Consider the following 72,089-nt stretch of genomic DNA (forward strand, 5'->3'; position numbering starts at 1 on the left):
CTGAACAGAGTCCAAATGCCCAACTTTCTTTTATGGTTGTGTGTATGCACTACTTAACGTTGTTTCAGGGTGAGCTTTTGGCGGGGAAAGGGGAAGAAGCTGTCGTATGCTTTTCAAAGCAGTGTCTCTTTCATTCCTAACAATTAAGCAATGAAGACTCACCAGCAGGGAAGTCGTTGGGAGCAAACAGGAACCACCCGGGGAAAGCCCTGTCCGATCACTGAACAATAGCAACTCCATTTAAGGTGAGGGCATTGAGAAGACAGGAAATAACATGCTGTGCTGACTCCAGCTCTGAGTGCAGTCTATTTGGGAGGCCCCTGCTCTCCACCTGACCGGCCTCAGCCAATCTCAGGTCGTCTACCTGATGGATGAAGGTGGCTGGCTATACGGATACCTAGGGAGAAGCCCAGGGGAGCAGGAAGTTGTCCGTCTGTGAGCCTAGTGGTTCTCTTCCCTGTACTGAGTCATCTTTCGGTGGGGCACCAGGGGACCACACCTGTCTGAACTTCAGAGGCATATGGAAAACCCCAGCAGCCAGGATTCTTGAGAGCTTTTACCTTGGGTAATCCCTCTTACCAAGACCTTTCCCCTTTGGCCTTTCCAGCTGCAACATTTTTAGATCCCCTTCTTTCTCAAGGGGTAATCCATACAGAGCAAGGGGGCCCCCAGGCTCACTAATTCAGTATGGCTGCATAATCCCCACAAAGCTTTTCTGTGAAAATAGAGCCCTAAATATATTGCTAATTTAACAATAGCTAATATTGCATGCTCACTTATGTGTCTAAGTACTATATTGATTTTCACAACAGCAGGAAATACTGTTGTTATCCACATTGACAAATGAGAAAATGTGGGCTTAGACAAGTAATATGCTCACGGTCCCTAAGTATCTATTATATGACAACATTTAGGACAGAGAGAGGAAACCACTCTATCTGCCACAATCTGTTTTCATGGAGTCAGAGAACATAAAATATGGAAAAGATTTCGGAGATACCTGGGAGCAACCCAGGTATCTAAACCCCAAGAGGGCTTAGAGTGTACGTGCGCACGTTCCGCATTAAAAATCACACAGGAACCCCTAATCCCCCACGTCTTGTACCTCTCCTATAACACATCCTCCTCCTCCCCTCCCAGAAGAAACACTGTTTTGACTTTTCCTTAATCATTCTTTTGCTTTTCAATTCTCCATACACATTATTCCCATTTTCTTCTCTTCCTGTTACCATTTTTACTGAAATAACAACGGAAAGAGGGAAAACAAAGGAAGCAGAGAGGAGGGGGTAGGAGAGGAGGAGAAAGGAGAGTGAGAGGAGGAGGGAGGAAGAGAGAGAGAACCATCTATCAACTCAAGAGAAGCTGGATAACTCAATTTGCTAGAGCCCTAGGTAGGGCTTCAAAATGTCTGAAAGCAAGCCAAATCCCTAACGTGACACTGGGCCAGTCTCGCCTATTGGCTCGGGGCTTCAATTTCCCCACCTGTGAAACCATTAATTCACCAGCCACCAGGCCACTCAAAAGCCTCAGGGCCCTCACCAAAGGCCACCCGGGGCCCTCTCGAGCGCCATCGTCGTGCCAACAACAAACATGGCGACTGAGCGTGACGTCGACTTCTATCGCCTCCGCCCCACCCCCACCCCCCGGGGGTGGCGACTCTCAATGACGGCGGCGGGCGGGGGCGCATGCGCGGCGGCGGGGCCCGGCCCGCGGCTGCGGCGGCGGCGGCGGCGGCGGCGGCGGCGAAGGGGCTATCTGCCCTCAGTTGCCCAGTTGCGGCGGCCGCGGCGGGATGGTGTAGCTGGCCTTTTGGCCAGGCGGCGGGGCGCGGGCCGGGGCGAGGAGGCCGAAACGGCCGACGCCACCTGACGGGGCTCGGGTGCAGCGGCAGCACGCTGAGGGGGCGTCGCCGCCGCCGGCCCCCGGCGCCGCCGCGGGAGGCCGCGCCCGCCATGGCGGCCCGGGCCGTGCTGGACGAGTTCACGGCGCCGGCCGAGAAGGCGGCGCTGCTGGAGAGGAGCCGCGGCCGCATCGAGGGCCTGTTCGGCGTGAGCCTGGCCGTGCTCGGCGCGCTTGGAGCTGAGGAACCCCTGCCCGCGCGCATCTGGCTGCAGCTTCGCGGGGCGCAGGAGGCGGTGCACAGCGCCAAGGTAAGTCCGGCCGCCGCCCCCGCGAGATCGCTTTCTCCGGCCCGGCCCCCTGCCGCGCGCGCGCGGCCTTGTGTTAATCGGGGGTCCCCTGGGCGCCCCCCCCTTCCCCGCGCGACCGCATCCAGGCGCGGTGGTGAGAGCGCCGTTCCGAGCCTCGGCTTTCGAACCATGTGACCTTGGCTAGCGGTTTCATCCCCGGCGCCTCAGTTTCCCCGTGTGTAAAGTGGCGTTGACGAAAGCACCTGTCTCGGAGGGCTGTGGCGAGGATTCGCCTAGGTGTTGTGCAGAGGCTGACCCGGAGTGAAGGCGTCGAGAGTGTTGCCTGTTGTTATCTCTCCCCCGCCTCCCAGCCCGCGGGCTGGTGCGTAGGGCCTGCTGGCTGGGCGCGCGACCTCCGGGCCCACCATCTCAGCCAGTCTTTTCCCAGGCCTCCGCTACAGGGATTCTGACCCTTCGAGGGATGTCAGTCTCTCTGAGAATCTGACACAACCTTCGTAGTAGTGCAGTATTCAGAGAACATCAAGCAGAGAAGGGAATGTTTAATAATGGTGCTAAAAATAGCATTATTACTCGTATTGATTTTGTGTACCACTCACGTTTATCGAATGGTTATAGCACATCAGACGTTATGTGCAATACTTCAGGATTATCAGTTTCAATCCTTAAAAAAAAAAAAAAAATCCAGTGAGGTAGATTTTATTATCTTCCTGTCTGTAACAGCTGGGGAAACTGAAACTTTCGGAGAGGTGACTCACCTTCTCTCTAAATCAGCATTTCAGACTTGTACCTACTTAAGACATCTTCAGCTACTCCCTTCCCTCCGCAAGCCAAAATAACTGCAAGAGTACATCCTCCCCTCACCCTCACCCCACCCCCACCAGCCAAGTTTCTCCAGTTTTTCCCATCAAGTAAGTGGGAGAGTCACAACTCAGACAGAGGCAGTTTCCAGAGACCTTGTTCTTGATACCTATCTTCAAAATGATGAGCAGTGGGGGTGGGGGGATCCTTTGTTGGCCTCCTACTTCAGAAATTTCACAGTGCCCTTGAAGAATCTGATTAGCTGTAACTCTTGACTTTTCTTAGCTTAGAAAAAAAAAAAAAACCTGCTTGTTTGCTTTTAATGTGTTTAGAGAAGATAGGACATTTAACTGTATGATTCTTCTCCAAGCTTAAAGCAGTGCAGATGTTGAATCAAGTTTACTTTCCTGTTCTTGATTTTTTTTTTTTTTTTTAAATTTCCTGATTTCAGACAGCTGGTCTTAACTTCTTCCCAGTCCTCTCCTGGTTTTCTCCTCCAGCCACCCAGTTTCTTCCCACTCGCCAGGGCTGAAAAGTTTGACATGACTAAGTCCTATAATGGCTTCTGAAGTTTCTTCCATGCATTCATTCCTTCTTTTTCCATTACTTTTGCAGCAATTAAGACCCTCTTTCTTCGTATGTGCCCTTTCTATTTCATTGCCTTCCCTCTTTCCCCACTACAACTTGCATGAGACGAATATCCTCCCACAAGAAGTCTCCTATTGCCCAGCTCATTCACTCTAAAAACTTTTCTGATTTACAAAACACTTATTAATCCAAGCCCACTTTATTTTTGCAGTTTTCTGCATTAGCATCTCTCAGCTTAAAACTCAGCTGTAGTTTGACTAGTCTCACTGCTTTTATTGTGTACTCTGCCTGCTCCAAGTTCAGCTTCACTCATGGCTCACTGCAAAGTGTGGAAAGTGCTGCTTTTGCTCTGCAGAAAAAGCCTGCCAGACCCTCCCAGCTCCAGTCCTCTTGCCTGTCCCTACTGTGCAACTCAGCATAAGCTAATTGGAAAAGGTGTGTCTTACGTTATCTTGGTAGTATCACCTGCCTGTTTATCTTTGTTATGTGTGTTGTGCCTAATCCAACCTTCCCACTTGTAAGAAATCCGTCCCCCCCCCCCCCCCCTTGAGAGTTATGGTTAAGAGTTGAATGCCATACTCAAAGGCTTTGTTCTCATTAATTTGTTTTGGAGTTTGCTTTACCTTTTGAGAAGAGAAAACTTGATTTTTAAAAATTAACTTGATTTCTCAAAACTAAGAACAGGAGGGAATTCCCTGGCATTTCAGTGGTTAGCACTCTGGGTGTCCACTGCAGGCAGGGGGCATGGGTTCATTCCTTGCCAGGGAGCTAAGATCCTGCATGTTATGCAGTGCAGCCAAAAAAAAAAAATTAAGAATAGAACAAACTTCAGCATCTACAATATTTTAAGTTAAGCTGTGGAGGAAAAGATTTAGGGGAAGGAAGAGTCAGGGGAAGGACTTTTTACAGCTTTTTTAGCTGATATGTGTATGCGCTTAGTTATGTCTGTCTCTTTGTGACCGTATAGACTGTAGTCCACCAGGCTCCTCTGTCCATGGGATTCTCAAGGCAGTGTCAGACGAATGTATGCTCCTCGGTTCTTTGTCTCGTCACAACAAAGATTTGGAGTGACGGACATTAAGGCCCCCTAGGCGAGTCACAGCTCTTGGGTCTTGGATAGACCGTGTTATAGCTCTTAAATAAATCAGTGTTACAGCTCAGTGTTAGAGCTCTATTTTATTTAGATAACAGCAGGAAAATCCATCTTCAAGGCAAGAGGGCACGCCGATCCAAAGACGCGAAGAGAAGAGCACCCCATCGCGCGGGAGAGAGAAAGAGAGCGACAGCCCTTTGGCTCCTCTTTTTATGTGTTTTTTTCTTCCTCCGGGGCCTGACCTATGCAAATTGGGCTTAGTCAGGAGCGCTGTTGTACCTGAAGTCCTCACTCCCGTCCTGGGACCTTCCTTTGGTCCTCTGCTTTATTTTTGCGGGCTTTTCCCTTCCTTGTCTTTTAGCCACCACCATTTTGGACTCCTTTTCCCTATTCTAACTACCTAACAGCAAGAATACTGGAATAGGTTGCCATTTCCTTCTCCAGGGGCTTTTCCCGACCCAGGGATTGAACCCATGTCTCCTGCATCTCCTTGCATTTGTAAGCTAATTTTTTCCCACTGAGCCACCAGGGAAGTAGAGTCTGATTAACTGCAATTTTCTGGGTCTCATCAAGTGGTTCGTGTTGTTTTCCTGCTTTAAAAATGTTAATTCACTACTCTTCAGCAAATGCTTAGGTAGAGAAGAATGGAGGTTTAGTTAGGGCTCCATGGAGAGGTGAGGTGTGGCCTCTGGTAGAAAGTGATAATGTTCTGGGAAGTTTTTTTCATAAAGGCTCATGCTGTAGGAGTGACCACTTTTGTCAAAGGGGAATTTGTTGGAGGAAGTAGCACTTGAGCTGGTCTTTGAAGAACCAGGACATTCCCAGGTAGAAATGGTTGCATGCAAGGACCTAGAAGCCAGAAAAACATGGAGTGTTTGCGTAGAAAGTGTCAAGGTGCCCTGTGAGAGGTGAAGCCTCCAGGGACCCAAATGCAGGCCAGTTGGGTCTTATCAGTAGGGAGTCAGGGAGAATTTAGGGAAAGGAAGGATTTGCTTGAAACTCTGTATTTGAAGACAATTAAGACTCAACTGTGGAGGGAACATTGTTCCAATTTAGAACTGGACATGAATGGGTGAGGAGGTAGTCACTAGGGCTGGCAACTAAGTGTATATAGCGGCTGAGGGAGAGATTTGAAGCCCCAGTTCTGGAAGGATGGGTGGTGGATACATTGTTTGACCTGGAGTTGGTGGGATCAGCTTTCCCATACCTAAAAGAAAACTTCTTTGCCAAGAAGTATGTTAGGTTGCCTCTTGACCTCAAGGAACCCACAGCCTAATAAGCCTGATATGGGAGAGAAAGTTGGAAACAACATTATTAAAGAGTTGATGTGCAGTGTGTTGCATTAATAGGGGAAAGGAAGAGTTGCCCTGCCCGAGAGGGTGTACAGCCGTCAGATTTACATTTCTAAACATTGCCTGCATAGTCATTGTTTATACCGCTTGGTTTATGCCGCTTAGTACTACTTGCTGGTTAATGATATGATTACAGAAATTGGGGATAAGTGTTTAGCAACTTTTATAGCAATGTGACATTACTACAGGGGCTAGAGAAGCAGTATCTGAAAGTGAGAGGGAAACTAGAAGGGGGCATTGTGCATAAGGGACCAGTGGGAGGGGACTGAAGTCCTAGGTGGCAGACATCATGGAAACAAAGGAGATTGACTTTCAGAGAGGAAGTGGAGGCAGTGATATGAGCTGCCCAATTTACAAAGAAATCAAAGATGCAAAGCAAGGGTGGGATCCTTGGAGTCTGGCATTGGTGGGGAGATATGAGGCTGAAGAGATCTCAGCTCCTGAGAGTGCAAAGAGTTAGATCCTTACTTTAGATCAAAGAGCCCCTGGGACCAGGTGAGGCGACTGCATGGGGAAGTGGCTGCTTGGTAGGAAGGAACTGGTGAACCAGGGTGCTCGTGCACAGCGTGGGCCTGATGTCTGATCTTCTCACCCAAAGGAAGCCAGACGTCTGCATTTCATAATGGGAAATCTGTTACAAGAGACACCTAATTTATGTTTTGAAAACCATGCATGCTGTGAATTATAGCTCAATAAAAGTACTACACCATTATATTTTTAAAGTACATATTCTGAAAAAAATAAAAATAAAAATCATGCATACTAAACAGAACATGTCAGTGGACGAGGTTCAGCTTTTGGATTACATTTTTAGGACCTCTGCTTTAGATAGTCAGAGACAAGGTGAATGAAGATACACATCTTTTTCCACTTGGGGAAGAGGGCATTTGAAGGCCTATAGTACTGTCTTAGTAAAATAGGGTGCCAGTTTACTCCCAGAGAGGGAGGGTAAGAACTTAAAGACAGTGCAGTATGTCAGCATAGATGCAGTGGAACTGTTAGAAGTGCATTGGAAAGGAACAAAAAAAAGCACTGGAACTGAAGTAAGGACCAGGGAAGATTAGATGGTTTGAATTTATTCTATCACTTGATCTAGAAATTCTCAAGTAGTTGATGATTTCCATCACTCAGTATGTTAATGAAGCCAGCACATAAAGACTCCGAGAGTCTAAGGCGCAATTGAGGAAGACAAAATGGGTCCCAGGAAATGTTTCTGAATGGTCATCTAGGACAGTCCAAGAATATGTAAGACTTACCTTCTACTATCAGTGAACTAATAGCTTGAGAGATTCAGACCAGAGAGGAGGGAGGTGAAGGCAGAAAGGACATATAAAACTGTAAGAGTCAAGGAAGGGACAGGACCTTCGACTGTGTCCCCTCCTAGGCTCAGGGGATCCTGCAGGCAGAGGACAAGTTCAATCAGTGTTGAAGAGTTCTAGAGTTGACCGTTAGAGAGGCAGTTCAGAGATCAGAATCTTGGAATTCTGATCAGAGTATGGAAGATTTCTGAGGATGATTCTGAGGACCAAAGGCTGGTTCCTCAGTGGTCCTGGGTAAAGTGAAAGCATTCTTTTTAATTTAGAGAAAGAAATGAGAGGCTAAAGGATGATAGAGTGTGACATCTAGAGATAACGTAGTGCTGAGGTCACTGAGGTCCATAGCAGGGAGTTGGGTGCTCGAGTTAGTTCATGAGCTAGGAGCCTGTCCTGGAGGTTAACAAACGAGGACCGATTGGAAGTAAACAGCATGGCTGTTTGTTGTACTGCTTCTCCAGGAGCCTTTACGGTACTGAATTTGCTACCTACAGCTGCCCATCAGTTGGTGTTATTTCAGGCTTTACTTCATGGCAATGAATAGCCACCATGAAGCATAGCCAGTGACCTACCAAAACCGTCAATCTGGAGGACTTTTAAGGAGGATAATTTGGAGGACTTAACAATCTTAAACACTGAAATTATTACTCAGTATACCTGAGAAGTTGTGGTAGAGTAAACTTAACATCCAACCTGCTTTTAATTTGGGAGGAAAAAAAGAGAGGGTCTTATGAAGAGTTGGTGAATGTCTTTACTTGAGTTTTTGCTTACATACTTGTGGAGTAAGAGAGGAGAAAGATAAGGGTAAAGAAAATGCAATTCCGGTAGAAGTGGTGTATATTACTTCACTGACTTCAGAGGGTTAAAATGGACCCTGTGTTGTTTAATTTGCTTTTTTGTTAGAAGAATTTGGTATCTGGTTTCATGAACAGATTCTTGAACAGTAGATTTGTTCATGAAGGAAATAATCCATAAATGTAATAGTAGGTAGTGACAGTTTTTGTTTTAATTTTACCAGAAAAGAGGTTGGAGGCCTTTTTGCATTTCCTGGAATGATAATTTTTAACTGACTATGGTTGTGAAAATCATCTTCTTGAGAAAAAGTGATTTGTTCAGTCTCTTTTTAATGGTTAATATTTTGGGGTTATACCAGAATGTTGAAATAAGGGATACTCACACTGGTCGTACTAGGGTCAAAGTGATTGCTTATGCCTGTAGTTTCCTCTTCCCGATTTGTTTACCAGCTAGTATTGTAGGGTTTTAATTAAATCAGGGATATCTTGTTCTGTGTTGACTTTCTACTAAATTAATATAAATGTATGAAGTTAGAAATCTTGCATTTCAAAAACAATCATAGGGGTAAGATCCTTGCGGTAATTAATTAAAGATCTGCTTTTTAAAAAATCAGTTATGTCTTATGAAAACAACATAGGAAAATCCTTTTGTTTAAAGAAACCAGATTATTTCTTTTCTTTTGGCTGCACTGGGTCTTTGTCCCTTTGTGTGAGCTTTTCTCTAGTTGCAGTGAGTGGTGGCTTATCTTCATTGTCGTGGCGATGTTTCAGCTTCTCGCTGCGATGGCTTCTGCTGTGGAACACAGACTCTAGGTGCTTGCGCTTCGTTATTTGTGACTTGCTGGCTTAGTGGTGCATAGGTTTAGTTGCTTCTTGGCCTGTGGAATCTTCCCAGAGCAGGGATCGAACCTGTGTCCTCTGCCTTGGAGAAGATTCCTATCCACTGCACCACCAGGGAAGTCCAGAATAATTTCTTTTAATTGTTAATTAAGTTTGAGAGTCCCTTGGACTGCAAGGAGAAAGCAGATCAGTCCTGGGTGTTCATTGGAAGGACTGATGCTGAAGCTGAAACTCCAATACTTTGGCCACCTCATGTGAAGAGTTGACTCATTGGGAAAGACCCTGATGCTGTGAGGGATTGGGGGCAGGAGGAGAAGGGGACGACAGGAGGAGATGGCTGGATGACATCACTGACTCAATGGGCATGAGTTTGAGTAAACTCCGGGAGTTTGTGATGGACAGGGAGGCCTGGTATGCTGCGATTCATGGGATCACAAAGAGTCGGACACGATTGAGCGACTGAACTGAACTGAAGAGTTTCCTTTCAACTTAACTGAACTGAAGAGTTTCCTTTCAACTTAGAGAAAATTTTGTTCAGTTTTAGTGCTGACAGAATTAGTTACATTAATTACTGCTGACAGAATTAGTTACATTAATTAGTTACATTAGTGCTGACAGAATTAGAATTAGTTACATTAGTTACATAATTAATCCACACAGAGCTGTGTGGATTCACATTTGAATTTTCTGTGTAAAAGTCAGTTGTGATTATGGCACCTTTTCTTCGAAACTGCCTACCAGTCACCTGGGATCTATATCCATTCTTGAACCTAAATGTTTAGTTCACAATGTGTTTCATTATTAACCCTATTTTTAGGGTATTTTTAAAAATTAAGATAGTTTAGGTTAATGCTGATGATATTATCTCTTAATAGGCTGATAGATAGATCTAGATTTGGCTGAAGTGACAGAAATCTATACAAAATGGTTTAGTTTTCTTTCACTCAACAAGAAGTCTTAAGATGAACCACAGTTCACAGATGAGTAGTAGTTAGGAGCTGTCAGGCTCAAGGTCTCTGCAGTTCTTTCGGCCTTTCCCTTATGGTCACAAAATAACTGATGCCGCTCCAGCCACCACATCTCTGTTTCAAGAAGGAAGAAAGAAGACACAGTTGCTTTCAACCATATCCCAGCAGACTTTTCCTTATGTCTTGTTGACCAGGATGATGTCATATGGCCAATATGGAAAAGAAGCTAGGAAATGTTCAGTTTTAACTAGATTCATTACTGCCCTGAACAAAATCTAGATTCTGTTGTTAAAGAAGCAGAACATGGATATTGGTAGACAGTAGGAAGGACTGCTGCATCATGTCATCTACTTCTTAAAATATTCCCTGAACCCCCACTGTTTTTTTAGGTATGTTTTTGTGAATAGAAATTCTTTAAATGAGCACCCTAGTTTCTTTTTTTTTTTTTTAATGTCATTTCTAAAGATTCAAAGTGAGCACACATCAAACATTTATTTAACTCATCTGTGAGGTAACTAGCTGCATAGGAAAACTGGCTCAAGAAATACAAGATATGATCAGAGGTACTGAAAAAAGAATGTTGGAATAAGACTGCTAGACTGGATGCAAAACTTGTTCATATCATACAGGATAATTAAACCATAATTTTAGAAGTTATCTCAGAAATCATCTGTGTCTTCACTGGACAAAAATCTGCAAGTTAATATGTTCCTGCTTTTTTTCAATATAAAATAGTATGTCAAAAAAAATACATACACCTAGAGCATACATACATGGGCAAGCATTTTCCATAAAGAGCCAGATAATAAATTTTCAGACTTTGTGAACCAGACAGGGTCTCTGATCATATTTTTCTTTGTTTTTGCTTTTTACAACCCTTTAAAAGGTAGAAACAATTGTTTGGGCCTGTACAAAAAGTTTGAAGTCTGGATTTACACTGTCCAGTATGTGGCCATTACCACATTTGGCTGTTTAATGAAATTAAATATTCATTTCCTCAATGTATTTCAGGTGCTCAATGGCCATAATCAATTTGGACAGTGCAGATATAGAACATATGTCATTGCAGTAAGTTCTGTTAGATGGTGCTGCTCTAGCTATTAAATAACCCTTGGTTGGACAAAACTGCAAGATCGTTCTCTAGTACGGCATTGAAAGAGCTTGCAGCTATTCTTTTACCATAATTCCAGAGTTTCTGTAATTTGTGTTATTTGTACCCCTTTTAGTCATAAATAGCCTCAAGGATTACTCTTGATCACACACATGAATGCATGTACTTACAGACTAGCCTGATTGTATGTAGAGTATGGCAGGAAATATTAGCAACAACTAAGACTAGAGAATTATCCTCTCTGGAAATTTCATAAGGAACCTGAGGCTGCCTTTTCAGTAGTCGAGTACTTATCATTTGTTTTTGTTTTTAATTGCCTCTTTTGGCTCTTCTGTTTTAAAGCTAGGAAGCAAACCTCACCAAAAGAAAAAAAAGAACAAATCAAGAAAATTGTTTCTACATATTTCACCTGTAGCATTTATACATTTGGATGAATTCTCTCCTCAAGATTCCCAAAATATGCTAGAATTTCTGGCTTGCCAGGAAGGGATTTTTGTTTTTATATTGCATGTGTGCCACAGAGTAGGTATCAGAGCAGTTTTGGTTGGTTCCATACATGAACTACAATCCCTGTGTTTTAATGGTAACCTTGCCATACCTGATTAAATGAAATTTATTCTTAAATATGACCTTGTAGTTATGGCCTGGGTTGCATGATGGATTTGTCTAATTTTGCCCTAGAAAAAGGAAGGACAGATTCTTCACAGTCCTATGCAAATAACTACATTGCCATGAAAGGTGAGGAGATTCAGTAAAAGTGGACCAAGTTTCCTTTTTTATTTGACAGAGTTAATAAATGTTCGAAGTTTAAGAAATTCCGAGTACCCCAAAGAAAGGAATAGTTTTAGCATCCTTGTGAGGTGAAAGAGAACTCTTTGTGATTGATTGCCTGGTGACCTTTGCAAAACATCAAAGATAGTTTAGGTGTAGAAGACTTTCAGAGTGGCATACTACAAAGTAATAGTAAAGAACAAATTACTCAGACATTCAATAACATGGTTGAATCTCAGAAATATTATGCCAAGTGAAAACAGTCTTACACAAAGCAGTGCATACTAATTCTATATGTGTGACGTACTAGGCAAGGCAAGACTTAATTGTGTAATTATGGTGGGAAAAAAAATCAGACTAATTAGAGCAGAACAACTGGAAAAAGACATTATATACAGACTGGGTATTAGATGATACTTAGGAACTATTGTTCATTTTGTTGGGTACAATAATGACATTGTGCTTATATTGAAAAGAAAACATGTAGTGTGTGTGTTTAAACTATGCTTGGTTTCTCACTTGGAAATTAGCCATGTATCCAAAGAATGTCCATTAGGGAACCATTTACTGTTAGTCCAACCAGGATCTTTAAGTAAGGATATTGGAAATTATGCTTAAACTGACAAGTACTGAACAACATATAACATCTGATATATAAAAAAAAAGTTATAATTCAGTGTAGTTGAAGGTGTACATTTTTCTTCTGCATAATCAGTCTTTTCATGAAAGGAAAACCTTAAAGTAAAAAAAAAAAATCTTATGCATGCATTGTACTCTGCACTAGTAAAACCAGAGAAAGGACATCTGTTTTTAAGTTAGCATTAAAATGATCAAATCAGATAGATTTGTATAAGGGTTTTTTTGGCCATGCCGTGTGACCTGGATTGTCTTAGTTTTCTTCCAGGGACTGAACCCAGGCCACGGCAGTGAAAGCGCCCAGTCCTAATCAGTGGACCACCAGGGTTGGTTTTTATTACATGAATTTATATTCTAAAAACAAATGCCTTTGGAGTGTCAGCTTCTGTGCATTTTAGGTTGTTTTTGTCGTTAAGAACATTATAAGTTCAGATATTTAGTTTCTTTATTTTCTAGGAGTAATATAGATTTATGTGAAAGCTTGTTCTCTATAAACCAACTTGAACAGAAGTTCTTTAGGAAACTTTGTTATCTACTTTATTAATAACCCCTGGAGATAGGAATATATTTCGCATTCACACCATGAAGAAATAAATGCTTTCTCTCGTTTAGAGACACAGAAAGTTTTTAGCTTTGGTTCCCTAATCTTAGCCACAGGTCGAAATGTAATCCAAAAACACAAAACTGGTCCAGGTTTCATAAGGGCTATTCTGTCAATAGGCCTGCGACACGTTCTTGCACAAACAGAAGAACAGAAAAAGCTAAAACCAGATATTCTTAGTATCTCATGCCACAAAAAGTGGTTCCCTGTTACCTGCTGACAGGTTGCCACATGATCAGATTGTAAAATCAAATTCCTACAGACTATATTCATGTGTGAAACTGAATAGGTGGAAATGTCCAGGGGATAGTCTGCAGCCTAGCAGTATTAAAGGCTAGAGATGGACATTTGAAGTTACTGCCAGAGAAGTAAAAGTTATCTTTGGAACTTAAAAGAGCCTATTAGAGTATAATTGAGGGAGAGGACCAGGACAGAACCTTATAGAATATCTGCATCTAAGGTACAGTAGGGAAATGCAGCAAAGGATTTAGGGGGATAATCAAAAAGATAGGCTTTAGTTGTCATTCAGGAAAGTGGTTTCTGTTTGAATGGGGACAGAATCCAGATTTCAAGGGGTTGACAGGGAATGGGGTTTGGGATACTTTTTCAAAAAGTGTGAAGAGGAAAAGACAGAGTGGTTCTATGCATACGCAGTTGGGTTGAAGGAAGTGTTTTTTTAGGATCAAGGAGACCCACGCCAGTTTGTAGACAAAGGGACAGGGGTGGGTGGATGAAGGGGGAGTGATGAATCAAGGTCTGAGAAAATGGCATGGCTTTGAAGGAGAAAAAAGGAGAAGGGTTTGTGAAAGGTAGAATGTTTAGATGAAAGCAGAGAGGCAGTCAAAGGAATTCATACATTCCTGGCTCATTTATTAAGGGTAAGGAGAGAGACAGAAATGATGTTGGAGACCCAAAGAGCTTACTTGGATAAGAGTGAAGATTAAATTGCTCAGGAGAACTGAAAGTTTTGGAAGCTGTAGGATTTCAGAGACTTACAGTTGTAATGGGGGGTGAAGTCTAGGGTGGAGTGTGGCTCCTAGTACTGTCTCCAGAAGTACACTCAGTGAGCATTTGTGCTCCTCCTGGGGAAGAACTTGAAGGCATTTCAGAAATAAGATTGAGAAGAAAGATGGAACGGAAAGCAAATGTTGGAAATGCACTGGAAAAATGGTTAATATTCTCTAGCAATATTATTAATGTTGCTGGTCAGATAGAGACATGTTATCTTAACAGGTCAAAATGTTATGTTAACCTATTACAGATTTGTCAGTCAGTTCAGTTGTTCAGTCGTATCCTACTCTTTGTGACCCCATGGACTGCAGCACACCAGGCTTCCCTGTCCATCACCAATTCGTGGAGCTTGATTGAACTCATGCCCATCGAGCCAGTGATGCCATCCAGCCATCTCATCCTCTGACATCCCCTTCTCCTCCTGCCCTCAATCCCTCCCAGCATCAGAGTCTTCTCTAATGAGTCGGCTCTTCTCATCAGGTGGCCACAGTATTAGAGCCTCAGCTTCAGCATCAGTGCTTCTGATGAATATTCAGGACTGATTTCCTTTAGGATTGACTGGTTTGATCTCCTTGCAGTCTGAGGGACTCTCAAGTCTCCTCCAACACCACAGTTCAAAAGCATCAGTTCTTCAGTGCTAAGCTTTCTTTATGGTCCAACTCTCACATCCATACATGACTACTGGAAAAACCATAGCTTTGACTAGATGGACCTTTATTGGCAAGGGAATGTCTCTGCTTTTTAATATGCTGTCTAGGTTTGTCATAGCTTTTCTTTCAAGGAGCAAATGTCTTTTGATTTCATGGCTGCAGTCACCATCTGCAATGATTTTGGAGCCCAAGAAAATAAAGTCTGTCACTGTTTCCATTATTTCCTGTTATTTGCCATAAAGTAATGGGACTGGATGCCATGATCCTAGTTTTTTGAGTTGAGTTTTAAGGCAACTTTTTCACTCTCCCCTTTTGCTTTCATCAAGAGGCTCTTCAGTTCCTCTTCGCTTTCTGCCATAAAGGTGGTGTCATCTGCATATCTGAGGTTATTGATGTTTCTCCCGGCAATCTTGATTCCAGCTTGTGCTTCATCCAGCCCGACATTTTGCATGATGTACTCTGCATATAAGTTGAATAAGCAGGGTGACAGTATACAGTCTTGATGTACACCTTTCCCCAGTTTGGAACCAGTCATTGTTCCATGTCCAGTTCTAACTGTTGCTTCTGGACCTGCATACAGATTTCTCAGCAGGTAGGTAAAGTAGTCTTGTATTCCTGTCTCTTTAAGAATTTTCCACAGTTTGTTGTGATGCACACAGTGAGAAGCTTTGGCGTAGTCAATAAAGCAGAAGTAGATGTTTTTCTGGAACTATTTTGCTTTTTCAGTGATCCAGCAGATCAGTTTGGTCTCTGGCAGTTTGATCTCTGATTCCTCTGCCTTTTCTAAATCCAGCTTGAACATCTGAAAGTTCTCGGTTAACATACTGTTGAAGCCTCGCTCGGAGACTTGTGAGCATTACTTTGCTAGCATGTGAGATGAGTGCAGTTGTGTGGTAGTTTGAACATTCTTTGGCATTGACTTTCTTTGGGATTGGAATGAAAACTGACCTTTTCCAGTGCTGTGGCCACTGCTGAGTTTTCCAAATTTGCTGGCATACTGAGTGCAGCACTTTAACAGCATCATCTTCTACGACTTGAAATACCTCAGTTAAAATTCCATGTAGCTTTGTTCGTAGGGATGCTTCCTAAGGCCCACTTGACTTCGGACTCCGGGATATCTGGCTCTAGATGAGTGATCACACTGTCGTGGTTATCTGGGTCATTAAGATTTTTTTTGTATAGTTCTTCTGTGTATTCTTGCCAGCTTTTCTTAATATCTTCTGCTTCTGTTAGGTCCATACCATTTCTATCCTTTATTTTGCCCATCTTTGCATGAAATGTTCCCTTGGTATCTCTGCTTTTCCCATTCTATTATTTTCCTCTGTTTCTTTGCATTGATCACTCAGGAAGGCTTTCTTATCTCTCCTTGCTATTTTTTGGAACTCTGCATTCAGATGGGAATATCTTTCCTTTTCTCCTTTGCCTTTAGCTTCTCTTCTTTTCCCAGCTATTTGTAAGGCCTCCTCAGACAACCATTTTGCCTCTTTGCATTTATTTTTCTTGGGGTCTTGATCATTGCCTCCTGTACAGTGTCATGAACCTCTGTCCACAGTTCTTCAGGCACTCTGTCTTTCAGATCTAATGCCTTAAATCTATTTGTCACTTCCACTGTATAATCATAAGGGATTTGATTTAGGTCATACCTGGATGGTCTAGTGGTTTTCCCTGTTTTCTTCAGTTTAAGTCTGAATTTTGCAATAAGGAGTTTCTGATCTGAGCCACAGTCAACTCCTGGTCTTGTGTTTGCTGACTGTATAGGGCTTCTCCATCTTCGACTGCCAAGAATATAATCAATCTGATTGTGATATTGACCATCTGGTGGTGTCCATGTGTAGAGTCATCTCTTATGTTGTTGGAAGAAAGTGAAAGTCACTCAGTCGTGTCCGACTGTTTGTGACCCCATGGACTATACAGTCCATGGAATTCTCCAGGCCAGAGTGCTGAAATAGTTTGCCATTCTGTTCTCCAGCGGACCACGTTTTGTCAGAACTCTCCATCATGACCCATTACAGATTTGTAGGTATTTATATTAAATGTTTGTTTTCTGCAAGGCATTGTAATGCTTCTAATTTACATACTTTCTGTAGGACTCATGTGTCAATGTCTAAAAATATTAATCTTCCTCCTTTCTTCTCTCTTAGAGATATCACACAGCACCGTTTATGCAAGAGCATCCTGAGTTACAAGAAATCTTTAGAATCCTTAAGTGTACAGCCAAAGGAGAGAACTAGTGATCGGAACGATTTTAGAGCTCTGCCTGTAGTATATTAAAGCTCCATTGCCTGCATAGCTTCTCCTTCCTCATCGATGTGTGGTTGACTTGTGTATCTTCTGTTATGTTGTGCCAGGGCGTGGTTACTCTCCTGGCACCTGCCAGAGTGTGTCAGCTCTGCACTCAGGACAGACGATCCCATGTTGCTGTGTTTCTCAACCACTGTGTCTTCCTTATCTTTGCACCTGTGCTGTCAGTTATTTGCTGCTGCGTGCTCTGCAGGTAGCACCCTGCGCTGCTGCTTTTACACTTCTTTTCAGCTGCTTCAAACCATATGTGATTCGGGAGACAAGCTGATAAAGTCCTTCAAGTGTGTGCCCGTGATAAGAGATGGTAGCTGGTGAACAGTGGTGCCAAGAACCCTTTCCCCAGGACACACATACTCTGGAACAGCCACTTTGATCCTTTCTGTTTTTAGCTGTTGTGAGTAGCAGGGGTTGCCAGGAGCTTCTCTGATACATGCATTGTTATGCTCGAGTTAAGAAGAACTGACCTTGTAGAAAGTAGAATAATAGAAATCCATTTTGCCATATGCAAGGGAAGTTACTGTTGTATATATTATATACTCTCCTTCCCTCCCTTTTTTCCTTAAAAGCCTGAGTAAAGTAAAACAATATTAACACTACAGGATGGAAGAAAACAGTTTTTGACTAACACTGAAATGTTCAGATGCCAAGTAGAGTCAAATGCAAATGATGGCTGCTTGGATCCACAGAATCTTTCTTATCAATACAGCTGATGGCCAAACATCTAGAATGTAATAACACTGTATGCCTGTATACATTATTTTTTGCTCCGGAACTGGAGTATAAAAATCAGTTGTTGCTGCTTAGTAATTTCCCAAGAGTAAATTATTTATGAAAACAAATTGAATCTGAATCTCAAGGGATAATTACTCATTCCTCTTGGGGAACACTCAAACAAAAAGGAGTTTTGGGTAGATGAAGCTATAACATTGTTAGCTCCTAGCACAGTTCTTCCTCAAGCCTGTGCAGTTAGTCTTGCATTGATAGTTTGGTTATTTGGGGATAATGTCAGACAGCTCTGCTTGTACTGGGCATGTCTCTGCCAGTCTTCCTAGTGCTTACACAACAGGAGTTCTCCTGAGGCCCTCTATAATCTTGTCATACAGCATCAGAGCATGTTATACATCCACTTCAATTTTTTGAGTAAAATTAGGAAGAAGGGAGGGTAATAATATTTGCACGTGGGTGAAATAAATCAGATGTTACTGAGTTTTTATGGCAAAGAATGGCAGTCCCTCTGTTTCTTCTCCACCGCCAACTTCCTGAAGGCATGTCTTGTTTTTAGCTATTTGTCCTAATGTTTACCTAAATAGTTATGAATAATATAGTGCTATTTCTTATCAATATTGGACATTTTTCACTTCCTTTAAGAAAAATGATGAGGCAAAAACCAGATCCATTTGCTCAGTTGCTACGGTCTGAATATTTGTATCTCCTCAAAATTAATGAATGTTGAAATTCTAATGCCCACTGTGATGGTATTAGGAGTACGGGCTTTTGGTGGGTGATTGGGTCTCGAGGACAGAACCCCGTGGATGAGATGAATGCCCTGAGACAGTAGGCCTGAGAGAGTGCCACTGCCCAGTCGCCACGTGAGGACACGAAGTCCCCAGTCTGAGAGGGGGCCCTCACCTGACCATGGCGGCACCCTGATTTTGGACTTCCAGCCTTCTCCAGAACTGAGAGAAATAGACTTTCGTTGTTTATAAGCCACCCAGTGTGTGGTATTTGTTACAGCAGCTCAAACAGACTTAAGACGCCAACTTTTTTTTTCTTTTTTTCACTTAAAGCAAGTTTATATAATTATATGAATACTACTCATTGCAAGGGCAAGTTCTATATATGTTACATAATGTTCTCTTTCTGATTTAGCCTTTTTCCTAGGATTTTTATCTGTCCCTTTCTCGTCTATTTAGGAAATTTGCTTTAAGCGCGTCTCTAATAGTTTATAAATATCCCTTTATATCAACTATCCTTTGAGTCCCTTTTTCCAGGAGAACAGCCTAGGGCCCTCTTCCCTCCGCCAGTCAGCTGGTTGCTCATCTTACCTGCTGCACGGCTGTAATCTGTGGGCTTCTATTCTACTCTTGGATGGAATTTACTAATTACTTCATCTCCCGTATTTTTGGTGGCCTTCATCTTAACATAGTTTCTCAAGAAAAGAATCTCTAGGAGTAATTTTTTCAGCCTGTAGCATGCTAGAAATGTTTTTATTCTGCTTTATATTTGATATGTAATGTGGACATTATAGGTTGAAAATCATTTTTCCTTAGAATTTTGAATGCATTGCTAACCTTTTCCCCCTAATTTTCCAGAATTGCTCTTGAGAATTAGACGTTCTGATTGTCATTCTCTTATGTGTGTCCTGTTCCCACCCTGCACCCAGGATTTTTCTCTAGTGAACCTTTAAAAACTCACCATGTTTGGATAGTCTGTGGACCCTTTCAAAGTGGGATTTGGGTGCACTGGCTTCCAAACAAGACTTAATGTAATTTTTTGACTAATTATGCCTGAGGTCTTCTATATTTTAGTTCAGGGAAATGATTTGTGTTATTTCTTTATTAAGTGTCACTCTGTCTTTTTGGAATGCCAGTTATTCACCTCTAGGATATCCTTGATAGACCTTTAAAATTTGCTTTCTCTCATTTTTTCCTGATACTTTTGGAGTGTTCTCTTTCACTTTGCCTTTCAGTTCTTCTATTGACTTTTACTATTTTGACCATTATATTCTCTTTTAAAAACTTGGGCTATTTAATTGGGCTGCACTGGTCTCTGTGAGACACAGGCCCTGGAGTGCACAGACTCAGTAGTTGCAGCATGTGGGCTGCTAGACCACCAGGGAAATCCCTGGCCATCATATTCTTAATTTGCTAATGCTCTTATTCTGATAATTTTTCTTTTTTTTTTTTTAAACATTTGATTCCCGTTTTATGAATTCATTATCATCGTACCTCTGTTTGAAAGCACTAATTAAAATTTTGTTGAAGTTTTCTTTTCTACCCTGAATACCTAGTTTCCATCTATTTTGTGTTCTACTTTATGGGTTTCTGTCTTATATTTGCCATACTTTCTTCTGACAGGTTTTTTTCTTTTTTTGTTACTATTTCATATTAAATCTGAAAAGCCTATTGGAAGCTTTGTGTCTGGGCAGGATATGTTGATAGATGACCTTTATTTTAGATCAGTTAGAGAATCAGCCCTTGTTTAAGAGGGTATTTGTTTTAGAAGTCTGTTATCTGGAGAAGAAATTTCTCTCCAGGTTGGTTCACTGTTGCTGAGTGGATGTAACCAACTGTTTCTTATCCAGTAGCTGCATAGTAGTCTCAGCATATTTGACTCCTGTGAATTCAACCTTACTTATGCTGAATAGGCAATATCATTTACATATTAGCAGGCAGCAGGGAGCAACTCCAGTTCTGAGTAAGACTCCACCCTGCCACTCATACTGATACAGTGACAAAACTTGGACAAAATGCACTGAGCAGCTACTTGAGAACTCTGAAAAGTGAACAGCAGGCAGAGCGGGAAAGAAGACCATGGTTCACAGCACAACCAAACCGGTGGTGAGTTTACCAGTTTTACCCCTCCGTTATTCCTTAGCCTGGACTCAGCACAGCCTAACCTGGAAGCAGAAATGGGCACTAGGGCACAAAAAGAGCACCAGGAGAAGCCCTCCGGTTTTAACTCAAAAGGACAGAAAATGGACTATCTATGATAGAATGTGAAGACCTGTTTTTGTTTTTCTTCATTCCTTTGGATACCAGGTTCTGAACACCCATGATGGTGGCAGTAGCTTGCAGAAGCCAAAATTCTGAGGGGGGAGAACCTTTCCCTCTGATTGGTGGGGTTGTCGTCCTGAGAGGATAAGGCCAATCTTGTTGCTTTCTTTCCCTCTCTGTCCTATGGCTGGACCCAGGCACAGTTGCAGAAGTGCAACAAAATGGGGTAACCAAAGCCCCAGCTTTCTGACTGGAAGACTGAAGAGAGGAGCCCAGGGAACCAGAAAGCACTAGAAAGATGGCAGAGAGGGAGGAGCTCAGAAAAATGACCCCCTAATAGTTGTTTATGACCATCCAGGCTCATCCCCAAGCTACACGCATGCATGGATCTACTCCTTGTCAGCACAGCAAAGACTTTCAAGTACTGAACTAATAGGAAAACCACCAGCCAGGTCCCACATTGGCCACTGGGTACCACACCTGTGGGACAGATACAAATAGCACTGCAAAGGCTTTAAAAAATAAACTGATATTGGAACCACAGCTCACAGAAGACTGGGTACATCTTGTAGCCTGAATCTAACTAGATTGAATACTTGCTAGAACAGAAGTGCTGACTTTCATCACAGATTTATTTAAATGAGCCAGAACTCAGTATTGAAAATGGATACAATACAAAATTACTTGGCATATGAAGAACCACGAAAATGTCAGCTCTCATGAGAAAAGAGGAGAAGGCAATGGCACCCTACTCCAGTACTCTTGCCTGGAAAATCCCATGGATGGAGGAGCCTGGTAGGCTGCAGTCCATGGGGTCGCGAAAAGTCGGACACGACTGAGCGACTTCACTTTCATGCATTGGAGAAGGAAACAGCAACCCACTCCAGTATTCTTGACTGGAATCCCAGGGACGGGGAGCCTGGTAGGCTGCCATCTATGGGGTCGCACAAAGTCGGACATGACTGAAGTGACTTAGCAGCAGCAGCAGCATGAGAAAAGACAGAGGACATCAGTGACAAGATAATACAGGTGTTGAAATTATCTTAACAAAGAATTTAAAACATAGATTATAAAAATGCTTCAACAGGCTAATCACAAGTGCTCTTAAAGCTATTAGAAAAGTAGAAAGTTTCAGCAAAGAAGTAAAAGACACAAAGAAGAACCAAATGAAAAGGTTAGAACTAAAGGATACGATAACCTATAAATAGCACCTCTCTGAATGAACTTAGATTTTAAGTGGAGATGACAGAGGAGTTCAGTGAACTTTGTAATCTGAACAAGATGAGTAGAGGACAAAGTGTGGTTCTAAAAAAAATATTTGGAGAAATAATAGCTGAAGACTTCCCAAATTTGGCAGAAGATGTAAACATAATGACTGAAGAAGTTGTGAGTGCAAGCATAATAAACTCAAAGAATTCCACACCCAGACATGTCATAACCACACTGTTGAAAACTGAAGACATATTAAAATTCATAAAAGCATTGAGACAAGAAAGTTCAGGGAACAACTATAGTGAGTAAATGGTCAGAAACCATGGAGGCCAGAGCAGTAGCACATTATTATCTAAGTGGTGAAAGGAAAGGACCAAGAATTCTTTGTTCAGCGAAATTATTCTTTGAGAATGAAAGTAAAGTAAAGCATGATAAAGCTGGCTGATTCTTGGCTGAGGAAAAAACTAAAGAGAAATCATTGCCAGTAGCCTGCTACAAAAGAATTGCTAAAGGAAGCTTTTCAGACAGAAATTATAACACCGTATCTGGTAAATATAATAGATTACCGTTTCCTCTTGAGTTCTTTAAAGTGAATTAGTGGTTGAAAGTGAAATTTATGACATTGTCTGATAGGATTTCAACTTTAAACTTGTGTAATTTATGAGATAGCTATAACATACAAGAGAACAAGGAGGGTAGACCAAGGGTAAAGGAACTCATATGATGAGTTCCTGCAAGAGTTTAAGTTATGGAGGTGACAGAGTGATGGCATGGAGAAGTTAATGCTGTTAAAAGAAGATTTTGATTACTTACATTTTCCAAGAAAAGAGAGCATGCCTCCCCTTGCCAGGCCATCAGGTTTTTGGTGGTTGTTAGTGTTCAATCACTAAGCCATGTCTGACTCTTTGTGACTCCATGCAACTCCAGCATGCCAGGCTTCCCTGTTCTTCACCATCTCCTGGAGTTTGCTCAAACTCATGTCCATTGAGTCAATGATGCCATTTAACCATCTCATCCTCTGTCATCACCTTCTCCTCCTGCCTTCAGTCTTTCCCAGTATCAGGGTTTTTTATCCTATTGAGTCAGCTCTTCACATCAGGTGGCCAAAGTATTGGAGCTTCAGCTTCAGCATCAGACCTTCCAATGAGTATTTGGGATTGATTTCCTTTAGGATTGACGGGTTTGATCTCCTTGCAGTCCAAGGGACTATCAAGAGTCTTCTCCAACACCACAGTTCGAAAGCATCAATTTGTTGGCACTCAGCTTTTATGGTCCATCTCTCATATACATACATGGCTAGAGGAATAACCAAAGTATTGGCTATATGGACCTTAGTCAACAAAGTGATGTCTCTGCTTTTTAATACACTGTCTAGGTTTGTCATAGCTTTTCTTCCAAGGAGCAAGTATCTTTTAATTTCATTACTGCAGTGACCATTCTCACTGATTTTGGAGCCCAAGAAAATAAAATCCGTCACTGTTTCCACTTTTTCCCCATCTATTTGCCTGGAAATGATGGGACCGTGTGCCATGATCTTTGTTTTCTTGAATGTTAAGTTTTAAGCCAGCTTTTTCTACCCTCATCAAGAGACTCTTAGTTCCTCTTCACTTTCTGCCATTAGAGTGGTGTCGTCTATATCTGAGGTTGTTGATATTTCTCCTGGCAATCTTGATTCCAGCTTGTGAGCCATCCAGCCCAGCATTTCACTTGATGTACTCTGCATATAAGTTAAAGAAGCAGGATGACAATATACAGGAGACAGAATCCCAGGTGCCACAGTGGTAAAGAACCTGCCTACCAATGTAGGAGATGCAGGTTTGATCCCTGGGTCAAAAAGATCCCACTTCTGTGTTCTTGCCTGGGAAGTCCCATGAACAGAGGAACCTGGCAGGCTACAGCTCATGGAGTCAGCATCGGGTACGACCGAGCAGCTGAGCGCACATGCAGAAGCAGGAGTAAGGGCGAAGACAGAGCAGGGCAGGCTGTAGCAGTTAAGGTTGGCTAGTTGGGGTAACTCCTGCTGGCCTTGGGGTATAGGGGCCGCCTTGTTGTTTGGTACCTGACCTTGGATTGTTACAAGGTTTGGTATGTGAATTAGAAAAGGAAAATGGGCCTGTGTATGTGAAAGGGAAGCTCTAAGCAGTCTGCCCACAACTCCAGGGAATCAACTAACCCTGGCTGGAGGTGGGGGAATCTCTCCACATGTCTGAAAGGCCTCCCAAGATGTCAAAACATATAAATATATAGGAAATAGAAAACACAATAGTATGGGTGGTAAGACTTACACATTCTTCTTGAAATGATAGAATATTGATTTTAAGTGGACTGAAAATTAAGTGTATATTGTAGTTGATAGCATGACTATTATAAAAACTACATAAAGAGATACAGTAAAAAGAGTGCAATAAATTAAACTGTAATACTAAAAAATGCTTGTATAAGGCACAAGAAGTCCGGAGAGGGGAAAAGGAATTAAAAATAGAGAACAAGCTGAAAACAAAGTAATGGTAGGCTTAAATCCAAACTTACCAATAATTTCATTAAAATTAAATAGTCTAAACACATCAATTTAAAAAGAGATCATCAGAATGGATTTTAAAAGCAACCAAACTATATGGTGTCTTTAAGAAACTTGTTTTATTGATATAGGTGAGTTAAAATTAAAAGGAAGGGAAAATATACTGTGTAAACATTAATCAAAAGAAAACTAGAGTGGCAATATGCAGATAAAATATTCAGGCAAAATACCCTTCAGAGTGAAGAGTCAGTTCATTGAGAATACATAGCAATGCTAAATGTGTATATCCTAATAATATAACTGCAAAATAAAAATGAAAAACTGGTAGAACTGAAAGGAGAAATTGACATATTCACAGTTACAGTTGGAGGCTTCAACATGTTTTTCTTAACAAATCATAAAACCATTAGACAAAATCAGCAAGAATATAGGAGAACTCAAACCATCAACCAACAAGGTTCTAATCAGTGTTTATAGAACATTCTGCCCAGCAACAGCACAGTACACATTCTTTTCAAGGCCTACAGAATGTATATCTAGATAGACCTAACCTGTGCATAAAACAACTAACAAATTTGAAAGAACCAAATCATATGGAGTGTGTTCTCTGATCACAAAGGAATCAAACTAGAATAACAGAAAAATAATAAGAAAATATCCAGATACTTAGAAACTCAGTAACAGACTTCTAAATATTGGATAATTTGAAGAGAAATTTTAAAATACATTGAACTGAAGAGAAAATGAAAATAATATATATCAAAATTTGTGAGATGTAGCTAAAGTGAAAGTCGGTCAGTCATGTCCCACGCTTTGCAACCCCATGGACTGTAGCCTGCCAGGTTCCTCTGTCCGTGGAATTCTCCATTCCATATTACTGGAGTGGGTAACCGTTCCTTTCTCCAGAGGATCTTCCCAACCCAGGGATCGAACCCAGATCTCCTGCATTGCAGGCAGATTCTTTACCATCTGAGCCACGAGGGAAGCCCAAAGAGAAAGTCTGTTTCCACCCGGTTTCAAACCGGGGACCTTTTTGCATGTGAGGCAAACATGATAACCACTACACTATGGAAACAAGGTCTGTATAGCTAAAGCAGAGATGAAAGAAATATAACACATAATTAGATAAGAAGAAAAGTCTCAAATCAATAATGTAAACTTTCACATCTTGGAACTGGAAAAAGATGAGTAGAATAAACCCAAAGTAAGCAAAAGGAATGAAATAGTGGAGATCAATGAAGTTGAAAATAATAGGTAAACTTGATTAAATAACAGGCTTGTTTTTGGGGGAAAAAAATCAATGAAACTAACAGACTTCGGCAACACTGAAGAAGACATAAATTACTAATACCAGAATATCAACTACAGTCCCTGCAAACATCAGAAATAAGGAAATCCTGTAACTTTACACACATAAATTTGACAACTTAGATGAAATCAGCCAATTCCTGAAAAAGTATAGACTACCATAACTTACCCAATATGAAATAGATCATTTGAATAGACTCACAGCTATTAGGAAAATTGAATTAATAATATAAAAATTCTCATAAAAGAAATTACTGGGCCCAAGTTGTTTTACTAGAGAAGTCTGCAAGGTGTTTTTAAGAGTTAACATCAACTCTGCTCAGTCTCGTGCAGAAAATACAAGGGGAGTGAAGACTCCTGTATTCATTTGTAATCTGTATTTTCTCAATGCCCAAACCAGACAAAGGTGGTACAAAATAATAACAAGTAAAATCCATCAATATACAAAAGAATTATATATCATGACCCAGTGGTGATTATCCCAGGGATGCAAGGCTGGTTCAGTATTGAAAAATCAGTTAATGCAATCTATCATGCAGTACTTGGGTGCAAATCTGAAAAGTGACAGAATAGTTTCAGTTCATTTCCAAGGCAAACCATTCATCACAGTAATCCAAGTCTATTCCCCCAACCACTAATGCCAAGGAAGCTGAAGTTGACGAGTTCTGTAAATACCTACAAGACCTCCTAAAACTAACACTAAAAAAAGATGTCCTTTTCATATCATAGGGAATTGGAATGCAAAAGTAGGAAGTCAAGAGATACCAGGCCTTGGAGTACAAAATGCAGCAGAGCAAAAGCTAACAGAGTTTTGTCAAGAGAACACACTGGTTGTAGCAAAAACCCTTTCCCAGCAACACAGGAGATTCCTTTTACAGATGACTTTACCATCACCAAATAGTCAATACCGAAATCAGATTGATTATGTTCTTTGTAGCCAAAGATGAAAAAGTTCTATACAGTCAGCTAAAACAAGACATAGAGCTGACTGTGGCTCAGATCATCAGCTCCTTACTGCAAGATGCAGGCTTAAATTGAAGAAAGTGGGGAAAACTACTAGGCCGTTCAGCCTAAAACAAATCCTTTATGATTATACAGTAGTTGTTGTTCAGTTGCTAACTGGTGTCTGACTTTTTGTAACCCCATGAACTGCCCCACACCAGGCTTCCCTGTCCTTCACTGTCTCCATGAGTTGTGCTCAAACTCATATCCATTGAGTCAGTGATGCCATCCAACCACCTCATCTTCTGTCACTCCCTTCTCCTCTTGCACTCAGTCTTTCCCAGAATCAGGGTCTTTTCCAATGAGTCATCTCTTCACATCAGATGTCCAAAGTATTGGAGCTACAGCTTCAGCATCAGTCTTTCCCATGAATATTCAGGGTTGATTTTCTTTGGGATTGACTGGTTTGGTCTCCTTGCTGTCCAAGGGACTGTCAAGAGTCTTCTCCGGCACCACAGTTCAAAAGCATCAGTTCTTTGGCACTCAGCCTTCCTTACGGTCCAGCTCTCAAATCTGTACATGACTACCGGAAAAACCATAGCTTTGACTACACAGATCTTTGTTGGCAAAGTGATGTCTCTGCTTTTTAATATACTGCCTAGGTTTGTCAAGAGAAGTTGCTTGGTCATGTGCAGCTATTCGCAATCCCATGGACTGTAGTTTACCAGGCTCCTCCATCCATGGAATTTTCCAGGCAAGAGTAGTGGAGTGGCTTGCCCTTTCCTTCTCTACGGTAACTTCCCAACCTGGATTGAACCCAGGTCTCTCACGTGGCAGGCAGACACTTTACCCCCTGAGCCACCAGGGAAGCCACCAGGTTTGTCATAGCTTTTCTTCCAAGGAATAAGTGTCTTTTAATTTCATGGCTGCAGTCACTATCCGCAGTGATTTTGGAGCCCAAGAAAATGAAATCTGTCGCTGTTTCCTCTTTTCCCCAATCTGCTTGCCGTGACGTGATGGGACCAGGTGACATTACGTAGTTTTTTGAATGTTGAGTTTTAAGCCAGCTTTTGCACACTCATCTTTTACCTTCATCAAGAGGCTCTTCCTCTTCACTTTCTGCCATTAATGTGGTATCATCTCTATATCTGAGGTTGTTGACCTTTCTCCCAGCAGTCTTGATTCCAGTTTGTGCTTCATTCAGTCCTGCATTTTGCATGATGTAAGTTAAATAAGCAGGGTGAAAATATACAGTCTTGATATACTCCTCTCAGTTTTGAATGAATTCATTGTATGTCCACTTCTAACGGTTGCTTTTTGACCTGCATACAGGTTTCTCAGGAGGCAGGTAAGGTGGTTTGGTATTCCCATCTCTTTTAGAATTTTCCACAGTTTGTTGCAATCCACAGAGTCAAAGACTTTAGCATAGTCAGTGAAGCTAAAGTAGATTTTGTTTTGAATTTCCCTGCTTTTTCTATGATCCAGTGGATATTGGGAGTTTGATCTGCTTACCCTGCCTTTTCTAAATTGAACTCGTACATCTGGAAGTTCTCGGTTCATGTATTGTTGAAGCCTAGCTTGAAGGATTTTGAGCATTACCTTTCTAGCATGTGAAATGAACACAGTTGTGTGGTAGTTTGAACATTCTTTGCCATTGCCCTTCTTTGGGATTTGACTGAAAGCTGATCTTTTCCAGTCCTCTGACCACTGCTGAGTTTTCCAAATTTGCTGATATATTGAGTGCAACACTTTCACAGCATCATCTTTTAGGATTAGAAATAGCTCAGCTGGAATTCCATCAATTCCATGAGCTTTGTTCGTAGTAAGGCTTCCTAAGGCCCACTTGACTTCACATTCCAGGATGTCTGGCTCTAGGTGAGTGATCACACCATTGTGGTTATCTGGTTCATTAAGACCTTTTTTGTACAGTTCTTCTGTGTATTCTTGCCACCTTTTTTTTAATGTCTTTTGCTTCTCTCAGGTCCTTGCTGTATTTCTGTCCTTTATTGTGCTGATCTTTGCATGGACTGTTCCCTGGGTATCTCCAGTTTTCTTGAAGAGACCTCTAGTCTTTCCCATTCTGTTGTTTCCCTCTATTTCTTTGCTTTGTTCACAAAAGTCTTTTTTATCTCTTTTTCCTATTCTCTGGAACTCTGCATTCAGTTGGGTATATCTTTCCCTTTCTCCTTTGCCTTTCACTTTTCTTCTTTTCTCAACTATTTGTAAAGCCTCCTTAGAAAACCACTTGACCTTCTTGCATTTCTTTTTCTTGGGGATGGTTTTAGTCACCACCGCCTATACAATGGTACAAACCTCCATCTATAATTCTTCAGCACTCTGTCTACCAGATCTAGTCCCTTGAATCTATTTGTTACCTCCACTGAATAATCATAAGCGATTTGATTTACGTCATACCTGAATGGCCTAGTGGTTTTCCCTACTTTCTTCAGTTTGAGCCTAAATTTTGCAATAGGGAGCTGATAATCTGAGCCACAGTCAACTCCAGGTCTTGTTTTTGCTGACTGTATAGAGCTTCTCTCTCTTTGGCTGCAAAGAATGTAATCAATCTGATTTTGGTGTTGACCATCTGATGATGTCCATGTATAGAGCCGCCGTCTTGTGTTATTGGAAGAGGGTGTTTGCTATGACTGGTGCATTCTGTTGGCAAAACTCTGCTAGCCTTTGCCCTGCTTCATTTTGTAACTCCAAGGCCAAATTTGCCTGTTACTCCAGGTATCTCTTGACTTCTGCTTTTGCATACCGTTCCTCCATGATGAAAAGGACATCTTTTTTTTTTTTTTCCTTTGGTGTTAGTTCTAGGAGGTCTTGTAGGTCTTTATAGAATTGTTCAACTTCAGCTTCTTTGGCATTACTGGTTGGGGGATAGACTTGGATTATTGTGATGTTGAATGGTTTGCATTGGAAATGAACTGAGATCATTCTGTTGTTTTTGAGATTGCATCCAGGAACTGCATTTTGGACTCTTTTTGTTGACTATAAGGGCTAGTCCATTTCTTCTAAGCAATTCTTGCCCACAGTCATAGATATAATAGTTATCTGAATTAAATTTGCTCATCCCTGTCCATTTTAGTTCACTGCTTCATAAAATGTTGATGTTCGCTCTTGCCATATTCTGTTTGACCACTTCCAATTTACCTTGATTCATGGACCTGACATTCCAGGTTCCTATGCAGTATTGTTCTTTATAGCATCAAACTTTCACTTTCACCACCAAACACATCCACAACTGGGCATTGTCATCACTTTGGCTCTTAATTGTTTTTGGAGCTGTTTCCTTGCTCTTCTCCAGTAGCATATTGGACACCTACCAGCCTGGGGAGTTCATCTTTCAGTTTCGTATCTTTTTGCCTTTTCATACCGTTCATAGTGTTCTAAGGCAAGAATACTGAAGTGGTTGCCATTCCCTTCTCTAGTGGACCACGTTTTATCAGACCCTGACTACCTGGGATGTGCCTTTCAGCTACTCCACGTAGCTAGGTGGCATGCCTGGCACACTGGTTGTCCCCCTGCTGGTCCTTACTGAGTGTATAAACCTTCACTGGCTGTAAGTGTTGGTCAGCATGCCGCCTAGGGGCCAAGGCAGAGGCCAGTGTTGGAGGACACCCAGGAGCAGAGGGCTCCCGACCCCACAACTGCTGCTGGCTGCCTCGGGCCAATCTGCTGCCCAGGAGTGGAGGGCACCCCAGATCATCCAGTGGATGTGATGAATAGGTTCAAGGGATTAGGTCTATTAGACGGAGTGCCTGAGGAACTAGACAGAGTGCCTGAGAACTATGGACAGAGGTTCGTAGCGTTATACAGGAGGTGATAACTAAAACTGTCCCCAAGAAAAAGAAGAGATGGCAGGATTACACAGAGAAATGATACAAGAAAGGTCTTAATGACTGGGATAACCACGATGGTGTGGTAAGTCAGATAGAGCCAGACCTTCTGGAGTATGAACTCAAGTGGGCCTTAGGAAGCATAATTACAAACAAAGCTAGTGGAGATAATGGAATTCCAGCTGAGCCATTTCTAATCCTAAAGGATGATGCTGTTAAAGTGCTGCACTCAACATACCAGCAAATTTGGAAAACTCAGCAGTGGCCACAGGACTGGAAAAGGTCAGTTTTCATTCCCATCCCAAAGAAGGGAAATGCCAAAGAATGTTGTAACTATTGTACAGTTGTGCTCACTTCGCATGCTAGCAAGGTTATGCTCAAAATCCTTCAAGCTAGTCTTCAGCAATACATGAACCGAGAACTTCCAAATGTACAGGCTGGATTTAGAAAAGGCAGAGGAACCAGAGATCAGATTGCCAACATTCGCTGGAACTTAGAGAAAGCAAGGGAATTGCAGAGAAACATCTACTTCTGCTTCATTGACTCCGCTAAAGTCTTTGACTCTGTGGATCACAACAAACTGGAAAATTCTGAAAGAGATGGAATGCCAGATCACCTTACCTGCCTCCTTAGAAACTTGATGCAGGTCAAGAAGCAACAGTTAGAACCCTACATGGAACAACTGACTGGTTCCAAACTGGGAACGATGTACAACAAGGCTGTAATTATTACCCTGCTTATTTAACTTCTGTGCAGAGTGTGTCACACGATATGCTGGGCTGAAGGAACCACACGGTGGAGTCACTGTTGCCGGGAGAAATATCAGCAAGCTCGCGTATGCAGATGGCACTACTCTCATGGCAGAAAGTGAAGAGAAGCTAAAGTGCCTCCTGGTGAGGGCGAGAGAGGGGAGTGAAAACACTGGTTTAAAACAACATTCAGAAAAATAAGATGGTACCATCTGGTCCCATCACTTCATGGCAAATAGATGGGGTGAAAAGTGCAAATAGTGGCAGACTTTATTTTCTTGGGCTCCAAAATCACTGTGGATAGTGACTACAGCCATGGAATTAAAAGGCACTTGCTTGTTGGAAGGAAAGCTATGACAAATGGAGACAGTGTTCTAAAATGCAGGGACATCACTTTGCCGACACAGGTCCCTCTAGTCGAAGCTGTGTTTTTTCCAGTAGAGTCATATATGGATCTGAGAGTTGGAGCACCATAAAGAAGGCTGAGTGCCAAAGAATTGACACTTTTGAATTGTGATGCTGAAGAAGACTCTTGAGAGTCCCTTGGACTGCAAGGAGATCAAACCAGTCAATCCTAAAGGAAATCAACCCTGAATTCTCATTGGAAGGTCAGATGCTGAAACTCCATTACTTTGGTCACCTGCCTCAAACAGCTGACATTGGAAAAGACTCTGATTATAGGAAAGATTAAAGGCAAAAGGAGAAGAGGACAGCAGAGAATGAAATGGTTAGATGGCATCACCAGCTCAATGGATATGAATTTATGCAAACTGGGAGATAGTGAAGGACAGGGAAGCCTGGTGTGCTGCAGTCCATGGAGGTCAAAGAATATCAGACACAACTTAGCAACTGAACAACAGTCCTTAATGTGATAAAGAATATACACAAAAATCTAACTTTGTGGTGAAAGACTGCATGTTTTCTTTATAGATTGCGGTCAAAAGAAGCATACCACCTCTCAGTAAGCTCTTTGGCACAGTGCTGAAAGTTCTAGCTAGTACAGCAAGGTAGGAAAGTAAAAGGCATATAGATGAGGGGGAAAAAAAATCTAAATGATGTAATTGTAATTGTCTACCTGGAAAACCCCAGGGAATATAGAAAACTCCTGGAATTAGAAATTGGATCAGCAGGGTTATGAGATATATGGTCAACATACAAAAATCAGTTGTATTTGTTTATTAGCAGTGAACACATAAGAACCAAAATTAAAATGCAGTGCCATGTTCAGTTACTCAAAAATATGAAAAACTTGGGTGTAAACCTCACAAAACATCTATAGGACTTGTATGCTCAAAAGTATGAAACAGTGATGAAAGAAAGCAAAGATCTAGAGAAATGAAGAGACAGCATGTTCATGCAAGAGTCTACAGACGTAATTTACCCTCAAATCAAAGTGCAAGTTTAACATAATTGCTAAATAAGATTAAGTTAAAATTTGATATGGAAAGGCCAAGGAAGTAGAACAGCTGAAAATAATTTTTAAAAGAAGAAAAATGTGGGAGCAGTTGGTATCCAATTTCAAGATGTTATATAATTACGGTAGTTGATACTGTGTGGTATTGGTGTGGTGTTGGTGAAGGGATAAATTCATAAGTTGATGGAACAGAATTGGGAACCCAGAAATAGCCCCACACAAGTATGGCCAGCTGTTATTTGACGAACATGTAAAAGCAACTTAATAGAGAAAAGATAGTCTTCTCAGGAAATGATGCTAGAGCAGCTAGATATCCACAACCAAAAACATGAACCTTGGCTTAAACCTTGCATTGGATACTAAAATTAACTCAAAATGGATTCTAGCTTTAAACGTAAAACTTGTAGATGCTAACACACAAGAGGTCTTTGGGACCTAAGTCTTGGTAAAGAAAAAAACCAATAAACGGACTTCATTAATATGAAAAATGTTTCCCGTCACAAAAGATCCTGTTAAGAGGATGAAACAAGCTTATAGGAGGAAAAATTGCCAGCCTCTTATTTCACAAAGTATTCATGTCTAGAATACATGAAGAACTCTCAAAGCTCAATAGTAAAATCTACAGAGTCCGTTTTTAGAAAGTGAACTAAAAGAAATGAGCAACAGCTCACCCAAGAGGGGCTATAGATGTAAATAAAATATGCAGAATGTTCAACATCACATGCCGTTAGGGAAATTGCAAAGACGGTGATGAGATACACTGCACTCTTATTGGTTTGGTTTAGTTGCTAAGTTGTGTCCAACTCTTTGCGACCCCATGGACTGTAGACTGCCAGGCTCCTCTGTCCATGGGATTCTCCAGGTAAGAACACTGGAGTGGGTTGCCATGCTCTCCTCCAGGGGATCTTCCCGATCCAGGGATCGAACCCAGGTCTCCTGCATTGCAGGCAGATTCTTTACTAACTGAACTATGTGGGAAAAACTCTTACTAGAATTTTTAAAATAAAAGCTAGTGGCAATACCAAATTCTGGGAAGGATGCAGAGAAAGTGGGTCTTTTATACATTGCTAATGGGAACATAAAATGGTTTAGCCATTCTGGAACATATTTTGGCAGTTCCTTGAAAAACTAAACATGTACTTACCATACCACCCAACAGTTGCACTCCTGGGCATTTATTTCAGAGAAATGAAAATGTAAATCCACGTTAAAACCTGTACATGATTGTTCAGAGCATCATTATTATAGCATCATTATATAGCATCATTATATAGCCCCAAACAGGAGCAACCGAAGTGTCCCTCAGTAGACAGATGATTAGAAAACCAGTTAAGAGGACTTCCCTGATGGCCTGTTAGTTAAGAACCCGCCTTGCGACGTAGGAGAGGTCCACGGAGCAGGTAAGCCTGCATACCGCAACTGGAGAGTCCGTGTGCCGCCTGAAGCAAAAGATCCCACAGGACACGACGGTCCCGTGTCCCACAGCTGAGACCCAGTGCAGCCAAACACATAACCCGTGTTGTAGAGTAGTACTCAGTGGTAACAAGAAATGAACTGGTGATGCATGCACCAACCTGGATGGATTTTAAAGAGTTACGTTGAGTGAAGAAAGCCAGTCTCAAAAGTCACATGTGGTATAAGTCTGTTTATATAACAGTCTCAAAATCACAAATTAGTGGTTGCCAAGGGTAGGGATAGTAGATGGAAGTGCAGTAAAGTGTGATTATAAAAGGATAACATGAAGGAAATCTTTGTAGTGATAATTCTGTATCTTGATTGAAGTGGTGTTTTCATGAATCTATACTTGTGAATTAAAAGACACTTGCTCCTTGGAGGAAAAGCTGTGACAAACCTAGACAGTATGTTAAAAAGCAGAGGCGTTACTTTGCTGACAAAGGTCCGTATAGTCAAAGCTATGGTTTTTCTAGTAGTCATGTATGGATATGAGAGTTGGACCATAAAGAAGGCTGAGTGCCAAAGAATTGATGCTTTTGGACTATGGTGTTGGAGAAGACTCTTGAGAGTCCCTTGGACTGCAAGGAGATCAAACCAGTCAATCCTAAAGGAAATCAATCTCAAATATTCATTGGAAGGACTGATGCTGAAGCTGAAGCTCCAATACTTTCGCTAGCTGATGTGAAGAGCTGACTCAATAGGGGAAAAAACCCTGATGCTGGGAAAGACTGAAGGCAGGAGGAGAAGGTGACGACAGAGGATGAGATGGTTAAAGGGCATCACCGACTCAATGGACATGAGTTTGCGCAAACTTCAGGAGACAATGGACAGGGAAGCCTGGCGTGCTGCAGTCCATGGGATCACAAAGAGTCAGACATGACTGAGTGACTGAACAGCAATACTTGTGATAAAATGGCATAGAACTGTATGCACTCACTGTATCAATGTAATTGTCCTGGTTTTGATTTTGTACTACAGTTATTAATATGTATTATGTAATGGTTGGAGGAAACTGGGTAAAGAGTACACAGAACTTTTATGAACTATCTTTGCAATTTCAAAATAAAAAACAACTTCAGACCACAATCTACATGCAGCATAAGTTCAAACAAGTGATAGTAAAATGTTTCCCATTTGGAAATCTTAAAATGATGCTCACATTAATATTTAACACTGTACATCTAGGGAAAAAGGATAACTGTATTTTGTGTTTAACACAATTACCGTGGTACAAAAGTCAGTTCAGTTCAGTCACTCAATTGTGTCCGACTCTTTGCAACCCCATGGACTGCAGCACGCCCGGCCTCCCTGTCCATCACCAGCTCCCGGAGTTTACTCAAAGTCATGTCCATTGAGTCGGTGATGCCATCCAACCATCTCATCCTCTGTTGTCCCCTTCTCCTCCCCCCTTCAGTCTTTCCCAGCATCAGGATCTTTTCCAAGTAGCCAAAGTATTGGAGTTTCAACTTCAGCATCAATCCTTCCAATGAATATTCAGTACTGATTTCCTTTAGGATGGACTGGTTGGATCTCCTTGCAGTCCAAAGGACTCTCGAGAGTCTTCTCCAACACCACAGTTCCAAAGCATCAATTCTTCAGCACTCAGCTTTCTTTATAGTCCAACTTTCACAAAGGTAGCTCTAATAAATTGTTCTTTTTTTTTTTAAGGCTCCTCTGTCCAGTATCAGTTATCTTTATTCTTTACTAACAAGCCCACACATATTCCAGGTTTATCCAAAGGAACCTAAGGAAGTAAAGAACTCATGACTGAACATTATACTACTTGGGTCAAGCTTTTACCATTGTTGTTTTCCTTGTATTCCTTATGTTTCATCTCCTCATCAGGAATTTTGTATTCTAATTGTGTAAACACGGAATATGTATACATTTGTATATAAATTCTAATAAGTTATGTGGCCATTGTAATAGGTATACCTGGTAGGTGCAGGTTTGTAAAGCCGCATAACTACATAGGTTGAACTTTTAAATAGCATCATTTTGGATAACACCATTCTGATTTTAGTTTAAAGTTTAGATTGGGTATCCCCAGGCTGTCTGTCCAGAAAGCTTTCACTGATAATTTAAAGTAACAGTGTTTCTATTATTTGGAAAGCACTTGTGACACCCTGTTGTTAGAACTTTACATTCATTATTTCATTGAATTTCTTCACAGCACCTCTGAAATTGCACTAGCCTGCCTCTCTCTTTCATAGTTGCAGAAACTGGGCTGAGAGGGTTAGGTAACTTGAGCGAGGTCGCCAGTTGTATGGCTGCAATTTGAGCCTGGGAACTGACTCCAGTGCCCAAGTTATTAACAACTGTGTTCCACTGTGGGTATGAGGGCTCACATGTTTACTTGATTCACACTTCTGCCTCCAGTGGCAACCTAATTGCTCAAGAACCCAGTTCCCTTTCTTAGCTCGTACAGGCCTCTTTCAGTACCAGATTTCACGAGAAACTCTAGCTTTATTTCTGAGAATGGTGGTACTATTCAGCATTCTCTGGTTCTTTATATTTAGATCTACATTTAAGTAGTCTGGTCATTCTTAGAAAACAGACATAAAATTACATAGGGTATATACATTGTTCCAGCCAGCTAGAAAAATTTTTGTTGTTAAACTGATCTTATTTTAAATGCCTTCAAAAATCAGTCTATCTGGAAACAATAGTTGCAAAGAAAAAGCCAAGGTTTGTTTTAGAGTAAATCCTTTGACTTAACTCCTCTCTGAATTATGTCATAGTAATAAATGACGACTGGTAGCAAGCACAGATGCTTATTCTTTATAGGCATAAATAAATCCAGTCTTGGTCATTATCGATTGTGCAGCTGGGCAAACTCCTAAAGATCACATTGCAAGATACACTATTGAAAATGTTACAGATACCTGCCTTTTAGACTTAGACGCAGAGTTTTCAGTTCCTCTGACAATTAAACAGCTTATATCTTTTATTGTAAACATATTTTTTTCAAAGATATTAGCAGGCTTTTGACTTTTGTGGAGTTTGGTATCTGTATTTCGTATGTAACATAATATGTGCTGTAAAGTGCTTTTGTAAATTGATCTAATTCCTTATCTTCTCTTTACAGGAATATATTAAAGGAGTCTGTGAACCTGAACTAGAAGAAAGAGAATGTTACCCCAAGGCCATGCACTGCATTTTTGTTGGGGCACAGAGCCTATTTCTAAAGAGCTTGATTCAGGACACCTGTGCCGATCTCTGCATTCTTGACATCGGTCTTCTTGGCATCAGAGGAAGTGCCGAAGCTGTGGTCATGGCTCGGAGTCACATTCAACAGTTTGTAAAGCTCTTTGAGAATAATGAGAATCTACCCAACAGCCAGAAAGAATCAGAGGTAAAAAGGGAATTTAAACAATTTGTAGAAGCTCGTGCAGACAGTTACACAATGGATTTGTTAATTTTACCCACTTCCTTGAAAAAAGAACTCTTGGCACTCACCCAAGGTGAGGAGAATCTATTTGAAACAGGAGATGATGATGTTATTGAAATTAGAGATTCTACACAAGCAGAGTTTACACCGAATGCTGCCACAGGGCTGACTATTTCCAGAGATGAAATTGTTTTGCAGGAAGATGCAAGAAATAAAGCGGGGACACCCGTTTCTGAGCTTACAAAACAAATGGACACAGTCTTTTCTAGTTCACAAGATGTACTTTTTGTTCCAATAAATGGTGTAACCCCAGATGAAGAGGCACTTTCCAAAGACAGAGTTTGTCACAAGAGGAGGTTTTCTGATTCTGAAGAAAGGCATACCAAGAAACAGTTTTCTTTGGAAAATGTTCAAGAGGGAGAGCTTCTACATGATGGTAAGACATTAGCTGGAAGTGTACTCATTGATGTCTCTGATTCTTCTCCTGAGGCCGAAAATTTAAGTCCAGACGTAAAAGACACTACTGAGGAGATGGAGTACAACATTCTCGTGAACTTTTTTAAAACCATGGGCTATTCCCAAGAAATCGTTGCGAAGGTCATTCGGGAGTATGGGCCGTCTACTGAACCGTTATTACTCTTGGAGGAAATTGAAAAGGAGAATAAGAGATTCCAAGGAGACAGAGAAGTTTCGCCTGGTGCTGTGTGTCCAGAGGCTAACAGAACCAAAAATAAAGGTGTTGGTAGCAGCATAAATGAGCTTACAGCAGATTCCACTCCAAAGAAAACACAAACTCACACACAGCAAAATATGGTGGAAAATTTTTCTCAGTTACCATTCAGAGTTGAATCAAAACCATGTACCTCAAATTGCAAAATTAATACTTTCAGAACCATGCCAGTAGAACAGAAACAAGAAATCTGGAGTTCAAATCAGAGCTACACTTGTAACATAGACCTTGAAACCGATGGCCTTTTACCCTCTGTTGTCCCTTCAAGTCCCAAAGAAGTTGTCAGTTTTGTTTCAAGAGGAGCTTCAAGTCACCAGGCCAGAATTCCGGTTTTTCCTGAAAATGGTTTGCAGCCGCAAGCAGAACCTTTGCTTCCAAATAGTATGAAGTCTCCCTGTGAAAACCGCTCGAGGTGTTGTGGCTCTCCTCAGTCTAAGCCCGGCTGTCCACCCCTTTCTCCACCGATGCCGCTCTCCCAGCTGTTACCTTCAGTTACTGATGCTAGGTTGGTGGGACCTTCTGAGCATGTTGATTGCTCAGTTACGGGGGTTCAAAGATTTCGAGATACTCTGAAAGTGCCCTACAAGCTGGAATTAAAAAATGAACCAGGGAGGACGGATTTGAAGCACATTGTTATAGATGGAAGCAATGTTGCGATTACGTAAGTCCACTCTCTTCAAATTATAGCTTTCAGTAGGGCTCTTAGCCATGTTTCAGAATTGCAGTGTTTATAGGAACTATCCTGTGTGTAGTTGACCCCATTCTCTGGCACTGTAGACTCTTTCTTCACTCTGCTGAACCTATATTTCTGAGGACAAGGAATGATAGAAAACTTGGCTTTTCACATTGCATTTCCCAGTGATAAGCAGTATAGAGACTTAAATCCTCAGGTTCTTAATGCTGTCTTAACACCACTGGGTTCTGAATACAAGGATGAAGCTTAAGACAAAAATGAGATTTCTTTTTCTGTACAACATGCCAGGTCTTTACCCAGGAATGTGCAGTGATAACAGGCGTGATGTACTTCTGTTATACTTTTGTTGGTAAGAGTGACAGCAGTTTCCTTTCTAAGGTATTCTTCAGTTTGAGTTTCTTTATGGGCCTCTGCTCTTACTGAAAGTTTGTATAGTAAAAGAAGTTAAATGATCATTTCTATTTAGCCTGTCTTAGAACTCTAAGAGGCAGTTTGATAGAAGGAGAGTGTAGGGGTCAGAGTCAGAGTCTTCACCCACTGGGAACCAGCTGTTTGACCTCAGACGGGTTTCAGCCTTCTTGGTTTCACTTGCTACAACCTTTTGCCCTGAGCTAAAGAACATCTTTATCATACTATTTCAACAACTGCTAGGTAAAATCTCTGGTTTTCAAAACCAGTCACTCCACTGATTTTGAAGATATCTTTAGTTCAGTTCAGTCGCTTAGTCGTGTCCGACTCTTTGCGACCCTGTGAACCACAGCACGCCAGGCCTCCCTGTCCATCACCAACTCCCAGAGCTTAGGCAAGCTCATGTCCATTGAGTCGGTGATGCCATCCAGCCATCTCATCCTCTGTCGTCCCCTTCTCCTGCCTTCAATCTCTCCTAGCATCAGGGTCTTTTCAAATGAGTCAGCTCTTCGCATCAGGTGGCCAACGTATTGGAGTTTCAGCTTCAACATCAGTCCTTTGAGTGAACACTCAGGACAGATTTCCTTTAGGATGGACTGGTTGGATCTCCTTGCAGTCCAGGGATTAGCATTTTAAGTAGCTGCAATTCAAGAAAAGGGGCGCCTGGACATGGAATGAAGGAGGAGTTGAAATATAGTCGGTCGTTTAATGATGTGGGGTTAAGGGCTGTTGACCCTCTGCATGGGCAGAATTAACTTTATTGTCAGCCCTCCATAAAGCTGTTCTGCATCTTATAGTACTGTAGTATTTACTGCTGAAAAAAGGTCCGTGTTTAAGTGGGCCCTGTGTTCAAACTTGTGTTGTTTAAGGGTCATATGTACTTTCCTGAATTGCTTAATGCTTATATGACCTCTTTCCTAGGAGTTCTAAAACATCAATTAATCCCCTGATTTTTCAGGAATACTTGATAAAATTGAAAAATGAATTGAAAACTATTATTAAATTACGCATTTATTACATATTATTTTTTGTTATAATTTTCAGAGAAATTCACAAGAAGATAATATGATGAATTCCATCCATGTTGGGATTCACATTCATTTGAGACTCACATGTACCTATCACCTAACTTCAGTAATTATCAACTCATGGCCTGTCTTGTTTCGTCATTTCAGACCTTGTTTCATCTGTACCCCACCTGCTGCCTTCCACCCATTTTGAAGGAATTTTCAGATAATCTTATTTCCATCTATAAATATTTTAATATTTTAGTATCTATTTTTTAAATATAAAGATTCTTTTGATTTTTATTTTTTGAATGGTGCTGTTCCTTGCTGTCAAAAATAAGGAAAGAAAATGCCAACATTTCACATGTAAAATGAATATAGGCAATAAAAATATGTAATATGGTTGTCTTCATTACCAAATAATGCTGTTTATTGTCATTTCACTTTGTTTTTTGGCAGTTCTTTTGGGGGAAACCCAGCAAATGGCCCACAACTGTACGGCATTATCTAAGTAAAAATGTAAAGTGCAATTTCAGTTACTCACAGTCCAAGCCCCACAGCAGTTCCTCATTGTTACAATTTCTTGAGCCTAATGATGATATAAAATTTAGGTCACGATTATGAGTAATATTAATCCTTTTTCATTTTTCTGTATGTGGAGAGATTTCCCAAATTGGTGTTCAAAGACTAAGAAATGCAAATTAAGATAAAACGAACAGTGATAATGATACTTTTAAAAAACCTTTTTGTAGTAACTGGTGTACTTCTCAGAGGAGTCACTGTTGGAATCTAGAGCTGCACTGGCTGTACTGAACAGGATGCTTTTGCATATCTGGTCCCTCCTACTTTGCCCATAATGCCCCCAAGCCATTGTGACACCCCAAACCCTGTTTCATACTTCCTAACACCCTTCAGTACAGTACCATTTCTTTTGAAAACCACTGAATTAGTGCACTAAGGGAAACCACAGGCTGATTGAGAGGATTTTAATTTTCTTTGAATTCATAGATGTCTCAATTAAAAGCAACTCTTTTACAAAAAATGTATTCTTCTAGGCAGACAGACTTATACTTAATTTGATGGAGATTGATCTGAAAATGTCAGTAATTAAAATTAACTCTTATTTTGGGAAGAAACTGCTTAATGGGTACAGGGGGTTTTTTTTTGGAGTGATGGAAATGTTTTGGAACAAGATACAAATGGTGGTTGCACAACATTGTGAATATACTAAATTCACTTTAAAATAATTATTTTACATTGTGTCAATTTTTTTGAGTCAGAAAAATTATCATTCTAAATCAGCTGCTTCAGTTTAAATGTGAATTATAGACTGTAAATTCCATAAAGGAAGTGATTGATGTGTGTTCGACTCACTGAACTATCCTCAAGGTCCATGGTGCCTGGCACATAGTAACCACTCGGTGACAATGTGTTGAATTAATGAATTAATTAAAGACTTAATGAAGATTAGGATTGTTTAAATGACTTTTCACCACCTATTTATAGCTTGCGGTTACAATTGCTGTAGTAAATCAATTTGGATTACATTTCAACAAATATTTGGAATCTTAAAACTGAAACACTTGTTATATGTCAGGTACTGTACTTTATCTTTTAAAATATAACCTTTACACCAGTTTTGTGAGGTAAAAATAATCTGTAACATACATAACATGAAATGGCTTGAAAATCTTGTCCAAGACTATGCAGCTACAAAATTTGGACCCATGATACAGCTCTCCAGAGCCATCATACCCCCCACCTCTTCCCACAGAAGTTCAGATTGAACTTTTAGGCCTTAGCACTATTGGGCACATCACTCCTGAGTTGCTTAGGTAGGCACTGCTGAGTAAACCTCACTAGCTTGACCCAGCTAGTTGGGGAAGTAATTAAAACGGAAACTTGAGTATTTGAGCAACAGGTTTGACCCCTTCCTTAAAGCCACTCAGGCCCACCTATCCCTGGGTTTCTGCAGAGCCTTGTTTATTTGCCAGGCCGGTGTGATGTCTGCAGCTTATAACACACCGTGAGAAATTCCGAAATACCCTACTTAGTGCCACTGATTATGCATATCTCTACTTGGTTTTTCCCCTTTGTCACCATGAATGAGTCAAACGATGAGTAAATGGAAATTGTATGTGGTGTATGGCTAGACATCACCGCAGTGGCCAGATAACATTTGGTCTCTGTCAGTCTGAAACTTCAGCAAAGAGCACCTGACTTATCTGAATAGATAATTTTCCATGTAGATGAGATTTGTCCCTTCACTTGCCTATATATTTTCACCATTTTTTCATGGTAGTCTTATATATCAGAGTTCCATGGCTCTTATTATTAAATGGAGGCTATAGAAAAGAGTTACTCTTCCCTGGGTAACTCAGAAAGGGTTTTCTCTCTCTCCCCACACTGCCCTGCCTGGTTCTGTGATGGCCCTGAATTGTTATCAGTTTTATCAGGTATTTATCACCCATCTCCTCTCTGCTTTGAATCCTCTTCTTTCTATTTGACTGTCTGCTACAATACAGAAAAGGAAAACAGCACAGTGGTATAGCTTGTTTCCAAGTATTTGGAAACAGAAGTTTAAATTTCCCTTGAGAGCCTGCACATCTGGCTTCTCAGGCTTAATATCTTAATTCTCCATTTGCCTCTGGGAACCCCAGAGCTTTGGCCTTCACCAAGGTACAGAGGTATTATATGTGTACCCTTTGTCTCTCCCCACCAAAAGACAAAAAGACCAAAAAGACAGTTGGTTTGTGTTTACCTGTCAGCAAGTTGCTTTTCTGTGATTGCAGAGAAGCTAGGAGATAGCACATTTTTTGTTTGGTCATGATATGAAAATAAAAGTGGGACCTTATTATTTTAAGCTCAATCATTTGGCTCTACTTGATTTTATTTCTGTTGTTTTGTCTTCTGGATTAGTCCATATGTTCTTTACCAGAAGTTTGAACTGCTATTTATTCCTGAATCAGCTCTAGAAATTTTTCAGGGTTTTAAAAATGTTTTGCTCTTATCACTGAGGATAACTAACCCTTTGAATTTTTTTTTCATTTATTTTTTTATCTGTGCTGGTTCTTCATTGCTGCTCAGGCTTTTCTGTAGTTGTGGACAGCAGGGGCTCCTCTCTAGTTGCAGTGTGCAGGCTTCTCGTTGTGGTAGCTTTTCTTGTTGCGCAGAGCACAGGCTCTTGGGCATGCAGGCTTCAACAGTTTTGGCACATGAGCTCGGTAGTTGCAGCTGCCAGGCTCTAGAGCATGGGGTCAATAGTTGTGACACACGGGCTTAGTTGCCCCTAGGCATGTGGGATCTTCCCAGACCAGGGTTCAAACCCTCGTCTCCTGCGTCGGCAGGTGGATTCTTTACCACTGAGCCACCAGGGAAGCCCCTGGAATTTTGTTGTAGTGCTAATGTTTCTAGAAACTCCACTTTCCCCCTCTAAGCTTGGGAGGGCTTCCAGGGCAGTAGAATTTTATTTACTGTCATTTCCCTCCTTTTCCTTGAAAACCATTAGTCGCTTGATTGTGTCCAACTCTTCATGACCCTGTGGATCATAGCCCGCCAGATCCTCTGTCCATGAAATTCTCCACACAAGAACACTGGAGTAAGAACACTGGAGTGATAGCCATCCCTTCTCCAGGGATCTTCCTGACCCAGAGATTGAACCCAGGTCTCCTGCATTGCAGGCAGATTCTTTACCATCTGAACCACCAGGACCCAAAGGAATGGACTGAGACTTTATTTCCACTTAGTTTCTGCTGTTGCTCTCAATGGAAACATTTAAGGAAAAGAGGAAAAAGAGTTCATATACATTTGTGTCTGATGAATCGGCTAAGAAGGCACTTAATAAGCTTTTTTAGTGCATGTCTCTCAAGACTAAGACCCTCTGTGCAAAAACTACCCCCTCAAGCCGATTTTCCAGTAACAAATGTCATATTGGTACATTCCTGCCATATTTAAATGCTTTTAGATAAACAAGCCACTGCTAAGTTATTTCATCAAGAATGGGTTTGTTTACTTGTGTACATTTCCTAGAGTGGAGCTGATGCCTGTGCAGTCTCTGATTTATGATTCACTGAGAAGAGTGGGTTTTAGCCTCTAATAGGCATTTCTGAGCCACTCTTCTGGATGTTAGATGCTTGTTACAGGTCCAGCCCATTCTTGCTCGATGAAAATGTAGATTTAGTTGGGGACAATACCACTGGGGAGAGTTGAAAGGGTTAAAACCTCTGCTTTTCCTTAACTGCTGGAGGATAATTTTTCTTCATTTCTTTTGAAATTGGTTTTGGGGTGGGGAACAGTTTTTAATCCTCTGTACCATGAGTTACAAAGTAAGGGCCCGATCTGGCCACCACCTGTTTTTGTAAACATGGAACTTAGCTCCAGTCCATCTCTTAGAGTTGACAGTTCTGTGGTGCGGCAGTGTCTGGTGCTTTGATTCCTTTCCCCTTGCTTTCTGCTTCCTTCAGCAGAATCATATGCCATGGCCCCCAGGTAGTTTCATGTGAGTCTTGCCGTCAGCTTGTTTCCGGGAAGCTGTAAACTAAGTTGGTTTCCCAGTTGTCTAGAGAGGGGACACAGCCCTCCTGGATGGAGGCAGATGCATTTGAAACCCCTGGAAGTTGTGGTGGTGTGAACATGTCATGGGATCATTCTGATCATAGCTGCTTCTGCTGCAGCCACAAATGCCTTCTAACATTCACAAAAGATTCTTGGAGGCCAGTGGACTAGGGCTCTCTAGAATGGGCTCTTCATCTAAAACCAAATATAAAAGGAGTAGTAAACAAATATAGCCCCGAAGCTCAAACTGCCCTCTACCACAGAAGCACACTCAAATCAACTGAATAAAATACAACAGAAATCATGAAGTTATTGAGTCATATCTCCTATCCTGGTTTTCTCTGGGCTTTGCAAAGCAACAAACTATTAAAGGAAATTGTCCTGATTGTTTATGTTGTTTGTGGATTTTACTTTTTTACTTTATCCTGGTAAAACTTAACATGCTTTAAACATGCTTTCAACTGAAATAAATTTTACTTGTTTTCATATAGCCATGGTCTGAAAAAGTTCTTTTCTTGTCGTGGAATTGCAATTGCGGTTGAATATTTTTGGAAGCTCGGCAACAGAAACATCACTGTATTTGTTCCACAGTGGAGAACAAGGCGTGATCCTAATGTCACAGGTGAGACAAACTGATTTTTCCAGGTTACTAATAATTAGGTAATCAGTTGGCTCTTAATTGCAACACACACTACTTAGAATCGTGCCATGTGCCATAGGCAGCAGCTTTAAAGCTTTAAAAACAAAATGTAAATTTGTTGCACCCAGTTTAAAAAAAATCAGTTGAAGAGAGTGTTACAGCATAAAACCTGCTTGGGGGATGGATGGAAAGTTTAACAGATGTTTATATAGAAAGTTATGTTAGTCTTTATTATGTATCACAAAAATTTTCTTTCACTTTTTAAAAAGTTCATTAAATATGTCTTTCTACTAGGCTGGGTTTCTTCCTCTTTAAATAGTATTTTTGAAAATGGTCATTTGATAAATTTGGAACCCTCACATAGGATATCTTTTTAACAGTTTGTTTAATAACAATATAAGTCATTTATGTTCACTGTGTGGTACTGCATGGCTGACCTGCAGGCCACACATGAAAGATTTGAACTTATTATGGATCCTGAAATATCCAGAGAAACTTAAGGTTTTTCTTTTCTTGGGTCTTAATAGGAAGATTGGTGAAAGGGCTGTGCCAAGCAGCTTAATGCATCAGACTACCTGGAAATAAAAGGTAGACTGGGAGGAGGAAGGGTGAGAACAGGACCCACCCAGCACATTCAGCAGGAAGTAATAAAACTTAGTCGCTGTAGAGGTAGAAATGGTAGAAGTACTTTTCCCAGGTATCCCAACTTCCCTCCCTCAGGGGAAGTGCATTTGTCCTAGCAGAGGGTACTTGGGAATGAGGCAGATCTACCCATTTCAGTCACTTTTGCAGTAGGATCCCTGAAAGAGTCTTGTAAGCCTTATGTGCTGTGCATTTCTACTGTTTGGACATTGCAGCCTAAGCCAGTGCTGAGTACCATTGTAGGGAATGCAGGAGTGGTAATCTCAAACCCTGAGCCTGTAGCTGCTCTTTTGCCTATTACTCTTGTGGTTTTGGCCCTCTTTTATTCTCTGTCATGACCTACTCCCATGAAAATCACTAAATATTTGTCCCAATAACAGAGAAGAGATTAGATAGAGTAGCAGTCAGAGGGAGATTTGACAGACTCTTGGAATAGGGACCAAGCAGACCTTTCTCAGGATAGGACAGAACAGTCTGTCTGCCTCTCTGGCATCCCTCTTCTGTTCCAGCCCCTGCGCTCTCGCAGGGACGTGGCCCTCACTCTCTTTGTCCTCTGTTGCTTGTAATGTAGCTGAGAAAAAGTTTTTAATAGTAAGACCCTTTATGTATAGGTTTATGGTTTATTCTTCTTAAGAAAATAAGTTGAACATTTTTAAGTTTAAAAAATAGCTAAAGTCAATTTTTACATTACATTTGTTTTGGAATATGTCTTCCTTGATTTTTTTCCCCTTCCCTGTAAGTTTATAAAATGCAATCTTTGTGAGTCAATAGAAACATTTGGGGGTGCTTTCATTTATTCAAACCTCTGGGAAGATAGCCTTTTTCTGAATGTGTATTCAACTTATTCCATAAACAGAACAGCACTTCTTAACCCAGCTCCAGGAGCTTGGAATATTATCTTTAACTCCTGCACGGATGGTCTTTGGAGAAAGAATTGCTTCTCATGATGACAGGTATGAAAGACTGTTTTTCTTTCTCAAGTGGGTGTGGGGTGGTGAGGAGCCAGCCACCTGCTCCACAAGACAGTTCATCAGGCACCTGAATCCACATCTTAAAAGGACATGCTTGACCCAAGTTAGAGAATTTTAACATTCATAGTCTTTAAGGTTATACTAATACATTCAGGGACATTACCAAAGAAGCTATTGAGTTAAAAAACTTTTCTGATAAAACATGGCTGAGGATCTATAAGTAAAAGCCCATGTTGAGTTGTAGTCTTTTTAAATACTTCCTAGAAGTAACGTTTGTCTTAGTGTGGCAGCCTCAGGAGTGCTTTTCATACTTTCTCTGTCTCTTCCTGGTTATATCTGGCTGGAGACTTAGTCTGCCATTGTGATACCTGAGCCCTCAGTATTTCTTCCATATAATAGAAGATGGTCTCGGCTGACCCTCATGTTAAAGGAATAAACTCCATTTCTTAGGTTGGTACATTGCTCAGAGCAGGTGCTGAGATGAGTGTCTAGGAACTGAAGTGGTGGCCTCCTGTTCTTTCCTCTCCTGCCCTCACCCTCTTTCACTCTGACCTCTAGCACTTAAAGCACCCTGGTGGTTTGCCTCATTGTTCTACCACAGTGCTCCCTCACGTTGAAGACAGTGCTTAGCTTGTAACCCAAGGTAGTGAATGATGGTCAGATGGGTGAGAGATGAAGAGGGGAGCTTGGCAGGGGAAGAGAACTTGGAGTGATAGCAGACATTCAGCAAAAGGTCCAAAGGGCCGTCTCACTGACAACCCCTTGCCCTTCACCAGGCTGGTATGAGAGACCAGATCTGGGGAGAATCCAAGATGGCATGAAAGAAGAGTGCGGGAGGAAGCACCTGGGGGTAGGGACGTGAGAAAGTATTGGGAGATTGGGATGGAGGGACTACCCTTGCTCCAGAGATACTGGGTAGGGACGCTGGAGAGCTCACATGAAAAGGCAGGTTGGACTGCCAGGCTCATGAAGAGCCTTCAGATGCTTTTAACGCAGCAGCTTCCTTCTCACGCCTCCAGAATTTGAATGCATACACAAGTGTGTAAACTAGGTTTTCACTTAATTTATATGGTTCTCTGGGTTTTTAGGGGATGTGAACATGTGTCCTGGTTCACAGTACACACCCAGAAGCTTTACTGCCTATTTTTGTTAATACTTGTGGACAAACATTACTACTTACTGTTCATGCCAGTTAGAAATAATTTAAGATACTCATGCTAAATCATATTTACTTATCAGGGTTTCCTAAGATTTCTGAAACTAATGAGGCTTGTTTTTTGATTTCCTTTTAAGTACCCCCTACTGATAATAAAAGCAGTTGTTTTGCACCTTTAATTCCAGTGATTTCGCTTATTTTATTGTTTGATTATCTTTGTCTGTATTGCCTCAGACAAATGTGGTCATCCTGACTAGGGGATGAAACTCATATTATCCTCACAAATCTCTCATTAAGAGGGTTTGAACATGAATAATCTTGAACAACGAAATAGAATTCTCTGTAATGTTTACTTGTTACACTTTTTGATCACCATATATCTTCTCGTAATTTGCATTTGAGTGGATCTATAACTTAGACTAAACCTAATGGCAGTTCTGGACATCTCTTCTTAAGTCACAGCAGAAAATGTGAATTTAGGCTTACAAAAAAAATTGCAAGGCTGACTGTGGCAAGGCTAATCTTAGAACCAAACTACCATAGCTTAGCAACTGAAAACCGAATAATGATTTCACAGGCATCAATTCTGATTCGTTCCTATCTGGTCCTCATGCATTATCATATTACCACTCTTTATTGATAGTACAACTTGTCTAGAAAAATGTATAAATTATGGGTAAGATTATTTTTAAAAAGTTAGATTTTTATGAAAACCAGACCTTCATTTATAATCATTCTAGTAATTTCAGATGTTCAGTATTTCAAGTTGATGTTCAGTTGACAGGGGCTTAAATTTTCTGCATCCCAGCCTTGGTTAAATACTTTGATCTTCCTGTGAAGAGGAAATCCTTTTTATAGTAAAGCTACTCTGAGCCAGAGATGCCTGCTTGCCTGTTTTAACCACTCTTATATTACCATAGGTTTCTACTACACTTAGCAGACAAAACTGGTGGCATAATTGTAACAAATGATAACTTCAGAGAATTTGTGACTGAGTCAGTCTCCTGGAGAGAAATAATTACAAAAAGGTAACACTTTTTTCTTTGTCTTTGGTCAGAGATGTTTTTTGTTGTTTACTCTTTGTTTTTTGTCCACCTTGGAAGCAGTTTAGGAGACCGAAGACATCGTAAGACTGTGCTTCCAGCCCACAGGGTAGCTGGCCCCTCTCAGTAAGCGGGAGGACTGGCACAGAGCAGCACCACCAGCAGGTGACGTGTGAGCATGCTCTGGTGCCCCCAGGTGTCTCTGTAGGCCAGTTTCCCCTGGCAAGAGGCATATCTCTGTGGCCCAGTTAACTATCTATCAACTGTGTGATGAAGCAGAAATGACCACCTAGCTTGACCTTGGCCTGATGCCGAGGGACACTTGAGCAAGTCGTTGGGCCTCCCCCAGACGTTACTCAACAGTGAAATATGAAGGCTAGTTTTGATAACAACTGTGATTTCAGCAAGAGGATAGTACCAAAATCAGTGTGCTGACTGGGTTTTCACTTTTGGTAAAGGAAAGACTATTTCTACTTTTTAACATCTGATACTTCTCTTGAGCATTTTACCATCAAAGTTTAGTCATCTGTATTGAAAGCACATTGAATATCCAAAATAACAAAGTAAGTTTTCTGTTTGTGCTGACACCCTAAGTGTGTTCAGCTGCATTAAGATCAGTGAACACAGGCTTCCAGGACTTTCTATAAACAAGCATCATCTGACAAGTACTTACCAAAAACCAGTAGTCTTATGGTAGTGCCAGAGATGAGTCATAAATACCGGAAATCTAAAAAACATACCTTGAGTTTGTGTATATCTGGTATAACTGGTGTATAACTAGTGTAACTACATACTTACCTGTCTGGGGGGTTTCATGGTTGCCTCTTGTCTAATATTTTATGTTTTTTGAATCATTAGAGGGTTTTAGAAAATGATACCCAGGTGAAAGTTAGTTATTATATGCATTTGACCCATATGCTGTTAAGAAAGTGTTGTTGATAGCTGAAGTGAGAATTGGTCTTTGACCTTTTGGGCACAGTTAACAAGCCATTAATCTTCTAGCACATGTTTCTGTTGGATTTGTGCCCTGAGCTCATTGTCAGTATTTATCAGACACTCATCTGTGTGTGCATAGAAGGTTTAAGTGCAGTGAAGGCTCACTCACACACCAACTCATTGCCTTCAGAAGTCATAAAGCAAGGCAGAAACCAAGATCCAGGCAGCAAACCAGGCATTTGGACTTTTAATTAGATTTGATAAATCATGTTCAACTGACCTTCAGTATTTATTCATATACTAATTCTCTTTTTTAAAAGAACATCAGTAGGTTTGCTTATGAGCTCATTTATTCAAAAATTAAACTTTGGTTGAGCACCCATTGTATCCTAAGCTGACAGTCTTTCCATCTTGTTTTTCAAAGTTATATTGAACATTTTATTAGGAAAAGAAGCTGCTTTCCAAGCCCAGATAAAAATCTGAAAGTCTTGATAAGAAATAGGAGAGCCAGTAGGTAAAAGTGTCTTACTCTGTTGTATGTGTATCCACAAGAGAAATCGGTTTCACTGGGGTGTGTTTGGTTTGCTTTGCTTTAGCAGTTAAGTGAAAGTCGCTCAGTCATGTCCAGCTCTTTGTAACCCCATGGACTCTACAGTTTATGGAATTCTCCAGGCCAGAATACTGGAGTGGGTAGTATTCTACCCACTTCTCCAGGGGATCTTCCCAACCCAGGGATCAAACCCAGGTGTCCCACGTTGCAGGCAGATGCTTCACCAGCTGAGCCACAAGGGAAGCCCAAGAATACTGATAGAAGGGAATACTGATAGAAGAATACCCCAAGAAGGGATAGGTAGCCTGTGCCTTCTCCAGTGGATCTTCCCGACCCAGTAATTGAACCGGGGTCTCTTGCATTGCAGGTGGATTCGATTAAGCAGTGTTTTAATTTACTTTTTTCTCCCACACTGTAATTATTCTCCCTGTTGTAGATTGCTCCAGTATACCTTTGTGGGGGACATATTTATGGTTCCTGATGACCCTCTGGGAAGAAGTGGACCTCGATTAGAAGAATTTCTTCGGAAGGAAGTCTACCTTAGGTATTTATTTCCTTTTCCAGATTGTCTTGTATTTACAAATTTGTTTCAGTTCTTTGTGCTTCAAGTGCAAGTACACTCTCTCCCTGACTATTATAAATGGTATTTTATTTTAAAAAATAGCCTTAGATTTAGTGCTGGTGAAATATAGATGGAATGTCTCCCAGAGACCAGATCTTCATTTGTGGTCCATTTGGTTTTAATCCCAGAAGAGAGGATGGGGAGCCAGACTTTCTGTAGGCCAAAGAAGACAGAGTAGATTTTGCTAGTGGTCGCTTAGTAGTGAATGCTAGTTAGGTTCTTTGTGTGTGTGTGTGTGAGTATCTTTTTAAGTTCATTTTGCCAAGTCATTTACTTTGAGTATTTTATGCTTATATGAATTTATTTACTATTCAGGAAATCACTACCTGGGAAACTGTACTATCTACCTTACTGAGTAGAGAAGCAAGTATTCTATATTCGTCTGAAATTAATTTGATAGCTTAGATTTTCTTTGTTGTAGACTGGGGTTTTTGTTTGTTTGTGTTTAAAGACGTGTTTCCATTTTCAGAATTCTCAAGTATGGATGTTGTTAGTCCTGTGCACCTAAGTGGCAGATTGTATTCCCCAGTGATAGGCCTTCTCTCTTTTTAAAAAGTGAAACAAGCTACATTTCTTTGTATTTCTCAGCTGAAAGGGGTGTAAGCTGAAAGGAATGAGACAGCTTCCCCCCCCCCCCCCCACCCCGTTTCAAGACAGTGAGACTTTAGAGCTGATGCTCTCTGTTTATGTCAGGGCCTTTGGGGGATTCTGGGTTTGGATTGGAAAGGGCAGGTGGCTCACATAGAACTGTCTTCAGCACACAAGACCAGCATGATTTCCACTCCCAGGTCTTGTGACTCATTTCTCTTTTGAGCCTTTGTGTTTTATTACACAGATGAGGACTCAGTTCTCAAAGGTCCTGCTTTTCTACCTACCTGTGCCAAGAGAATGGTAGCGATTTTAAATACCTGCTGAATGGCCATACATCTTATTTTTCTTCCAAAGTCTTAACTTGGAAATTCTCTGCTAGGCTTTAAGACCTGAGGCCTGTGTGCAAGCATCAAGGTCCATGGGTCAAACTTAACGGAAGGAGAGTTCTGTCTCCTCCAGCCTCAGCAGCCTGGCAGCAGGGTCAGCCCTGCCTGCTCACGTAAGAGCCATTGACTACAGAGTTAGTCATTGCACTGCCCACGGAGGGACTAAGCTTTTGAAGTTGGGAAAAGTGTTCAGTCAGCCCCATTTTTCTACTGCAAGGAGAATCAAGTGGGGGGCTTTTTAATGGTAGAGATGCCCTAAACACACTCATGTGCATTCAAGTTGTGGGCACCAACATCTCACTCAGACTTGAGGGGCTGGAGAGGCAGCCTCTCTGCCCAAAGGTCCCCATCAGCCTGGCCCCACAGAGAATCTGAATCTGCAAGAAAGTATGGTCCTGTGTCCAGATCTTTTGAAAGCTTCCTGGTGCACCCTGGTTCAGAGCCAAGCAGCTGGATGGGGTCAGTCCTCACAGCAGCAGGCCAGGAGGTGGAGTGGCTCATGAAGAGCCAGCATTTCCTGTCACGACTGGGCTGGAGTTGGTGTCAGTGGCATCCCCACGGGCCTGTCTGTGGGTGGTTGCCCTCCCTGCTATGGCTGCAGTCTTCTCTTGCCTTCAAAGGCCAGGAAGCAGCTCCCAGCATCTTAAGCTTTGGAGTCAGCAGCAGATATTTTTAGACAGATTTCTTGTTTGTCTTGTAACCTAGCTCACCAGGACTTGCTTCCATTCACAGAGATATGCAGCCCCTACTCAACGCCTTGCCAAATGTGGGCATGTTTGACCCCAACTTCAGAGTCCCTGGTGCCCAGGCAGCCAGCACCAGCCACCAGCCTCCGACCCGGATTCAGGGCACCCCACCCAGCCACTGGCTTCCTCAGCAACCCCGCTTCCCACTTTTGCCCAACCTTCCCAACATCCAGCAGAATCTGCCCATGCCAGCACAGAGATCTCCTGCAGAAACCAACGAGCTGAGGGAAGCCCTTCTGAAGATCTTCCCTGACTCGGAACAAAAACTGAAAATCGACCAGATCTTAGCGGCTCATCCGTACATGAAAGACCTGAACGCACTCTCCGCCATGGTATTGGACTGAAGGCTGTTGGGAGCTGGGTCTCTGGGCTGAAGACACACACACTCAAGCTAGTATCTGCATGTGGCAGCAGGAAGTGACATAATGTGAAGAAACCAATTTCCCAGTGGAAATGCTGTTGTAGTGTATAGGAGAAAAAAAACACAGATGTTTTGTGTATAAAAAAAATCTGGGTTTTCAAAACCAGCTTTTTTATATATATACATTATGCTGCTATTACAGATTTAACATTTTCTGTAAAAGGAAAGTCTACATTTTCTGCCTGTTCAGAACTGTTTAATAGCAGTTACTCTTGAGTGCACTTACATTTTTATGTTTTTTAAACTATTTTCCTTAATGCTGAAAATATTGACAAATGGATATGATTAGCCTTTCTAAATAAAAAAAAAAAAGAGTTGCTTTCTTAGGGAAAGCAAGACCTCTTAAAGTATATTTTCTTGAGATGACTATGTCACGTCCACTGACATGAAGTGTGCTCACCCTCCCAGCCTCCTGTCCCCTCACCCCTGGAATTAGAGTCCGTAGGAGTTAATTTTGCTCCTCTGGGGTCTTTCATTGGAGCCATTTGTGAGAGTGGGCAAGTGGTGCCACTAGATGGCACCTTGTGCCTAGCCATTGTTAATGACCGGGGGCCGAGTGAGACGCACAGAACGCCCGGCTGGAAGAGCCCCGAGAGCCCGCGCAGGCCAGCCCTCCCTCCCTCCCCACCTGCACAAGAGGGGCTGAGGCCCCGGGTGCCCCTGTCTGGGCGCGCCCAAGTCCACAGCTGTGAACCGGACCCCTCGCGCATGGCTGGGACACTCACCACTCAGTCTCTTACTGACTCTAGACGTCATGTCTTGGCTTCTGAAGCTACTAGAGGGATGTGAGGAAGTTTAGTGAAGAGCGTCATCATTATAGTAGTTTGGTGTCCACAACCTTGGGAGACAGACGTCCCATGTGAAGTTTGTGCAGCTTTGCCAAAAAACTGGTTTTCTATTCTCAAGAATGACCCAAGCCAATAAATAGCATTAGTAGCTTCTGTGGGGGCCCAGAGCCCCATATTTATTTTTCCTGTGTTAGTCTCCTTAGTGTTCTCCTAAGCTGCCCTTCCTATGGGTCTTTCTCAGAATTGATATCTTAGTATTGTGTTTTCAGTGTTGCCAAAATTCTGTGTCAGTGAAAATCCTTTTTCTGGATAATTAATTGTTAACATCTATCTTGTTCTCTGGACCTTCAAAGGGCTTTGTATTTTATACTTGTTCTTCCCCCAGGCTGCTCACGATCAGTTTCACGTCTGCCTTGTAGATCACATCTCTTGTGGCCCCCAGAAAAAATTGCAGAGGCCTCAGTGCAGACTTGTTCTCCATGATGAAGAGACTTGGTTGGCCGTGAGCAGACCTGGGTGGCTCCCCAGTGCTCCCTCCAGGCCTGTGTGATCCTGCACCCCTCCGGGGGTGAGTCCAGAGTCTTCAGGTGGCCAAATTCGGGCTTCAGTCTTGTTTTCTCTTGGATGCCTTTAAGATGCAGCCTGATGTGGAGCTGGTTGTCAGCTGGGGGTGGGATACCCACGTCCAGCTGTGCATGTGGAGGCCAGAGGCAGCTTCGGCCACAGCCTTTGTGCCTCAGCTTCACAGCTGGTGGTTTTTAAAAACAGCAGCAGAGGTGTGAGGGCTGGGTCCCTCTCACATGACTTTACCTTCCAGGCCAAGTGGCCTTGCCAGTCCAGCACTGCTCCTGTTCAGAGAAGGACTCAGGGGGTATGCCTTGATTGCCAGGACTTAGCCACTGGTCTTCGTGGAAGAGGGGCTGAGGCTCCACTGATGCTAGGTAGAGCTGGCTCAGCCTAGAGATCAGGAGTTTTCTAGGCTCTAGAAGTGACCTGACCTTTGAATTACATAAGCCTCTGTGATCTCAGTATTGTCTCTGAGAGCTCTACCAGCCCCTTTCCTCTTTCTTGGGTGAAGGAAGGAAGAGTGCAGAAGATAAGTAGGAGGAGTTTCAGAAAAGCATCACTTACCTTGGTAAATTATAACATGAAACAGAATTCACAACTGAAATCTATCGTGTAGTTAAATCTAATATTTTAAAGTTCAATTCTCAAACCATTACTTTAAGAAGTCATTGTTCTCAGACTCCCCTTGATACTCGGCTCAGTGTTGATACTCCCAGTGTGCCTTCCCGGTAGGTTTTCTGAACCACCTTGGGGAGTGTCTGCAGCAGCGTTTCCTGAAACTCCTGCAGGTGGTTCTGCATCCTGTGTTCCACGGCATTCCTGTGAAGCAGGTGGCAGGGCAGAGGACGCCACCCTCTTTCGGTAGACTCGGAGAAGTTGTCCGGGGTTAAAGAATAAGTAGGCAGTGATGCCGAATGATCCCTGGGCCTGCATTCTTCCCCATGCTCCAGACTGCCACCTGGGAGAAGAAAGACTGGTTTAGTCTTTCTGTCAGGTAGCCAGTGTTTGAGACGCTATAGGCTGGCAGCTAGAAAAATAGTAAGAAGTCCTCTCAGCCATCCTGGATGAAGGGTCAGCATTATTCTGGCAGGGCGTGACTGTCACCAGGGACTCAGTTGACCTGTTGTAGCTTTGGTATCAGTGAGAGGAAGGATAATCTTGCTTTATTGCTTAGGCTTATTGTGGCATTTGTGGAATATGATCCGCACATAGAAACCTTGATGCTCTGAACCCGCTGCCCCATGGAGTCTCATGCCCTTCCCCCCACCATGGCAAATGGCACCGGGCCCCCTGGAGTTGGGCCTTGGCACCACTCCCACCTCAGGCCCAGCCTGCCTCCCACACATCTCTGAGATGCAGCCTTCCTTAAGGAATCTCTCCCCACCTCTGCCTCCCCAGCAGCCCTTCTACGTCCCCACCTGTCCTCCCTGCCATCCCGCCTCCCTCAGCCCACCTCCTCTCATCTCCCAACAGTAGTTTGTTTGGTTAGTTACTCTGACTCACTCCATTTCTTCGTTATCTACCTCTCTCATTATTCCCCACATATTTCAGATCCTGAGATTAAAACAACCTGATTTCCCTAAGGATCTCTGTTCATTCCTACTTTCCTTCCCCTTCCCACTTTTCACTTCTGTGTCTGCAAACTTGGCCTCCACCCGTCACGTGGGATTAATCGAGGGAAGCCATTGGAGACCACTCAGTTTCCAAATTTGGAAACCTTTTCCCAATCCTGTATCTCCATGTCCACATTCAGTAACTATAGCATGACATCGTTGACCCTTACTTTCCCTATTTTCTGAGATTTCCCTCACTCCTAAACAGTCTTCATTCCTTTTCCTTCTTTTACCTAAAGGCCAGTTCAGCAGAAAGACCAGCTCAACAGGTGGTTTCCAAACTTCGGACCAGCTGTGGGACGCATGATGGGGAGGGCAGTTCTTAATAAAAATGCAGATGACTGGGCACTGCCCCCAGAGAGGTTTATTTAGTAGCTCTGGCGTAAAGTCTGGAAATCTGCCATTCCAGCAGACTCCCTGGATGGTTCCCACACAGGTGGTCCATGGACCACATTTTGAGAAGCACTCACCCTTAGAGATCAGCACACTTCCTTGACTCGAACCGCCCCCTCTTTGCTGGAGTGACTCCCAGCTCCAGCCCTGCCCCTTATGAGTGCATATTTAGCTCTACCTAGAAGCCCTGAGACCTCCCCAGACCCTCTGTCTGCATCTCTTGTCTTTTCCCACCCACCCTGCCACAAGGTCCCCTCACCCACCACTGTCCCTTTTTGGCCATTGCCCCCGCCCCGCATCTTGTGCTCATGGCCTCCCTGTGGCTGTCAGCCTCTTACCTGTCAGCCCACCTCTCAGCTTTCCCCCCTCACTACCCTTCTGAGCCTGCACAGCTGCTAGATTTATCTTCTGAAGATACACTTCTGCACACCCCTCATGTTCAGTGCCCAGTGGCTCTCAACCAGAGTATCCAGTTTAGACCTTCCTGAGCTTAGTATCCTTGGCTGTCTGCCTCCCAGTCGTACGTGGCGGCCCACTCTGTGCAGCCCATCTGCCCACTCACTGCAGCCGCACAATTTCCTCAGTTAGCTGTGGGCTCCCACTCCGACTGACTCTCTGCTCTGCTAGAAATGCCCTTTCTCCCAGATGGCTTCCCCTCAGAGGCCCGGCCCTGTGTCCTCTCCACCTTGCCTAAAGCTTCCGACCAGAAGCAGCCTCATGGTCTTCTCTGACCCCCACAGCACTTGTGTCTTGCTTTCGGCACTTGCCACTCTGGCTGGTGTCACTGCAGCTGATTGTGTACTCTGTCTTACCTCTTTTTCTAGACTGTGAGCTCCTCGTGGGCAGGGCTTTCTGTGTTCACTCTCTGTATTTCCCACAGCACCTAGCACAGTGCCTTGCACTTAATAGGTGCTCAATAAAGTCTGCTCAACTGAACTGGAGGATGGTGCCTTCTTGACAGCGGCATCTAGCAGCCAGAAAGGCCTTCAAGTATCAGGTGCTCGGCAGTTGCTCCCTGGAACCCACTACTCTCCATTTTTCCTTCTTGTCAAGTCTCTAACCCCACCAGGTCCAGGAATGGGCACCTGCCGCTGGCTGACCCAAGCAGTGTGTTCTGACTTGCTGCCCACAAGGGGGCTGATCTAGGCCAGTCAGAGTACACCTTGTGGTTGCCCCCTCTGGTGGTGGGGGCTACGACGGGTCATGCTCAGATCTGACGGAGGCTGTGTTCTGCCCTGGGTGGGAGGGGGCGTGGAGAGAAGCGGAAGCTTGACGATGTGATTCCTGTTGTCATGGAAACCCGATGGCACTCACGCTCTTCCCCAGATGCCCGTTACCCCGACACACTTCACTTTTTCTTTATGTTGGGTTTACATCCTTTGAAATCAAAGACTCTTAAGTGAAATACATATCACTGCCCTTACACTTGGCAGATTAAACAAGGGAGGCTCATCACATCTTTAGGGAGATCCCAAAGACCAGTGCTCCCCAGGTGGCTCAGAGGTAAAGAATCCGCCTGCCAAGCAGGAGACCCGGGTTTGATCCCGGGTTGGGAAGATACCCTGGAGTAGGAAATGGCCAGCCACTCCAGTATTCTTGCCTGGAAAATTCCATGGGGGTCACAAAGGGTCAGACACAACTGAGCGACTGACCACACACACACAGACCAGTGCATCTGTGCTGCAGGAGTGTCCCCCTAGTCAGTTTTTAAGGAGCCTCAGGAGACTCCACCCCCACCTTCACACAGGCCGGTTCCTCCCCAGCACAGCCGGCCTCTTGAGGTTGTGTCTTACAAATGCCTTCATGTGGATTTCCTTGCTCTGTTCCCTAGCTGGACAGAGGCCAGGCCAGCTTCTTGGGAGTTAGACCTGCCATATTCTGCCACATCCTCACTGGTAAGACAGCCGTAATGGGGTCAGCCTTGCTAATCCAGGGCTGTCATGAGGAAGAAACGGGCCTAGAGCACTGCCTGGCAGAACGTGCTCGGTGATGGTCATGACCAGCTCTGCCCCGCAGCCCAGCAGACACTTAATGAAACTGTTCACACCCTGTAGGTCATCCCGGAGGCGGAGACCTTGTCTTCCGGATGCTGAATGTTCTCTCTTCCTGCCAACTCACCCTGAGTGTGGTCCAGACCCTCCTCAAGGCCGCAGAGAGGTCCTGCTGTCCCCCAGGCAGGATGTCACTCTTCTGACACGCTCCGTGCCCTTGAAAGCCAGTCGGGGTCATGGCAGGGAGGGAACCAGGGGGACTCCAACAGAGCCACTGCTTGGCCACAGAGTGAGGGAACGCTGCTCCCCTGGCCGACACGGCCCCTCCAGGCTGGGTCTTGACTCATCCGCTCCTCCTGCCGCTCCTTTGACGTCTCCATCTTGGAGGCTCGTGTGTGTGTGTGTGTGTGTGTGTGTGTGTGCGCGCGTGCAGGATGCAGGACTTGAATTCCTGCAGGCCATTTCACCTCCCCAAGAGGCAGACTCCGCCAAGGTGACCTGGCAGCCAGAATGGCACCAGAGATGGACCGACTCCCTCCATCCAGTGAGGAGAATGGAGGGCTTGTGACCTGGGTTGAGGTGGTCAGCCCGCTGGCCAGAGGGAGGCTGTGGAAGGAAGCCGCCTCCCACGTTTCTGAGGAGTGGGGCCCGTGTCCAGCCCAGTTCCTGTGGGAGGTGCTGGGAGCACATTGTTGTTTTTTGTTTGTTTTTTTTTTAAGTTGACCAGCTCTGTAGAAGTGCCGTCTGGAGGACGCCTCTGTGTGCGTCATACCCTTCTTTCCTTTACGGGGACTCAGAGCAGAATGACCTTTGAGAGTTTTTGAAACTGAAAGCAGCGTCTTTTACAGCTCGGGTTCCAGTCTCGTGTCATATGTGGTTCCAGGGCTGGTGACAGTCATCGGGGAAGCAGAGCCTGGGCAGGCAGGGGTTTGCCCAGGAACTGGTCATCAGCGTGCAGAGTGAGCCCTGGAGCTGCAGCGCCCGAGCCCCGGGGCTTCTGGAATCCGCCCCCTGCCACCTCCTCCCACAAGACTCCGCACCGCAGACGGTGGCCTTTGGGGCTTTCCTTCCCACTCCCTCCACAGGTCCCCAGGGAGCCCAACTTGGCCTCACAGCCTGAAACCCAGTCTGGGGTCAGGCCTGGGCAGGCCCTGCCCTCTCCCCTTGCGGCTCCCAGAGAGAGGAGGAGGGGGCCTCCCCTGAAAAGAATGCGCTTGTCTGCCCGCCTGTCTGGCTCCGGGATCAGTCTAGGGTTTCAGCCACCAAAACAGGCTGCAGGAACAAGAGGCCCTCCTGCAGCTGGCCCAGAGAAGCTGCGGACACTGGCTCACACGACCTCCTGGACCAGAGGGTCCCTCGACGGCGACAGCAGTTCCCACCCCCACCCCCTTGCAGCCCATTCCCACTGAGGTGGTCAGGACCCTGGTGCTTACTCCCATTTTAAGGCTAAGGAGCCTGAGGCCCAATAGTAAGTAGTGGAGGTAGGACTGGAGCCCCAGCACCCAATCCTCTGTGCTCTGCTTGCCAGCCCCTCTCCCCTGTCCCCCAGCTGTCCCGAGCAGCCGCTGCGTGCCTGGGACAGTGCTGGGAGAGGGGAGAAGGCCAGAAGGGCCCTTTCCAAAGCACCCCGTGCTCCCGCAGCCCTGGCAGTGAAGGTGTGGGCCCTGCTCTGGCCCTTCTTGCTGTGTGATCTAGAGGAAGTTGCTCACTCTCTCAGATGAGGCCAGCCCCCTCATCTCTGAGTGAAAGTGAAGGTGCCACCCTCAGAAAGGGTGGTTTTCAATCCTGATGTGCATCAGAGCCACCTGGAGGAAGGGCTCTAAATATGCTGGCGCCCAGGCCTCACCCCAGACTGGGGAGATGGGTGAACGGAAGCCCAGGGATCCCGGTGAGCCCCTGACTGAGAACCGACATCCCCTGGAGAGTTGGTCCCACTGGGATGAAATCCCAAGACAAGGGCCTGGCCCCTGACAGTCCTTCCCTTCCCTTTCCTGACACCCACCTTCCGTCCCGCATGTGGCTCCAGTAAGGGCTTGTCTTCCATGTCTCATCCAACTTGCGGTATTTTACAAACCCTCGGCCCCGCAGAGACTCAGAGCAGGAGGAGAGCAGGGGTGGGAGGATGGGGCCCTCCCTCCTGTGACCAGTGGCCGGAGCTGGCTTGGTCATTCCACCACCAGCCAGCCGTGTGTCCTCGCTTCCCAGCTCTACTTACACCTGGGTACAGTTTTGAACAAGGACAGAGGGAGTGGAGCTCCTGCTGACCTCCTAGCACGTCAGCCTCTTTCCCACCAAGCAAGGGCCTTCCTGCCACCCGTTACCCACCCTGTAGACCCCCTGTCACTGCTCCATGCGGGCTCAGAGGGCCCGGGAGCCCAGCGGGTCAGTGCAGACCTTGAAGACAAGAAGAGTCTGCCACATGAAGACCTTCTACTTCAACAGGCAGAGGCCAGCAGGCTTGGGCTCCGGCAGCCCCCAGCCCTTGGGTGAAGCACGCCCTCGTCTCGATCTCATCTGCTGCCTGCCTGGGAGAGGCGGTGTCTTCCCTCAGAGTGTTTCTAATCATCTGACACCTGCAGCTTTCTTGGCCCAGAGCCTGAATATGAGCCTTGGGGATCAGCCTGAGCGTCTCTCTCAGAGGGAGGTTGTGCTGCGTGGGGACAGTGGAAGGTGACTGGCTGATGGCGCAAGCCCACTCGTGGGTAGAGGCCCTCGTCCACCACAGCGCCGGTGGCATCAGGGCTTCCTGCCTCAGAGGTCCCAGCACCCAGCTCGAAGCCGTCTGCCGCTGCCACCTGAGAATTACTGTCAGAATTACTGTCCCAGCTTCACCCACCTTTGGGGCCTCCATGTCCGCCATCACTGTCAAGGCGACTCCCAGGAAAGTCTGAGGCCTGGGGTTGAGAGCCCTCCCAACAGGACGTGACTTGACGACCTGAGCCTCGACCCTCTCCCTTCCCCACGGCCCCGTCCAGACTGAACCCAGACCCCACTTGTCTGGTCTTTCCAGGTGTCCTTCACAGTCCCACCCACAGCTATTCACCCTCCTCCTACTTGGGAGGGTCTCTACAGCTGCCCGGGGGGCAGGCAAGAATGATTCCCCTGCCCTACAGACGTGAAAACGGAGGCAGGGCTGTTCTGAGGCGAGACCCGCAGGGCCAAGACTTGAACCTTGTGTCCATACTCCTGTGAATGACTGTCCAGTGAATGACTCCGGAAGCCACAGCGGGGCGTCCATGCATCCACGCACTGATGTCAGTCTCTAGTCCCTTCTGAGTATGACTCTTCTGCTGGGACGGGCAGTGGTAGGGGGCTGACCGCCTACCTGGGCGAGGAGGCCAGAGACAGAAGTGTGAGTGCAGTGGGTGGGGGTCAGCCTGGTGGAGGGGGTGGGGCTGTGGATGGAGCGCGCTTGGAGCAGAGGAACAGCAGCTGGAGAGGAAAGCCATAGGGGAGAATGGAGACGTCAGGGAAGCGAGCTTGCTTCCTCCTAATGCCTTCTTATTTCTCTGAATTGGGGGCCAGCTGGGGTACACGGTCCACGCTTCGGAAAAGCCTTTCCCAAGCCTGGTCCCGTGCCTTGCAGACAGCTGTTGCTCCAAGAGCTCTTGGAACGGAAAGGCGGCCTAAGTTTCTGGCTAAGCCAGCTCTGCTGCGCTGGGAAGAGGGGGTGACGGGATGGGCTCCACCCAAGGAATCCCCGCTGGGCTCCCAGGGTGTCTCCTGGGAGCCCCACCTGTTAGCAGCATGTGGTGGCCTTTCACCAAATGGTCACGCCCAGATCTTCCCCAAGACGGCTGGGCAGCAACACCTCGGGCCCTCCTTTCGTCGCTTCCCTGAAGAGCCGGGACCGAGGGGTGTTCTGTCCAGTCGCCTGTGACTGCAGAGTTGCAGGGCCTTCCCTGGTATAAGAAAGGCACTTTGGCTGCTCTCTGGGAAAAGGGCAAGTTGGCTTTTCTAGGGGCAGAGATTCATTCCTAATCATGACACTGTATAACCTAACTCCTGCACACCTCAGTTTTGGCTATCCCCGTTTTGCAAGATGATGCCTGCTGTCTGCCTTATATTAATCAAAACAGACTTAATTCCTTTGTCCTTTTTTTAAACTTTTTTGTTTTAACCAAATTCATTTGTTTATTAAGTTATTGGGCTTTTATTATGTGCCAAGCAGCATGTTTTGCTAAGTTCAATATAATTCATGAGAGAATAAGAAGCTCAAGAAAGAGATCACTCTAATTCATAAAGCAGTTTCATTGCAAAATATGCAAACCAAGTGATTTCGGTTAAGCTATTGTTAATAAAATATTTTAAATCTAATTTTTTTCATATCAAAACTTTATTGTTTCTTTTAAATGAAGCTAACATTTATTGATTTAACTCAGGCTTTGTTTTTTTTTTCTTTTTTCTTTTTTTAACTGTTTGAAGTGTGGTTGACATATAGAAGAGCACACAAGTCATAAACAGGCAGTTTGCTGAGTGTTCCCAAACCCATCACACCATGCCACCAGCACCCAGACAAAGAACAGAACACGTGAGCTCCCGGGAGCCCCCAGCGCCCTCCCCACCCCACCAAGGTAGCCACAGCCTTGACTTCCAGTGGGCTTTAAAAAGGCGCCACCCTCTTCTTCTGTACAGGGTGGACCAGAACCCTTAAGAAGAAGGGGAGAGAAAGCAGAAAGGCAGCTTCCAGGATTCCTGTGCACTCTCGTGCCCTGGAGCTGGTTGGGACCCCATGGACCCCGGGGCTTTTCCAGCCAGCCATGCCCAGGAGTACCCAGGAGTCCCCTCTGGCAAGTGAATCTACAGAAGAACACTTGTCCATTGCTTTCCAAGAAAAAGAGCCCTTTTTTCCTTGTCTTTAAAAATTGTTTGAGGTCTTCAGAATCACATGCCCAATTGTGTGGGCCAGTCGCAAAGTTTCATTTTTTTAAAAGTTGGAACATTCAAGGAAGAGCCGTCCAGCTGGCTGCATTCCAGGGCATTTTTTCAGCACCCTGCCTTCCCTCACCCTTCTCTGAAGGCAGGGCGCCCCTCGCCTGCCTGTTGTCCCACACTTGATAATTGCAACCAGCTGTCCAGAGCGGAAATTCACACTTCCAGGTCCATGCAGGCTGCTCTCTGGGTGACTGTGAGGGCGGAAGTCCCCTGCCACCCCCAAGCCCGTCTCCCCTCAGGTCAAGGAACCCGCCCCCCCCCCCAACCCCCAGTTCTGGTTCCAGCTCTTCTGTGAGCTTCCTCGGGCTTATCCCTCTCCCTCTTGGAGTATCAATGTCCCCAGATGTAAAACAAGTGAGCCCCCACCCTGCTACTGGACTGGCCCTCTGTGAGACAGACCCACGGAAGTAAGATTGCTGCAAGATTTGGGAGGGATAGTTCTCCAGGCATCCGCTCCACGCCCGCTCTTCCAGGAGGTCTCCCAGAAAGGCCCCCATCCCTCAGCACATCAGTGTTTGGCAGCTAGTCCTGCATATTCCGCAGGTCCTACATGCGCTGCCGGGAGCACGCAACCGCACACAATGCGGCGTGCCCTCTGTCCTACTGGAGCCGTGGCTTGGGTCTCTTACCTGGCTGGCATCTCCCATCACTCCTTCAGGGTGAGTGCTATGTGAGTGGTAGGTAGGGGCTTGAGCTTGCAATTCTCTCTATATATTTCTCTCAAGAAACCTGGTTTCAAGAACAGATGTGCTCAACCTGGCTGAACATAGAAGCAAATTTTTCAGGAGCCACCAGTCCCAGGTGGCGATAGTGGTAAAGAACCCACATGCCAATGCAGGAGATTAAGGTGACCTGGGTTTGACCTCTGGGTCCAGAAGATCCTCTGGAGGAGGGCATGGCAACCCACTCTAGTATTCTTCCCTGGAGAATCTCATGGACAGAGGAACCTGGAGGGCTACAGTCCATAGCTTCGCAAAGAGTCAGACATGACTAAGACAACTTAGCACGAAAGCACCAGCCCAGTTCTGGCTCTTCCGGGTCTCACCAGGCTTCCCTGGACAAACTTCACCCCTCCCCCACTTCAGGGTGAGGGGTGGGGGCTGACCTCTGAAAACTCATCCAGCTCTGATCTTTGCTGGTTCTTGGAATCTCTGTTTCTCATCCAGAGCACAGGAGGCCAAGAGCAGCAAGAATAAACCCAGACATCCTTAGAAAGCAAGCCGAAGTTTCTTAAAAGTTAGATGGATATCTACCCTATGGCCCAGCAATTCCACGCCTAGGTATTTACTGAAGAGAATGAATACATATGTCCACAAAAAGACTCGTACAAGAACATCTATAGCAGCCTTATTGCTAATCGCTCAAACAGGAAGCAGCTCAAGTATCCAAGAGGTGACTTGACAAGCCAATTGTGGAACATCCAGATGATGGAATGTTACTCAGCAGAGACTCAGACAATACCATTCTGGCTGCACAGATGACGCAACAGGATGTGTGAATCCCATAGTCACTACACAGAATGAGAAAAGCCCGATGGAGCGAACACGCTGCATGAATTATGTATGGAAAGTCCTAGAACAGGCAAAACTGCTCTATGGGAGTGGCAATCAGAAGGAGGTGGTGAAGGGAAGCCCTGAGGGAACTCTCTGGGCAATGGAACTCTCTCTCTTTTTTTAATATTAATATTTATTTATTTGGCTGCACCGCATCTTAGTTGTGGCATGCAGGACCTGGCCAGGGAAGGAACCCGGGCCTCCTGTATTGGAAGCTCAGAATCTAAGCCACTGGACCACCAGGGAAGTCCCCTGGAACTGTTTTATATCGTGTTTTGAGTGGTGGGTACATGGGTGTATACTACTGTCAAAACATTGACTAAACAGTTAGGATTTTTATATTTTAATGTACGTAAATACTGCCTTAATTTAAAAATTAATTAAAACAGGAAACGAAAAGAAAGAAAAGCAGCTAAAACCTTCAGGTCAGGCAGGGAGGCCACAGGCTGGGAGTCCAGTTTGTCTTGTTAGAAGTTAATAGTTTGCAGGCCGGAGACACGAGGATCCTGGTGGGCCATTTTCAGAGCCACAGCATCATCAGGTGAGACCAAGAGGGTGGGGGTGCAGGGGAAGCAGGGACATGAGGAGCAGCTTAAAGTTTCATCAGCTACAGCCCAGGAGAAGGGCTCATCTGTCCTTGAACTGGACGTCCACTGAGCTCTCCCCTGTGCAGACACCATGGCGGGCACTGAAGATACAGCAGTGACCAGAAGACATGGTCCCTGCCCTCAGGGAGCTCTGTGAGTGAGGGAGACCTTGAACCGCGTGAATCTCACCAACAACCTTCACCCTGGGACCCAGGACTGAGAGAAAGCGCAGGGAGCTCCCGGATCACCAGCCTGGAGTCCTCCCCCATTCAGGTCCAGAAAAGACGCTCAGGAACCCCACGTTTAGAGCTGAGTTCTGAACGACTGCAAGAGAGTAACCAGATGAAGAGTACCGAAGAGCGCAGCTTTCCCCAAATCCAGAACCTAACGCAGGAACCACAGACCCCAGGGCCCAAGGGGCCAGGCGGCCAGCAGCACTGCTGGAAGAGCAGAGCATGGGACAAAACAGCGGCGATCGTTGCCGTGCAGCAGTTGATACAGGCCTGGTGTGGTCCCATCTTCCTATTTTTGTTTTTCAAGAAAACCTAGAAATCTGGAGTTTTCTCAATGTAAACTCAAATCAGTTTTCAACTCTTGTCATATTTTAAAATCACTTTTTATAGATTTATCACTTCTATAAATCACTTCAGAGCAGCTCCAATCAAACTTCCAGCAAGGTGTTTTTTGGTAAAAATTTGCAAACTGAGTTTAAAACTTATGTTGAAAAGCAAAAGAGGAGGAGGAGCCAGGATGGCAGAGGAATAGGACGGGGAGACCACTTTCTCCCCTACAAATTCATCGAAAGAACATTTGAACGCTGAGCAAATTTCACGAAACAACTTCTGATCGCTAGCAGAGGACATCAGGCGCCCAGAAAAGCAGCCCACTGTCTTCGAAGGGAGGTAGGACAAAATATAAACGATAAAAAGGGAGTCAAAAGAGCTACGGACAGAGACCTGTCCCGGGAAGGGAGTCTTAATAGAGGAAGTTTCCAATCACCAGGAAACCCTCGCACTGGCGGGACTGGGGGAAGTTTTCGGCAATCTAACTGGGAGGAAAAATTAAACAAGGCCCACAGATTACGTGCCTGAAAGCAACTCCCAGCAGAAAAGTACCCCAGACGCCCGTACCCGCCAGCAACAAGCGGGGACGGAACGGAGAGGAGCGGGCGGCATTGCTTAGGGTAAGGACTGGCCCAAAGACCCTGAGAGCAATCGGAGGGAGCTTTTTTAAACTATGGGATAGCAAGGGTCAAAATTAACTGGCCCGAACACACTGCAGGCGGTTCGCAAAACACAGGGACTGAGAAACTCCAGAGAAGAGCCGGCCCATCCCCGCTGGAGGTAGGAGGCAGGGGGGAGGGGAAAAGGGCAAACTTAGCCCCTGAGAAGCCACCCCCTCCCACACTGCAAACAGGCCCCCGGTTCCTATCTAACGACCTCCTGAGACCTGACTGGCGGCGCACGCAGTACCCGGGGGGAGATTGCGCCCAAGCCTCTGGCTGCCTGGGCTGCTCGACGCGGAGGGAAAAGGCGCGCTGCACCCGGGGAGAGTACGCCCAAGCCTCTGGCTGCCTGAACCGCTCAGGCCGGGGAAGGCACAAAACGCAGGCGCAACCGAATCTGCGCTTTTGTGGAGTACCCGAAAACTGGAACCGCACTCAACGCAGGGCCCGCTCCATATAGAGCAGCCGGGAGCCTGAGCAGTGTAGACGGCGAAAGCACAGACACCCGTGAGCGGGGCAAACCCAGTGTGACCGGAACACGGTGAGCGCTATCCACACAGAGCGGTGTCTGTCTGCAGCGCCCCGCCCTCCCCGTAGCAGGACTGAACTGAACTAGCGAACCTAAATAAGAGATCACCTCCGCCCGCCTGTGTCAGGGCAGAAATTAGACACCGAAGAGACAGCAAACAGGAAGCCAAATAAACAAAGGGAACCGCTTCAGAAAGGACTGGTGCAACAGATTAAAATCCCTGAAGGTAACACCGACTACACCGGAAGGGGCCTACAGATATCGAGAAGTGTAAGCTGGAAAGAGGAGCTATCTGAAACTGAACTGAACCCACACTGACCGCAACAGCTCCAGAGAAATTCCTAGATATATATGTATATATTTTTTTTAATTAAAAAAAATTTTTTTCTTTCCTTTTTTTTATTTTTTATTTTTTCTCTTTTATTTTCTTTTAAAATTCCCTATTACTCCCCCATTACTCCTCAATTTTCATTTTCATATATTTTTACAATTTTTTTAAGTAGGGAAAAATTTTTTTTTTTCTTTTTCTTGTTTTTCTCTCCTATTTCCTTTTAAAGTCCTCTAATACTCCTCTATTATTCCTTAATTTTCATTTTCATTTCACTATAACCTTTCCAAAAAAAAAAAAGAGAGAGAGAAACCCTATTTTTAAACTGAACTTCATATACATTTCTAAATTTTTTGTGTGTTTTTGTTTTTGTTTTTAAATATTGTATTTCAAAGAGTCTAACCTCTACACTAGATTTTTAATCTTTGTTTTTCAGTAGTATGTGATATAAATTTTGGTCATTTAAGAATCCAATATTCAGTTCCCATTTCTATTCAGGAGTGTGGTGATTACTCTCCCACTTTTGACTCTTTGTTTTCTGCCTCAGAACACCTCTATTTCCTCCTTTCCCCTTCTCTTCCCAATCCAACTCTGTGAATCTTTGTGGGTGTCTGGGCTATGGAGAACACTTTGGGAACAGATAACTGCATAGATCTGTCTCTCTCCTCTTGAGTCCCCTTTTTCTCCTCCTGCTCACCTCTATCTCCTTCCTCCCTCTCCTATTCTTCATGTAACTCTGTGAACCTCTCTGGTTGTCTCTCATGGTGGAGAATCTTTTCACCATTAACCTAGAAGTTTTATTATCAGTGCTGTATAGTTGGAGAAGTCTTGAGACTATTGGAAGAATAAAACTGAAATCCAGAGGCAGGAGACTTGAGCCCAAATCCTGAGAAAACCAGAAAACTCCTGACTACACGGAACATTAAGGAATAAGAGACCATCCAAAAGCCTCCATACCTACACCAAAACCAACCACCACCCAAGAGCCAATAAGCTCCAGTACAAGACATACCATGCAAATTCTTTAGCAACGCAGGAACATAGACCTGAGTGTCAACATACAGGCTACCCAAAGTCACACCTAACACATAGACCCATCACAAAACTCATTACTGGACACTCCATTGCACTCCAGAGAGAAGAAATCCAATTCCACACACCAGAACGTTGACACAAGCTTCCCTAACCAGGAAACCTTGACAAACCAATCGTCCAACCCCACCCACTGGGTGAAACCTCCACAATAAAAAGGAACCTCAGACCACAAGAATACAGAAAGCCCACTCCAGACACAGCAATCTAAACAAGATGAAAAGGCAGAGAAATAACCAACAGCTAAAGGAACATGAAAAAAGCCCACCAAGTCAAACAAAAGAGGAGGAAATAGGGAATCTACCTGAAAAAGAATTTAGAATAATGATAATAAAAATGATCCAAAATCTTGAAAACAAAATGGAGTTACAAATAAATAGCCTGGAGACAAAGATTGAGAAGATGCAAGAAATGTTTAACAAGGACCTAGAAGAAATAAAAAAGAGTCAATTAAAAATGAATAATGCAATAAATGAGATCAAAAACACTCTGGAGGGAAACCATGAGTAGAATAACAGAGACAGAAGATAGGATAAGTGAGTTAGAAGATAAAATGGTGGAAATAAATGAAGCAGAGAGGAAAAAAGAAAAAAGAATCAAAAGAAATGAGGACAACCTCAGGGACCTCTGGGACAATGTGAAACGCCCCAACATTCGAATCATAGGAGTCCCAGAAGAAGAAGACAAAAAGAAAGGCCATGAGAAGATACTCGAGGAGATAATAGCTGAAAACTTCCCTAAAATGGGGAAGGAAATAGCCACCCAAGTCCAAGAAACCCAGAGAGTCCCAAACAGGATAAACCCAAGGCAAAACACCCCAAGACACATATTAATCAAATTAACAAAGATCAAACACAAGAACAAATATTAAAAGCAGCAAGGGAGAAACAACAAATAACACACAAAGGGATTCCCATAAGGATAACAGCTGATCTATCAATAGAAACCCTTCAGGCCAGAAGGGAATGGCAGGACATACTTAAAGTAATGAAAGAGAATAACCTACAACCTAGATTACTGTACCCAGCAAGGATCTCATTCAGATATGAAGGAGAACTCAAAAGCTTTACAGACAAGCAAAAGCTGAAAGAATTCAGCACCACCAAACCAGCTCTTCAACAAATACTAAAGGATCTTCTCTAGACAGGAAACACAGAAAGGTGGTATAAACATGAACCCCAAACAACAAAATAAATGGCAACGGGACCATACCTATCAATAATTACCTTAAATGTAAATGGGTTGAATGCCCCAACCAAAAGACAAAGGCTGGCTGAATGGATACAAAAGCAAGACCCCTATATATGCTGTCTACAAGAGACCCACCTGAAAGCAAGGGACACATACAGACTAAAAGTGAAGGGCTGGAAAAAAATATTCCACACAAACGGAGACCAAAAGAAAGCAGGAGTCGCAATACTCATATCAGATAAAATAGACTTTCAAATAAAGGCTGTGAAAAGAGACAAAGATGGACACTACATAATGATCAAAGGGTCAATCCAAGAAGAAGATACAACAATTATAAATATATATGCACCCAACATAGGAGCACCACAATATGTAAGGCAAACGCTAACGAGTATGAAAGAGGAAATTAATAGTAACACAATAATAGTAGGAGACTTTAATACCCCACTCACAACTATGGATAGATCAACTAAACAGAAAATGAACAAGGAAACACAAACTTTAAAGGACACAATGGACCAGCTAGACCTAATTGACATCTATAGGACGTTTCACCCCAAAACAATCAACTTCACCTTTTTCTCAAGTGCACACGGAACCTTCTCCAGAATAGATCACATCCTGGGCCATAAATCTAGTCTCGGTAAATTCAAAAAGATTGAAATCATTCCAGTCATCTTTTCTGACCACAGTGCAGTAAGATTAGATCACAATTACAGGAAAAAAATTATTAAAAATTCAAACATATGGAGGCTAAACAACACGCTTCTGAATAACCAACAAATCATAGAAGAAATCAAAAAAGAAATCAAAATATGCATAGAAATGAATGAAAATGAAAACACAACAACCCAAAACCTATGGGACACTGTAAAAGCAGTGCTAAGGGGAAGATTCATAGCATTACAGGCCTACCTCAAGAAACAAGAAAAAAGTCAAATAAATAACCTAACTCTACACCTAAAGCAACTAGAGAAGGAAGAAATGAAGAACCCCAGGGTTAGTAGAAGGAAAGAAATCTTAAAAATTAGGGCAGAAATAAATGCAAAAGAAACTAAAGAGATCATAGCAAAAATCAACAAAGCTAAAAGCTGGTTTTTTGAAAAAATAAACAAAATTGACAAACCATTAGCAAGACTCATTAAGAAACAAAGGGAGAAGAACCAAATTAACAAAATTAGAAACGAAAATGGAGAGATCACAACAGACAACACTGAAATACAAAGGATCATAAGAGACTACTACCAGCAGCTCTATGCCAATAAAATGGACAACTTGGAAGAAATGGACAAGTTCTTAGAGAAGTATAACTTTCCAAAACTGAACCAGGAAGAAATAGAAGATCTTAACAAAACCATCACAAGCAAGGAAATCGAAACTGTAATCAGAAATCTTCCACCAAACAAAAGCCCAGGACCAGATGGCTTCACAGCTGAATTCTACCAAAAATTTAGAGAAGAGCTAACACCTATCTTACGCAAACTCTTCCAGAAAATTGCAGAAGAAGGTAAACTTCCAAACTCATTCTATGAGGCCACCGTCACCCTAATTCCAAAACCAGACAAAGATGCCACAAAAAAAGAAAACTACAGGCCAATATCACTGATGAACATAGATGCAAAAATCCTTAACAAAATTCTAGCAAACAGAATCCAACAACATATTAAAAAAAAATC

General features: G+C 43.5%; 1 protein-coding gene and 1 non-coding gene across 2 annotated transcripts; one reads left to right on the plus strand and one right to left on the minus strand.

Moving 5' to 3' along the window:
* Positions 1-1,699: 1,699 nt before the first annotated feature.
* On the plus strand, positions 1,700-57,918 carry N4BP1 (NEDD4 binding protein 1). The gene is made up of 7 exons (XM_020879397.2): positions 1,700-2,150; positions 37,222-38,915; positions 45,409-45,539; positions 47,056-47,152; positions 49,247-49,354; positions 51,292-51,399; positions 53,187-57,918. The coding sequence occupies exons 1-7, from the start codon at positions 1,953-1,955 to the stop codon at positions 53,542-53,544; spliced, it is 2,694 nt and encodes an 897-aa protein (XP_020735056.2). The 5' UTR covers positions 1,700-1,952; the 3' UTR covers positions 53,545-57,918.
* TRNAV-CAC (transfer RNA valine (anticodon CAC)) lies at positions 25,425-25,498 on the minus strand. The gene has a single exon. It is a non-coding gene; the product is annotated as a tRNA-Val (tRNA).
* Positions 57,919-72,089: the final 14,171 nt, after the last annotated feature.

Source organism: Odocoileus virginianus, chromosome 20 (genome assembly GCF_023699985.2).
Source record: "Odocoileus virginianus isolate 20LAN1187 ecotype Illinois chromosome 20, Ovbor_1.2, whole genome shotgun sequence".
Lineage (NCBI taxonomy): Eukaryota > Metazoa > Chordata > Mammalia > Artiodactyla > Cervidae > Odocoileus > Odocoileus virginianus.

Coding starts and splice junctions, on each gene's coding strand:
- N4BP1 (XM_020879397.2), top strand. CDS start 1,953: ATGGCGGCCCGGGCCGTGCTGGACGAGTTCACGGCGCCGGCCGAGAAG. Junction 2,151..37,221: donor AGGCGGTGCACAGCGCCAAG/GTAAGTCCGGCC, acceptor TTCTCTTTACAG/GAATATATTAAAGGAGTCTG. Junction 45,540..47,055: donor GCGTGATCCTAATGTCACAG/GTGAGACAAACT, acceptor TTCCATAAACAG/AACAGCACTTCTTAACCCAG.